The 72089-nt window shown below is 43.5% G+C and overlaps 3 protein-coding genes and 1 long non-coding RNA gene across 6 annotated transcripts in view; all 4 read right to left on the bottom strand.

The window, feature by feature from the left end:
• The window catches only part of gpr174 (G protein-coupled receptor 174), a 2888-nt gene extending 1128 nt beyond the window's left edge, over positions 1-1760 (bottom strand). The window contains exon 1 of one of the 2 annotated variants that reach the window (XM_010866083.4): positions 1115-1760. In XM_010866083.4, the coding sequence (XP_010864385.2) occupies positions 1115-1318 (204 nt within the window). In that variant the 5' untranslated portion in view covers positions 1319-1760. Of the gene's footprint in view, positions 1-1054; positions 1081-1114 lie in introns of those variants that run through there. The other variant, XM_034291613.1, reaches the window with a different exon arrangement.
• Positions 1761-3094: 1334 nt separating this feature from the next.
• Positions 3095-11109, bottom strand: LOC117594374. The gene is made up of 2 exons (XR_004575646.1): positions 10914-11109; positions 3095-3320 (listed from the first exon to the last, which is right to left on the bottom strand). It is a non-coding gene; the product is annotated as an uncharacterized LOC117594374 (long non-coding RNA).
• A 13640-nt stretch (positions 11110-24749) lies between these two features.
• p2ry10 (P2Y receptor family member 10) lies at positions 24750-47765 on the bottom strand. Of its 2 annotated transcripts, none has more exons than XM_013132222.4 (4): positions 47363-47765; positions 28193-28513; positions 27310-27490; positions 24750-26990 (listed from the first exon to the last, which is right to left on the bottom strand). In XM_013132222.4, the coding sequence occupies exons 2-4, from the start codon at positions 28366-28368 to the stop codon at positions 26196-26198; spliced, it is 1152 nt and encodes a 383-aa protein (XP_012987676.2). In that variant the 5' UTR covers positions 28369-28513; positions 47363-47765; the 3' UTR covers positions 24750-26195. The 2 variants fall into 2 exon arrangements, with proteins under 2 accessions (XP_012987676.2, XP_010864384.2); XM_010866082.5 differs by lacking the exon at positions 47363-47765 and adding an exon at positions 35218-35870.
• A 10034-nt stretch (positions 47766-57799) lies between these two features.
• Positions 57800-65983, bottom strand: lpar4 (lysophosphatidic acid receptor 4). Its single transcript, XM_010866533.3, has 5 exons — positions 65569-65983; positions 59902-60324; positions 59511-59801; positions 59192-59424; positions 57800-59076 (listed from the first exon to the last, which is right to left on the bottom strand). The coding sequence occupies exons 2-5, from the start codon at positions 60184-60186 to the stop codon at positions 58773-58775; spliced, it is 1113 nt and encodes a 370-aa protein (XP_010864835.1). The 5' UTR covers positions 60187-60324; positions 65569-65983; the 3' UTR covers positions 57800-58772.
• Between the last annotated feature and the right edge of the window lie 6106 nt (positions 65984-72089).

Here is a 72089-nt window from a genome sequence, read left to right as displayed (position 1 = left end):
TTGATAATATATAGTAATGAAATTTGGTACATAGGTTCCTCTCCTTACCTCTCCTAAAGTAATATTTTGGATGAAGTACCAGTCTGCCATAACGGATTTTCCTCTATTTAGTCTAATATGGAAAATACTTTATATGGTACTCCTCTTGACAGATCTGCACATATATTAATGTGCTGCGTCTATAGAAAAAGCTCACTAGATGTAATGTTTTCCAGGTTAGAACCTAGATCAAAAGTGTAATGGAAGCACTATTGACTAATAAACATCCACGTGGGCTTGGTCTGGTTCATACCTGCATTTAATCCAGTCAACGTTTGATACTCAGGTTGCAGTATTGTAAACACTTAACAGATGATCAACACCTGGACTAACTCCTTTGTCCAAGAGACTTTGCATGTGTTTTTGGTTTTACCATTTTGAAATGAAAACCTTTTACATGCTACAGGGCTTCAAAAGTATTGGGAGAGATTCTGATTAAGTTAACACTTATGTTTAGTGTTTAGTTGAATATTTTTAGTATGCACTAACCTCCTGAAGCCTGAAGGGAAATACCCTCCAACACAAACAGACTGAAATTAGCCTCTCTAACCTACACTCATTGATCCAGCGGGCTGGTACATGTTTCCTAGTTACTGTTCGGTAAGGGTTATACCAATTGGTTATACCAAGCCAAAACATGTCCCCAAAATATGTGTACCATGTGCCTATTTCACCCACGTCGTCAAAAGCACTCACTTTCAAAGCTGGAATTGAATGGCTTAATGGGGAGTGATAGTGATTCTACTTGCAGTTTATGTAAAAAAACAACATATTACTCTTCCAGGTCAAAAGGGGAGTTGTCAAAAATTATGTTTTGTTAAACTCAAAAGTCCCAGGCAGCATCTTAAGTTAGTTGATGTTAAAAAAGCTAATATATTTAAAAACTATTATTTCCCTGCATTAGGGCATTTACTGCCAGGTTCATTATTAACATCTCACCATTAAGTATTCCTACCTGCATGAGGTCAGTTACTGCCAGGTTCGTTATTAACATCTCTTCATAAAGTATATCTACCTGCATAAGGTCAGCTACTGCCAGGTTCATCATTAACATCTCTGCTTAAAATATATATACCTGCATAAGGTCAGCTACTGCCAGGTTCATCATAAACAACACTCCTCTCTTGGTCTCTCTGACATAGAGTTGGAATATCCAAAGTGCCAGGACATTACCCAGCAGCCCTGGGGCTAGAATCACGCTGTAGAACACAGCATACACACGGTGCTGGTAAACCTTTAGGTCCTCAGCACCACCACAACTACCATTGGACGAGGCCATATTAACCCTGTATGGTCAGCCACAGGTCAAGGCGTGTCAGTCTGGCCAATGGAAAGGTTTGTTCAGGCTCCTGTTTCAGGTAGGGGAGGTTTCACTGTGAGGAGGTCTCAGGTTGCCGAGGTGTCACTATGAGGAGGTCTCAGGTTGTTTAGGTCTAACTGTGAGGAGGTCTCAATGTGCAGGTGATCAAGTGTGTTCAGGTGTGTATTCAGATATGTTCAGGTGTGTATGCTGATGTGTTCAGGTGTGGGTGATGTGTTCAGGTGGGTATGGTGGGTATGGTGATGTGTTCAGGTGTGTATGCTGATGTGTTCAGGTGGGTATGGTGGGTATGGTGATGTGTTCAGGTGTGTATGCTGATGTGTTCATGTGTGTATTCAGATATGTTCAGGTGTGTATGCTGATGTGTTCAGGTGTGTATGGTGATGTGTTCAGGTGTGTATGCTGATGTGTTCAGGTGGGTATGGTGGGTATGGTGATGTGTTCAGGTGTGTATGCTGATGTGTTCAGGTGTGTATGCAGATATGTTCAGGTGTGTATGCTGATGGGTTCAAGTGTGTATGCAGATATGTTCAGGTGTGTATGCTGATGGGTTCAAGTGTGTATGCTGATATGTTCAGGTGCATGCTGATGTGTTCAGGTGTGTATGCTGATATGTTCAGGTGCATGCTGATGTGTTCAGGTCTGTATGCTGATGTGTTCAGGTGTTTATGCTGATGTGTTCAGGTGTTTATGCTGATGTGTTCAGGTCTGTATGCTGATGTGTTCAGGTGTTTATGCTGATGTGTTCAGGTCTGTATGCTGATGTGTTCAGGTGTTTATGCTGATGTGTTCAGGTCTGTATGCTGATGTGTTCAGGTGTTTATGCTGATGTGTTCAGGTGTTTATGCTGATATGTTCATGTCTGTATGCTGATGTGTTCAGGTGTGTATGCTGATGAGTTCAGTTGTTTATGCTGATGTGTTCAGGTCTGTATGCTGATGTGTTCAGGTGTGTATGCTGATGAGTTCAGTTGTTTATGCTGATGTGTTCAGGTGTGTATGCTGATGTGTTCTATGTGTTTATACCAGAGTTAGTCCAGATGTTACTCTATGTGGTTATACCAGAGTTAGTCCAAATGTTACTCTATGTGGTTATACCAGAGTTAGTCCAGATGTTACTCTATGTGGTTATTCCAGAGGTAGTCCAGGGGTTGCAATGCACATTTATTCCAGAGGTAGTCCAGGTGTTGCTTTGCACAGTTATTGTAGAGGTAGTCCAGGTGTTGCTATGCACGGTTATTCCAGAGGTAGTCCAGGTGTTGCTATGCACGGTTATTCCAGGAGCTGTAACTGAATAAATATTGCTCTGTGTTTGTAATATAGTTATTCAAGGTGTTGCACAGTGCAGCTTTAACTGAGTTAGTCCAGGTTTTGCTCAGTGCAGCTTTAACTGAGTTAGTCCAGGTGTTGCTCAGTGCAGTTGTAACTGAGTTAGTCCAGGTTTTGCTCAGTGCAGCTGTAACTGAGTTAATTCAGGTTTTGCTCAGTGCAGCTTTAACTGAGTTAGTCCAGGTGTTGCTCAGTGCAGCTTTAACTGAGTTAGTCCAGGTTTTGCTCAGTGCAGCTTTAACTGAGTTAGTCCAGGTGTTGCTCAGTGCAGCTTTAACTGAGTTAGTCCAGGTTTTGCTCAGTGCAGCTTTAACTGAGTTAGTCCAGGTGTTGCTCAGTGCAGCTTTAACTGAGTTAGTCCAGGTGTTGCTCAGTGCAGCTTTAACTGAGTTAGTCCAGGTGTTGGTCAGTGCAGCTTTAACTGAGTTAGTCCAGGTGTTGCTCAGTGCAGCTTTAACTGAGTTAGTCCAGGTTTTGCTCAGTGCAGCTTTAACTGAGTTAGTCCAGGTGTTGCTCTGTGTTATTATAAAAGGCTTAGTCCAGGTGTTGCTCTACGTGATTGTAACTAAGTCCAGGTGTTGCTCTGTGTGGTTTTCCTATTCAGATCCAGTCCCAGTCTGCCCTCAGTTCTCCTGAAAGACAACTTACAGTAATTATCTAAGTTCTTGGCAGGTTACTAACCAGCATAAAGAACTAAAACATGTTACTAACTAGTACATTAAACTAAATGTTTTTTAATAAAATATATGAAATGATACAGACTGTCCCAACCTACTACTGCTTCATCCTCATCCTCCCCCAACATCCCCAATACACACACATCTTCCCCCAACATCCCCAATACACACACATCTTCCCCCAACATCCCCAATACACACACATCTTCCCCCAACATCCCCAATACAAACACATCTTCCCCCAACATCCCCAATACAAACACATCCTCCCCCAACATCCCCAATACACACACATCCTCCCCCAACACCCCCAATACACACACATCCTCATACCACCCCCCCAGATACACACATCCTTATACAATCCTCACACAGACACACCCAGCCTTACCCAACTTCACCCAACATCATCCAGTTTTATACTGTCTCACCTAGACACACCCATTCTTATCTAACCTCAGTCATCCAGACTTATCCAGCCTCATCCCACCTTGTCAGCATAGTATAGCACAGTATAGTATAGTGTTTTGTCAGCATAGTATAGCATAGTATAGTATAGTGTTTTGTAGTGTATTGTAGTGTAGTATAGTGTTTTGTAGTGTAGTGTAGTGTAGTGTAGTATAGTATAGTATAGTGTGTTGTAGTGTAGTATAGTATAGTATAGTGTAGATCAGTGGTTGTTGATATAATTTATTTCTGTGTTTTGCATATTGCTTTTCTATCAAAGGCAGGTGATTTCCTGCTATACATACCTACACACAAACATGCACATGAGCACACACACAGACACACAAACACACACACACAGACAAACAGACACAGAGACACACACACACAGACACACACAGACACAAACACAGACACACACACACACACGCAGACACACACACACAAACTCACACACACACAAAGACACACACACTCACAGATACACACACACAGACACATGCACACACACAAAGACCACACACACACACGGCAGCTGCATTCAAATGCCTTCCACTGACAGGTTATAATAAAGGAAGTGATGTCCATTAACAGTGTAGTGAGGTGTGAAACAACAAGACTGACTACATATTTACTGGAACAGCTCTGTATAGTGAGTGTTAAACTGCAGAGACTGGCTACATAGTTACTGGAACAGCTCTGTATGACAAGTTTAAACACAAGTTCAGCCTGTCACTAGAAAAATGCATAGTCTCACAGACATATTCAGCCTGTCACTAGAACAATGCACCGTCTCACTGACATATTCAGCCTGTCACTAGAACAATGCACCGTCTCACTGACATATTCAGCCTGTCACTAGAACAATGCACTGTCTCACTGACATATTCAGCCTGTCACTAGAACAATGCACCATCTCACTGACATATTCAGCCTGTCACTAGAGCAGTGCACCGTCTCACTGACATATTCAGCCTGTCACTAGAACAATGCACCATCTCACTGACATATTCAGCCTGTCACTAGAACAATGCACCATCTCACTGACATATTCAACCTGTCACTAGAACAGTGCATTGTCTCACTGACATATTCAGCCTGTCACTAGAACAATGCACTGTCTCACTGACATATTCAGCCTGTCACTAGAACAATGCACCATCTCACTGACATATTCAGCCTGTCACTAGAACAATGCACCGTCTCACTGACATATTCAGCCTGTCACTAGAACAATGCACCATCTCACTGACATATTCAGCCTGTCACTAGAACAATGCACCGTCTCACTGACATATTCAGCCTGTCACTAGAACAATGCACCGTCTCACTGACATATTCAACCTGTCACTAGAACAGTGCACCGTCTCACTGACATATTCAGCCTGTCACTAGAACAATGCACAGTCTCACTGACATATTCAGCCTGTCACTAGAAAAATGCATCGTCTCACAGACATATTCAGCCTGTCACTAGAGCAGTGCACCGTCTTACTGACATATTCAGCCTGTCACTAGAACAATGCACCGTCTCACTGACATATTCAGCCTGTCACTAGAACAATGCACCATCTCACTGACATATTCAACCTGTCACTAGAACAATGCACCGTCTCACTGACATATTCAACCTGTCACTAGAGCAGTGCACCGTCTCACTGACATATTCAGCCTGTCACTAGAACAATGCACCGTCTCACTGACATATTCAGCCTGTCACTAGAACAATGCACCGTCTCACTGACATATTCAGCCTGTCACTAGAGCAGTGCACCGTCTCACTGACATATTCAGCCTGTCACTAGAGCAGTGCACTGTCTCACTGACATATTCAGCCTGTCACTAGAACAATGCACCATCTCACTGACATATTCAACCTGTCACTAGAACAGTGCATTGTCTCACTGACATATTCAGCCTGTCACTAGAACAATGCACCGTCTCACTGACATATTCAGCCTGTCACTAGAACAATGCACTGTCTCACTGACATATTCAGCCTGTCACTAGAACAGTGCATTGTCTCACTGACATATTCACCCTGTCACTAGAACAATGCACCGTCTCACTGACATATTCAGCCTGTCACTAGAACAATGCACCGTCTCACTGACATATTCAGCCTGTCACTAGAACAATGCACTGTCTCACTGACATATTCAGCCTGTCACTAGAACAATGCACCGTCTCACTGACATATTCAGCCTGTCACTAGAGCAGTGCACCGTCTCACTGACATATTCAGCCTGTCACTAGAACAATGCACCATCTCACTGACATATTCAGCCTGTCACTAGAACAATGTACCATCTCACTGACATATTCAACCTGTCACTAGAACAGTGCATTGTCTCACTGACATATTCAGCCTGTCACTAGAACAATGCACCGTCTCACTGACATATTCAACCTGTCACTAGAACAATGCACTGTCTCACTGACATATTCAGCCTGTCACTAGAACAGTGCATTGTCTCACTGACATATTCACCCTGTCACTAGAACAATGCACCGTCTCACTGACATATTCAGCCTGTCACTAGAACAATGCACCGTCTCATTGACATATTCAGCCTGTCACTAGAACAGTGCACCGTCTCACTGACATATTCAGCCTGTCACTAGAACAATGCACAGTCTCACTGACATATTCAGCCTGTCACTAGAAAAATGCATCGTCTCACAGACATATTCAGCCTGTCACTAGAGCAGTGCACCGTCTTACTGACATATTCAGCCTGTCACTAGAACAATGCACCGTCTCACTGACATATTCAGCCTGTCACTAGAACAATGCACCATCTCACTGACATATTCAACCTGTCACTAGAACAATGCACCGTCTCACTGACATATTCAACCTGTCACTAGAGCAGTGCACCGTCTCACTGACATATTCAGCCTGTCACTAGAACAATGCACCGTCTCACTGACATATTCAGCCTGTCACTAGAACAATGCACCGTCTCACTGACATATTCAGCCTGTCACTAGAACAATGCACCGTCTCACTGACATATTCAGCCTGTCACTAGAGCAGTGCACCGTCTCACTGACATATTCAGCCTGTCACTAGAGCAGTGCACTGTCTCACTGACATATTCAGCCTGTCACTAGAACAATGCACCATCTCACTGACATATTCAACCTGTCACTAGAACAGTGCATTGTCTCACTGACATATTCAGCCTGTCACTAGAACAATGCACCGTCTCACTGACATATTCAGCCTGTCACTAGAACAATGCACTGTCTCACTGACATATTCAGCCTGTCACTAGAACAGTGCATTGTCTCACTGACATATTCACCCTGTCACTAGAACAATGCACCGTCTCACTGACATATTCAGCCTGTCACTAGAACAATGCACCGTCTCACTGACATATTCAGCCTGTCACTAGAACAATGCACTGTCTCACTGACATATTCAGCCTGTCACTAGAACAATGCACCATCTCACTGACATATTCAGCCTGTCACTAGAACAGTGCACCGTCTCACTGACATATTCAGCCTGTCACTAGAACAATGCACCGTCTCACTGACATATTCAGCCTGTCACCTCATTTTTCTCCAATACACATTGAACAAGTCCATATCTTCAGACCTCAGTAATTGAAGTGTCAGTCATGGAAGAATCCCATGTTGCCTTGGAAAGTGACACGTGACCATTGACATTTCACCAGTTCACACTACAAAGATATTTAATCTCCAATGCAGATCTGGCAACAAGTCTTGTTCATCCAAATGAAAGTACAGTAGAGGAAATAATGCTTTTTTCCTCCTTAGATCTCTGGTATTGGGTTGGTTGTACAGCTCCCAAAGCATATCTGTGTAGAATAAAATAGGTGTTCTATGGCTTCTCCATCTTAATACAATTCCATATGGTTAGTAGAATCACAATGTAAGGGCATTGTTTTTACAAGGCTTTTCTCACCACATCCAAACTTCTCCAAACACATCCAAACACCTCCAAACTCCAGACTGTCAACCTAATAACTGCACTGTTCTGCATTAAAATGTTATGTTCACTATCTTGGCACTAACAGCACTATTTCACCAAGTAACATTTTCCCTAATTTATTTATTGACTTATTCATTTATTGACTTGTTTATTTTCCTTTAATTACATCATGCTGAGACTTGGGTCTTTTGCAATTGGAACTTCTATAACAGCAATGATAAAATAAACATACATATGTCAAATATAGATTACTAAAAATCCAAAATATAGATTACATTATAAAATGTGAAATAGAATTTCAAATTTCCAGTATTCAACACACGTGCGATAAGAAACACAATGAACAACAAAAAGGAAATGTATCAAACATTACATTTACATTACATTTCCTTTGGGGAGTGGGCTGTGTAAAAGCCCAAACCAGTTCTTTCTTGGGATATCACAGTAAGCCTGTAAGTTCCTGCTGTTCAGCCTTGTATACAAACATGAACCAATGTCTGGGCCTTCTGGATGTCAGGGAGTCCCAGCCAACTGAGATGTAGAAAAGACAATGATGAATTGGTATGTTTGCACCAGTGATAAAATGCAATGCTGCATGATAGACTCCATTGAGAGATTTCATTACCTATACTGATGCATGTCATGTCCTGCCCTGGTCCCCTCTGACCCGGTCCCCTCTGACCTGGTCCCCTCTGACCCGGTCCCCTCTGCCCTAGTCCCCTCTGACCTGGTCCTCTGGTCCACTCTGACCTGGTCCTCTGGTCCCCTCTGACTTGGTCCCCTCTGACCTAGTCCTCTGGTCCCCTCTGTCCTGGTCCTATGGTCCCCTCTGCCCTGGTCCCCTCTGACCTGGTCCCCTCTGACTTGGTCTCCTCTGGTCCCCTCTGCCCTGGTCTTCTGGTCTGCTCTGCCCTGGTCCTCTGGTCCCCTCTGCCTTGGTCCTCTGGTCCCCTCTGCCCTGGTCCCCTCTGACCTGGTCCCCTCTGACCTGGTCCCCTCTGACTTGGTCTCCTCTGGTCCCCTCTGCCCTGGTCTTCTGGTCCGCTCTGCCCTGGTCCTCTGGTCCCCTCAGCCCTGGTCCCCTAGTCCCCTCTGCCCTGGTCCCCTAGTCCCCTCTGACCTGGTAACCTCTGTTCCAATCACCTCTGTTTTGTTCTTCTGGTCCACTCTGACCTGGTCCCCTCTGCCCCGGTACCCTGGTCCCCTCTGACCTGGTCCCCTCTGCCCTGGTAACCTCAGTTCCAATCACCTCTGTTCTGGTCTTCTGGTCCACTCTGACCTGGTGCCCTGATTCCTCCTGTCCTGGTCCAGGGGGGTAGTCAGATTAGCAACGATAATTAGCAGCAACAACTTGGAGTAAACATTTCATATAGGCATTATCCTATAGGCAGTATCCTATAGGCAGTATCCTATAGGCAATAATAATTTGGTTAAGATCACTTGGTTAATCCAAAACACAAATCTTCTTTCTCCTGTTCCATTCTTTAGTCCATGAATGCTTTGGGTCATTGTTTTGTTGGAAGACCCATTTTCAGACCAGTTTATCTCCTTGGCTTATGGCCTGACGTTCTGTACCTCAGAATTCCTGGTTTCCTTCACAATGTTCAGTCGACCTGGTCCAGAAGACAAAAAGCTGCCCCAAATCTTGAAACTCCCACCAACATGCTTGACTGTCGGGAAGGTTCTATTGGTGGTAAAAGTTTAGGTGGTCACTGGTAAAGTTAAGACGGGCATTTTGGTTCTGTTTTGACAGCAGAGGCTTCTTCCTAGCGATCCTCCCATTAATGCCATGTCGATTCCTGGGTTCTTCTTATTGTTGACACATTCACAGTAACCTAAGATGCAGCTAGGGAGGTTTGCAAATAATGTTATGATCCAGATGTTATGTTTAAGTTGGCATTTGCCTGATTTATTATTTTGCTTGGGCTCTTGGGGATATTTTGGGGGCGTTCACTTAGGCAAGTTGTTGTCATGGTAAATCCTTTCAGCATGCTAATGGAGTTCAAATCATTTTGAGATGGTTGTATAGCCTTCTCCAGAATCACGACAACTTGGGGTTTTACTTATTTTTGTACATGCACTAATTACTTTTTAACATTGGTTTCCTATTGCATGTATAGTTTATTCTAAACCAACATGGAATTGGAGCCTATAAATCTGTTATTACAGATAAAAAAGGCTGGTTCTGATTAAATAAGGATTTCATGGTGAACACAAAAATATATATTACTGCACAAAGGGTTAACATACTTTCAGGCATTATTGTATTCAAGATGGTGTAACACTCCAAGAGATGTTTCATGTTATGTATGTTTACTTTGTAATTTTTACTATTGTTTGCTCTACAGTCATAAAGATGTATTTGTATGTAACATTTTTGAGAATATATTCAGTGAAACAGACCTTGGGAATTATCATCTAATATGGAAACAGATTCATCTCTTGCTTACTGCATTTTACATAATGCTTTTGATTGTCATATTCATGTGTAACTGAGTGTTGTCTTGCAGTTGTTCATGTCTTTGGCCAGGTCGCCATCTGAAACGAGATTCACTTCTCAATTCCCGTGCCAGTTTAAATAAAAGTTAAGCAGTAAAATAAAAGACAATTAATACACATGACATAATACACAATTCTATCGGGACCCATTTTGTCTCAACAGTGCCACTTTTACAAACGGGAATGGACATTCAACTAGCTATACCCTGCACTACATGTTAACTTTTCCCCTCTTCTCGGGACCTTGACCAAGTGAGCTGACACCATATCAATCTTATTTGAGACCAAACCTAACCATATTATAACATCTACACAAAACCTAAACCCTAACCCTAATACAACATCTACTCAACACCTAAATCCTAACCATATTATAACAAACACAAAACCTAACCCTAACCGTATTATAACATCTACTCAAAACCTAACCCTTAAGTCAAACATCCTTTTACTTCACATCAATTGATTAAAGATAAGGTTTTACGGTTGTCAGTCCCCACCAGGATAGTAAAACATGAACACACAGCCATGCACTCCACCAGATATCAGACATTCCACATGGTGACAAAACGAGACACACACATGCAAATACTCGCAAAAACACTAATGGAACTGTTCACAGTGCTGTTTCTTACCGGAGCCTGTCCTCTGAGTTCATTTGGAGGGAAACAGCTGAAAAATATCACATATCACACCAGCCTGTCTGACTTTTTCTCTCTCTTCTTTAAATGTCAGTCTGCTACTCACGGCCAGTATTAGGTTGGAAATTTTGTCTTACTAACTCTCTTTCTTTTTCTCTTTCTCTCTCTACTGTTTCACTCTCTTCCTGTCTCTCTATCTCATTCTGTCTCTGGCAGGAGTTGATCATTTCTCATGTGAGATTGGGGGTGTGGTTTAAAGTGGCTGGTAGAAACCATCCCTCTGGACCACTCGACATTCACTCTCTACAGGTAATATTAAATTCAGTTTAAAGGCATGGGAAACATTTGTTTACATTTTCAATTTAAGTGGGGAAAAAGCAATAATATATAACAGAAAGGAAAACTAAAAGAAACTAGGTAAATATTACTCAACATTTGTTATATGATAAAGGGATTTCAAATGTTTTAATTTCAGCTATGTACAGTGTTGTAACATTGGCCAAATAGTTACTAGTATGACTGGTTGCCCTTTTCACACTCTTGCGGTTGTGATTGCGTATTGCAATATTTCAAAATATGTATTTTGTGTGTCTGTATGATCTGAGACAAATATGAGTCTCTGAAGTAGCAATATATTTGGTAGGAGATTTGGAGATGCAGCTCTGTTTTCAGATGATGGACTAGATCGGTGAGGTGGGACATGATGGGTAAGACGGGATGATGGTGAATTGAGATGATGAAGAAGATGAGGATAATAAGATGTGATGATGGGTGAGGCAGGGAATGATTAAAAAGGCAGGGGATGATGGGTGAGGCAGGGAATGATTAAAAAGGCAGGGGATGATGGGTGAGGCAGGGAATGATGGTGAGTTGATATGATAAAGAGGCTGGTGATGATGGGTGAGGAAGGGAATGATTAAGAAGGCAGAGGATGATGGGTGAGGCAGGGAATGATTAAGAAGGCAGGGGATGATGGGTGAGGCAGGGAATGATTAAGAAGGCAGGGGATGATGGGTGAGGCAGGGAATGATGGTGAGTTGATATGATAAAGAGGCTGGTGATGATGGTAAAACAGATGGTGATGGATGAGATGGGATGATGAATATGACTGGAGATGATGATGAAACAGGGGATGATGGATGAAATTGGATGATAAATGAAGCAGGAGATGATGAAACATGGGATGATGGTTGAGACGGGGTGATGAGTGAGGCAGCAAATTGCTGGATGTGGCACTGGATGGTGGGTAAAACAGGGGATGATGGGTGGGACAGGGGATGATAGAGTAGGCAGGGGATTATAGATGAGACAAGGGATGATAGAGTAGGCAGGGGATGATAGGTGAGACAGGGGATGAAAGAGTAGGCAGGGGATGATTGATGAGAAAGGGAATGATAAATCCCTTCAGAGAGAAATGAAAAGAAACACCACATGACATGACAGAACAGTGTCTTAGTTTAGGGCTCAAATAAAACATAAAAACACATAGGACCACAAGTAACCATGAAACAGACATTTTGCAGTGAAGGCATAATACAAACAAAGTGCTTGAAAGCCTACTTGTTTAAAATGGTTATGACAGTGGGTCTCTGTATATGCAGACGGTTATGACAGTGGGTCTTTGTATGTACAGACGGTTATGACAGTGGGTCTCTGTATGTACAGACGGTTATGACAGTGGGTCTCTGTATGTACAGACAGTTATGACAGTGGGTCTCTGTATGTACAGACAGTTATGACAGTGGGTCTCTGTATGTACAGACGGTTATGACAGTGGGTCTCTGTATGTACAGACGGTTATGACAGTGGGTAAGGGGTATGGTGCCCACAACAGCACATCTCCTTCATCTTGTCCACATTTAAAACTAAATAGTGCTCCTGGACCCATCCAGGAGTCCACATACTGCCTAGCCACAGTGGCAAGGAGATTTAAGCAAGCAAGTTTATTTATATAGCACAATTCATACATCGAAGCAATTAAATGTGCTTTATAAAGAAAAATATATGAAAACAATAACATAAAAACAAATACTCAAATCAAAGCAAATGCAAATACAATAAGAAAACATATAAAGATTAAACGTGGGAAGCTATAAGGCTAACGATGAAAAGTGGGAAACTATGAGGCTAAATAGTGTGGTAAAGTTTAAGTGCTCAGTCATAGGCATATGAGAAGAGAAGTGTTTTTAAGCTAGCATCCTCAACCCCCTGTTCCACCTCGTAGGCAAACTGGAGTAAATCCAGATTCCCTGCGACCATGCTGGAGTGCTCCCTACAATCTCCATGCATTTACCCAGGATGGAGGTGAGTGCCACAGGCCTGAAGACGTTCATAAATTTGCATGTGGCTTTTTGGTCAGGAGGATGACGGTGGTCTCCTTCCATGCCTTGGGGACAAAGCTGGAGAACCACCATGCCCCCCAGCTGAGCAGCACACTCCCTCAGGACACAGCCCTTGAGCCCGACAGGCCCAGAGGCTTTCCTGGGGTTCACCTTGGTCCCTCTTCCACTGGGTACAGGATAATGGCCAGAGCGGGAGGGGCCAGTCCCCAGTCCTCTTTCTGTTAGTGTCCTGATGACCCTGTCATCAAATTAATACAGAAAAACCTGATAGAGACAACATAACGACACAACCTCAATAATGGACAAACCTGATACAGACAACATAATGACACATCCAGCATAATGGAAAACATAAAAACACAACCAGCATAATGGAATACATAAAAACACAACCAGCATAATGGAAAACATAAAAACACAACCAGCATAATGGACACCCAGTATAATGGAAAAACCTGATAGAGACAACATGCATAATGGACAAACCTGATAGAGACAACATAAAGACACAACCTGCAAAATGGACAACATTATGACAGAACCAGCATAATTGAAAACATTATGACAGAACCAGCATAATTGAAAACATAATGACAGAACCAGCATAATGGAAAACTTAATGACACAATCAACATTATAGCACTGACATACTCTACATGGAGAACTCTTTCCATCAGTGTGCCCTGAACAGCAGAGAATGTTTCCTCATCTGGCCACCAGGTGGCAATGCAGGAAGCACAGTGGTATCTCAGTATTACCATCTGTGAAGAAGAAGAGGAATATGTAATTATAGCACTGTGGAGTCTAGGAAGACTGTGGGTGTATCTGAGGAAGAAACACAGGAAGATTAAGTTGTAAGATGTAACGGTTACACATTTTGAGAGTCACATATTCCATCTGTAGATGACCTACTAATAATAATAATAATACATTTATTTTGTATAGCGCCTTTAAAAGTAGCTTTCTCAAAGCGCTTTACAGACAAGCATAGCAGAAACAGTACAATTTAAATACAAGGATAAACACAGAGGAATTTAAATCAAGTAAAAGCAATCCTGAAATAAAATGTTTTAAGAAGAGATTTAAAAGTCGCTAGTGTATTTGCTTCTCTGATGTCAGCCGGGAGGGAATTCCAAAGCTTAGGAGCATAGACAGAGAAAGCGCGATCACCCCTAGTATGAAGCCGTGTCTTAGGAACGACTAAGAGACCGCTTCGTGAGGAACGCAGGTTCCGACAAGGTGTGTAAGGCATTAATAAATCAGTCAAGTACTGAGGTGCAAAGATTTATAAGCCAACATAAGGATTTTAAAATCAATGCGGTATCTAACAGGTAGCCAGTGCAGGTACTCCAAGACAGGGGTTATATGGTCCCTAGTCCTGGCCCCAGACAGTACTCTAGCAGCTGAATTTTGAAGATATTGTAGTTTATCCAATGTTGATTTTGATACCCCAGCTAGAAGACCATTACAGTAATCTATGCGTGAAAAAACAAAAGAGTTTATCAACTTCTCAGCAACTGGGAAGGACAGCATAGGACGTAGTCGAGCTATATTTCTGAGATGATAAAACGATGTCTTAACTGTATTCTTCACAAATGGCTCAAATGACAAAGTGGCATCAAATATGACACCAAGATTTTTTTGTTTGCTCTTAAACTCCAAGGCACCACCATCAACTGACAGAGTAGGATGAGGAGATTGATGAGGAGAACCAAGGAGCATAACTTCTGTTTTAGAGCCGTTTAGAGACAGAAAATTATTGGACATCCAAGTCTTTATCTCAGTAATACAGTTAGAAAGATGTACAACATTCGCTTGCTGGCCGGGTCTAGTGTGAATATAAATCTGTGTATCATCAGCATAAAAGTGGTAATTAAGGTTGAGAGATTGTAGTAGTTGACCGAGTGGATAGATATACATATTAAACAGTAGGGGACCCAAAACCGACCCTTGCGGAACACCAGTGTGGACAGAACCAGTTTTGGACCTAAAACCACCCATAAAAACAAATTGACTGCAGTCTTTAAAATAGGACGTGAACCAGTCAAGAACGGTCTCTGACAAACCAAATACATGTTCGAGACGATTGAGTAATAAAATATGGTCAATAGTGTCGAAGGCTGAACTAAGAACTATACTATACTACAAATGTTAAATCTGTTGATAAGCAGCTGCTTGCTAAGGTTAGGGTTAGGATTAGAATAAAGGTTAGGGTAAGGGTTAGGGTTAGGGTTAGAATAAAGGTTAGGGTAAGGGTTAGGGTTAGGGTTAGGGTTAGAATAAAGGTTAGGGTAAGGGTTAGGGTTAGGGATAGAATAAAGGTTAAGGTTAGGGTTAGAATAAAGGTTAGGGTAAGGGTTAAGGTTAGGGTTAGAATAAAGGTTAGGGTAAGGGTTAAGGTTAGGGTTAGAATAAAGGTTAGGGTAAGGGTTAAGGTTAGGGTTAGGGTTAGGGTTAGGGTAAGGGTTAAGGTTAGGGTTAGAATAAAGGTTAGGGTAAGGGTTAAGGTTAGGGTTAGAATTAGGGTTAGGGTTAGAATAAAGGTTAGGGTTAGAATAAAGGTTAGGGTAAGGGTTAGTGGATAGTTACTTAATATGTTACTGATAATCTGCATCTACAGTTTGGGACAGGGTCAGTAGGGTTCTTATATGTAAAAAATTGGTGGGGCACAAACCATTTCAAAATATAGGATACATACCAGTAAAGCTACAAAACTCCCTCTTGCTACTGATGTGTTTAACACATCAACAAACAGTGTGGCTCCACAAAACACTTAACAACAGAGCGGCTTGCTTCTACCAGGTGATGTAGTACAAATACCGGAGAGAGAGAGAGACCTTCTTGTGTAATTGCTGTCCTTCTCTCTTACACATGTAAAATTACCACGGTCACATTTACAAACCTAAATTAAGAAAGCAACCAAGCTCAGAACCAATATGCCTACAGGGCCATACGCGAACAGAAATGAGCTCAACACCACTGAAGGCCACAACGAAGCGGAAAGACAGGATGATAAAATATGCTTTCATTCACCAAGGCTGAGGGCTTACTTGAAGAGAAAGGTGGCAAAGTGGTTCTTCCTCTGGGAACATTTTTCAATAACTTTGGGAATTAACTCATGTAGCTGCTGAATAAGCTGGCTTTCGATGGACAACATGGCCAACACGTTGAGTCGCGGCTGTCCCATGGTATTGCGAGTGAAGGCTTTTATCCTCTTCAAGGTGGAAAAGTTCCTCTCTGACTTGGATGTTGTCATAGGTGTTGTTATGATCATTTTCAGCGGAGTGACGGTCTCAGCAAAAGCCTCCTCTAGGTTGTTCTCATGGATGGATCTTAACAGAGACAGGGCCGTCTTACCAGTGTGAAGCTCAGTGTGGCGGTACAGAGTGGTCAGCTCAGACTTTTCCTTGTTTCCTAGAGGCCATAGTTTCACCACACAGTCAAGCTCAGATGTAGGGAATGACAGGACAAATTAGGGGAAGAGCGAGTTGTCAACCAGCTTGGCAGGGATCAGGTTGTGGCTTTGTGAAAACCTCTGCTACACCTTGGAGATGACTGTGTCGCATGCCTCCTTCATCACCGGCACTGTGTTGGTTACTTGTCGGCCTGGCTCGTCTGTTCCATCATATTCTGGACATCCTCCTTGAAACGTGTGAGCGCACTGCTAATCCCAGATGCATCAATGCTCCGTTTTTGCAGTGTTGTATAAAACATCAACTTCTGACGTAAGGAAGAAAAAAAATTCCAGCAGCTGCAGAAAGGCTCTGAGTTTTTTTACAGGCCGTATGCCTGGGCAGCGTGGTTTTCCCAAACTGCATTGACAGTTCTACTTTTAAAGTTCCATCGTGCAGCGGGTAGCCTTGGCTCAGGGCGCCAGAGAAAAAGGTGGCAAAAGCAGTTACATCTGCAAAAAACACCTTCAGGATGCTCATCCTTGTTGAACAAAGTTGCTGCAAGGTCAGGTTCAGCTGGTGAGCATAGCAGTGCACAAACTGGGTATGTCTCTTTCATTAGAGTCTGTACCCCTTGGAAGTTTCCACTCATTACAGCCACACCATCATAAGTCTGAGCGATCAGGTTTTCTCCCAGCTTTACAGGAGACATCAGTTGTCTCATCTGCCTGTATGGCAACAAATTATGTCTGGTCCACTTGCTTGGCTATCTCTTCCCTGTACACTTCGTACATACAGTCTAATGTTGTTGCAGTTCTTTCTGTTGACAACAGATGGGGCTGTGCCCCACATGCCCCTAATGACCAGTCGCCCCTGGATAGGGTTAGGCTTAGGGTTTAAGGTTAGGATTTGGCTTAAGGTTAGGGTTAGGGTTAGGATTGATTTCTTTGCGTGAAAATCAAAGGAGCTCATTAAAGTACTCATGAAGGACATTATTACAGTACTGCCAAGAAATGGAGGTTATTGTAGTAGGCTGCTGACATGAGATGAAGTTTATTACATTACTGACAAGAGATGGATCTTATTGTAGTGGGCCTACTGACATGAGATTAAGTTTATTACAGTACTGAGAAGAGATGTGTCACAATTTTTGTGTGGTGTAGTGTTGGGTAAGGAACCAGGCGCAGGCATATCTCACGTTCGTGGGGTTTAATCAACAAACAAAACAACCGAACACGAACGGAAAACGAAACTAACGACTGAATGAAAATAAAGTGCACGACAACGAGTCTTAACAAGAGATCTTCAAACAGTACATACATGTAACACTCACCACTGGCTGCCGCTCCCGGGCAGCAGGGGGCGCTGGCTGTCGCTCCCGGGCAGCAGGGGGCTGGCTGTCGCTCCCGGGCAGCAGGGGGCGCTGGCTGCCGCTCCCGGGCAGCAGGGAACAGTCGGCGCCGTGGCGCAGGCACCGGACGTAGAGGGGGCACCGTCGGGACTTTCCTCGGGCACCCACTCAGCCCCCCCCTAAAAATGTCCTGGGGGGACCTCGGTCCAGGAGGGGACCACGGACAGGGCGTTGGGCACCTCGCCCTCTTCTTCCTCCGGCCTCCCCTCCTGCGTCTCGTCAGTCCTGCCTCCTGCAAGTCCTGCAGGAGGCCTTTCACCAGCTCCTCCTGTTCTTTTGTGAGGGGCTTGACCACTCCCCACTGGTCCATGCCCCACAACGACTCCCCGAACCCGTCTTGGGGCAACCCCCAGCATTGCTCCTCTAGGGGATCCTCCTCCACTCTCTCGTAGACCGCTTCGTCGTCGTCCGAGGAGAGGGAGTCAGACCCCCAATCGCCCCTCCAGGTATAAACCCTCTCTGGAGGGACTGCCTGCTGGTTCCAGTTGCGGTGGATCATTCTGTCACGATTTTCGTGTAGTGTAGTGTTGGGTAAGGAACCAGGCGCAGGCATATCTCACTTTCATGGGGTTTATTCAACAAACAAAACAACCGAACACGAGTCTTAACAAGAGATCTTCAAACAGTACATACATGTAACACTCACCACGAGACGAACTGAAAATAACAGCAACAATGATCCACAATGTGGGGAGCAGAGGGGAAACATTTAAACACATACAAATTATGTCAATTGGGACCTGGTGTGAAAGATTGGAGACAGTCCGGGATGTGTTCGTGTGATATGGGAACTGAAGGTGCACGGAACGGTGGCGCTGCTGCTCACCTAACCGTGACAAGATGGAGCATGTTGTAGCAGGACTGTAATGAGGTCAATTCTTAGTCTTGAGATTATAGGATATTACACCTTATTAATATCCATGTTTAATTAGCAGCCTCTTTTATGAAAGGCAAAATATGTGAGTGCATTCATTTTCATACTTTCTAACTGGTCAGCCATGAGAATCATAACCAGGACTTTTTATCATTGGCAGTCCATTGTTCTCTAATAACGTAGCCACAAGTGACATTACAGATCTGCTGTTCACTTTTCCTCCTTTTAGTCACTTTATAGCCTTGTTCTGAAGTTGATTAAATTGTTTTTCTTACTCATCAATCTACACACCATACTCCATAAGCAATAGCATGTTCATAGATTTTCTTTTGTTTTTTCAAATCTGTCAGTTTGCATGGTAATTACCCAAAACACATCTACTGGCTACTAGGTATCTAGACTTGGCCCATGAATAACTGCTCTTCAGGGCCCCTCCCTGGTTCATCACAGTCACTTCAAACCCCCTCCCTGGTTTATCACAGTCACTTCAAACCCCCTCCCTGGTTCATCACAGTCACTTCAAACCCCCTCCCTGGTTCATCACTTCAAACCCCCTCCCTGGTTCATCACTTCAAACCCCCTCCCTGGTTCATCACAGTCACTTCAAACCCCCTCCCTGGTTCATCACAGTCACTTCAAAGCCCCTCCCTGGTTCATCACTTCAAACCCCCTCCCTGGTTCATCACAGTCACTTCAAACCCCCTCCCTGGTTCATCACAGTCACTTCAAACCCCCTCCCTGGTTCATCACAGTCACTTCAAACCCCCTCCCTGGTTCATCACAGTCACTTCAAACCCCCTCCCTGGTTCATCACTTCAAACCCCCTCCCTGGTTCATCACAGTCACTTCAAACCCCCTCCCTGGTTCATCACAGTCACTTCAAACCCCCTCCCTGGTTCATCACAGTCACTTCAAACCCCCTCCCTGGTTCATCACAGTCACTTCAAACCCCCTCCCTGGTTCATCACTTCAAACCCCCTCCCTGGTTCATCACAGTCACTTCAAACCCCCTCCCTGGTTCATCACAGTCACTTCAAAGCCCCTCCCTGGTTCATCACTTCAAACCCCCTCCCTGGTTCATCACAGTCACTTCAAACCCCCTCCCTGGTTCATCACAGTCACTTCAAACCCCCTCCCTGGTTCATCACAGTCACTTCAAACCCCCTCCCTGGTTCATCACAGTCACTTCAAACCCCCTCCCTGGTTCATCACTTCAAACCCCCTCCCTGGTTCATCACTTCAAACCCCCTCCCTGGTTCATCACAGTCGCTTTGAATTTCTGTTTCTTGGAAACTTCCGTTCAGATACTCTCAAGCTCATTCTGATCAGTGAACTGCAATTTTCAGGTCTCCTTACAAATATTCAATAGGGTCCAAGTTAAGTTTTGGCTGAACCACTGAAGGATATTCTTAGATCTGTCCCGAAGCCAGCATGGTCTTGACTTCTTTTGTGTACTTCAGGCCAAGACTTGAACACACATGCACCCAGAAAACACATGCACATATTTTGGCAAAATGTGACAATGCCTCCATCACACAGAGACAATCCACAAAAAGAGAAACCGAAGTTCAAACTACTTTTGCCAAACCCGAGTCTGCATACAGCTTCATGCATGGATGAAACCAACACGTGAAGAGTAGAACGCTCTATATCTGCCTCTGCAAGGCGACAGTGCAGGCAAGCGAATTGTTACACTGCAAATGAAAGAACCTCCAGTGTACCAAATGGCATTGACTCTGTGTGATCAAAGCATGACCTACATAATGTCTCCTCCTGAACCCTCTAACCACATTACAGGACAGCACCTTCAAAAGCTTAGGTGTGATTCAGTGTTTGATCAAATGCCTGCACATTCAACAGCTCTCCACATAAGAAGGGCTGATATGTGTTTTAAACTGTAGCCTAGCACTGCAGGTGTCATATCACTTTCAAATGAAAAAGTTATTGGAGGAACCTTTACTTGTCAATGGGTAAAGAGCTGGTCATAATTGTCTATACACGAACCATATGTTACCGTATACCTACCTGCTCAAATATCAAACCCAAAAAGTTTATTCAAATGGTTCTTTGAAGGTTTCTTGGAAGAACTTCAGGGGTTCCCCCAGAGCTTTTATGTGAAGAACCCCTAAAGGATGCTCCAATTATGTAACATCCTCGCTGGATCCGCCCTCCTCCTCTATCCAGGGTTTGGCGTCTCCCTCATATTAACTACTATTCCAGCTTCCAGAGAAGCGCAAGGTCCCATGGTACATCTGTGTGGTGTCGGTGGTTTATCTTTGTTTGTTAGAGGACAGGCTTGACAGACTGCTCCTGTGCTCAGAGTATAGGTTACATGTATTCTGGTTTTGTTTTTAGTTTTTCAGGGTAGTTTTCATGTTTCAGGTGCAGGGCTGTTGTTTTTCGTTTCTCTGTTTTTGGAAGATAGATCTATGTTGGAGAGCTGCCATTAAACCACATACTCAGTGAGACCTTGTGTGTGTGTCCTTGCATTTGCTTCCACCACCCACAATCATCAAATATAACCTGTTTTTTAGAGTCTACTTGGTGTTTTGATCAAGAGCACAGTGATAGGAGATGGTTGAACTGTGGGATCAGAGACCATATATTTATATTTACATGGGCTATAAATGCTGCCAGTTGTTGTGAAACACATTTGATTGGAGAACTGCTAAATACGTACACTCACCTAAAGGAATTTTAGGAACACCATACTAATACTGTGTTTGACCCCCTTTTGCCTTCAGAACTGCCTTAATTCTACGTGGCTTTGATTCAACAAGGTGCTGAAAGCATTCTTTAGAAATGTTGGCCCATATTGATAGGATAGCATCTTGCAGTTGATGGAGATTTGTGGGATACACATCCAGGGTACGAAGCTCCCGTTCCACCACATCCCAAATATGCTCTATTGGGTTGAGATCTGGTGACTGTGGGGGCCATTTCAGTACAGTAAACTCATTGTCATGTCCAAGAAGCCAATTTGAAATGATTCGAGCTTTGTGACATGATGCATTATCCTGCTGGAAGTAGCCATCAGAGGATGGGTACATGGTGGTCATAAAGGGATGGTCACGGTCAGAAACAATGTTCAGGTAGGCTGTGGCATTTAAACGATGCGCAATTGGCACTAAGGGGCCCTAAGTGTGCCAAGAAAACATCCCCCACACCATTACACCACCACCACCAGCCTGCACAGTGGTAATAAGGCATGATGGATCCATGTTCTCATTCTGTTTACGCCAAATTCTGACTCTACCATCTGAATGTCTCAACAGAAATCGAGACTCATCAGACCAGGCAACATTCTTCCAGTCTTCAACTGTCCAATTTTGGTAAGCTCGTGCAAATTGTAGCCTCTTTTTCTTATTTGTAGTGGAGATGAGTGGTACCCGGTGGGGTCTTCTGCTGTTGTAGCCCATCCGCCTCAAGGTTGTGCGCCATTCTTTGTAAACCCCTGGAAGTGGTTGTGCGTGAAAATCCCAGTAACTGCGCAGATTGTGAAATACTCAGACCGGCCCGTCTGGCACCAACAACCATGCCACGCTCAAAATAGCTTAGATCACTTTCCCATTGTGACATTCAGTTTGGAGTTCAGGAGATTGTCTTGACCAGGACCACACCCCTAAATGCATTGAAGCAACTGCCATGTGATTGGTTGATTAGATAATTGCATTAATGGGAAATTAAACAGGTGTTCCTAATAATCCTTTAGGTGAGTGTATGTTGTTCATTTATTAGAGATCTTCTCTATATGACTCTAATAGTAGAGCACTTTATATGGAATAGGGCTCTAAAGTCAGTGCATGTTACAGGGAATAGGGTTTCTGACAGTAGTTCTCTACAGACAGACTCAGGCTCTAAAGTCAGTGCATGTTACAGGGAATAGGGTTTCTGACAGTAGTTCTCTACAGACAGACTCAGGCTCTAAAGTCAGTGCATGTTACAGGGAATAGGGTTTCTGACAGTAGTTCTCTACAGACAGACTCAGGCTCTAAAGTCAGTGCATGTTACAGGGAATAGGGTTTCTGACAGTAGTTCTCTACAGACAGACTCAGGCTCTAAAAGCAGTGCATGTTACAGGGAATAGGGTTTCTGACAGTAGTTCTCTACAGACAGACTCAGGCTCTAAAGTCAGTGCATGTTACAGGGAATAGGGTTTCTAACAGTAGTTCTCTACAGACAGACTCAGGCTCTAAAGGTAGGGCACATTGCAAGTATAGGTGATGAAGAAGAATTGAAGAATTGCAGCTGCAAGATCCACAGGAGAAGATGGTGCTGCTGCCAGCCGTGGTTTAGAGTGACAGTTAGAGTTGCCATGGTTATGCGGTGACAGTTAAACTGTTGTGAAACAGCCAACCACAATGCCTGGCAACCCCAATACATTGGTTCAGCAACACATGGCAGCTGCATCTTGTGGGTGAAGTTATTGCCGTATCTGTAGTCTATCGGATGTTAAAACTAAATCCACACCCCCACCAACCTAAGACACTCTCTCTGAGAACAAAGCTAAAGCCAACAGTTTATCTCAGATGTTGTTTTTATTTACAGTTTGTACAACCCAAAGCCTAACAATAATGCATACAGTGGTTTACAACCCCATTACACCTTTCCAAATGTTATTGTGTTCCATTAAGGAACCAAAATTATTATTATTTTTTTTGGCGCTGATCAACAAAAAAAAATTATTATGTGAAGTGCATAAACATTTATAAAGTGAAGAGAAAAATAAAAACTTAAAAACTACAAATACAAAACAGAAAATATTTGATTGCATCAGTATTCACCACTTTTTGCATGGATTACATCCTATTCTGTCTATTCGCTACCAGCTTTGCACATCTGGATACAATGATTTTTTCCCATTGTCCTTGTCAAAATTGCTTAAGCTCAGTCATGTTGGATGGGAGCTTTTGGTGAACAGTAATTTGAAACTCTTTCAACTTGTTCTCAATTGGGCTTCGGTTGGTCCAATCCAGGATATTGAGCCGCTCCAAAGTGGTTTGGCTGTATGTTTGGTGTCACTGTCTTGCTGGAAGACTTCCAGGTTTTCCAGGATTTATCTGTACTTGTTTGCATCCATTTTGCTCATACACTTTTCAGGCCCTGACTCAGAGAAGCATTCGCATAAAATTATGCTTCTTAACAGACCGAAAAAGGTAAAACCACTTGATCTCATATTTTCCAGCATGCCTTCTGGCACACCCTGGCTGGGATTTGATGCGAGTTGTTTTCTTTTTGCCACTCTTCCATAAAGGTCATGGTTGTGATTCACACAGGCTACTGTCACCCAGTATGAACAGTGTCCCAGTTCACCCATGGAAGACTGTAACTCCTTCAGAGTTTCTAAAGGTCTCCCTGACTAGTGGTCTCCCTGACTAGAGGTCTCCCTGACTACTGACCTCCCTGACTACTGACCTCCCTGACTAGTGGTCTCCCTGACTACTGACCTCCCTGACTAGTGGTCTCCCTGACTAGTGGTCTCCCTGACTACTGACCTCCCTGACTACTGACCTCCCTGACTAGTGGTCTCCCTGACTAGTGGTCTCCCTGACTACTGACCTCCCTGACTACTGACCTCCCTGACTAGTGGTCTCCCTGACTACTGACCTCCCTGACTACTGACCTCCCTGACTAGTGGTCTCCCTGACTAGTGGCCTTCCCACCCTGGTACTCCTGATTTACTTTTGGCACTCCTGATTTACTTTTGGTACTCCTTGTACTCAGTTTTTGAAGACAGCCTGTTCCAGACATTGTCACAGTTTTCATATTATCTCAATTTCTTAAAAATGCACCAGGGGATTTACAATAATCGGAATTGATCATATATCGTACCCCTGATGGGTGTAGTTTTTGTAAGGAACTGATCATATATCGTACCCCTGATGGGTGTAGTTTTTGTAAGGAACTGATCATATATCGTACCCCTGATGGGTGTAGTTTTTGTAAGGAATTGTACTAACCAACGATGGGACCTACCAGAGACAGGTGAATTTAACCTGAAACAACAGATGGACTTCCAGGTGGACTTCCATCAAATGAATTCTGTGACTTCTAAAGCGAATTCCTTGCACCACAGCTCATTCAAATGTGTTAAAGCAAAGGGGGTGAATACTTATACAATCAATAATTTCCTTTTTCACTTTGACATTGTGGACGTTTTTGGTGTTGATCAGTGGCAAAAACCCCTGATTAAATACATTTTGATTTCATGTTATAACAAAAAATCATGATTAAGGGGGTTGAATTCTTTTGTTTGCCACAGGACATAGAATATATTTTAGCTTATAAGAGTTCACGTCATGCTATTAGACATTTGTTTCAACAAGGAACACAAACTGAGACCAATTTACAAATGGGCTCTGCATATATACATATTTACACCTACAGTTTAGGTTCAATGGCAGACCAAAAGAAACTGAGAACAGACAAAACAAGACACTCACAGATACAAGACAAATTATTTTTACATTAGCTTAGCTGGTGATATCCAAGTTGCCCTGAGAGACATAATGTCTACTTAAAACAAACTCCACAGAATGAACTCTGTCTCTTTGGAGCAGACTTTATGATGAACTCACTGTGTTTCGGGAACAGTCCTGTCTTCAGCCAAATTCCGAAAACTGTTTTCCAGTCCAGATGTACGTTCAGAAAAAGGTTGACATGACAGTACATCAAAGTCTTCAACTACTAATAATCTATTCATCCTAGACATGTGATGCCCCAACCAAATCAGTGTAATTCTATAAATACCAGGTTTCTATCACAAGAAACATCATAGTATGCCACCTATAACCCTGAGCATGTGTGCCAAATTATATCACTGTAACTACAATTATTTAAGGTGTGCCATTCAAGGAGAAGAGAATGAGGAGAGGGTATGAAGAGGAGGACAGGTGAATGAGGGTATGAAGAGGAGGACAGGTGAATGAGGGTATGAAGAGGAGGACAGGTGAATGAGGGTATGAAGAGGAGGACAGGTAAATGAGGATATGAAGAGGAGGACAGGTGAATGAGGGTATGAAGAGGAGGACAGGTGAATGAGGGTATGAAGAGGAGGACAGGTGAATGAGGGTATGAAGAGGAGGACAGGTGAATGAGGGTATGAAGAGGAGGACAGGTGAATGAGGGTATGAAGAGGAGGAGAGGGTAGGAAGAGGAGAACAGGTGAATGAGGAGAGGGTACGAAGAGGAGGACAGAGAGGAGGGAATACATGCAGTGGAGAATAAGAGGTGACAGAATGATATCTACAGGAGGTGTTACAGCCTAAGAGATGAGGTGCTCTCCAAGCTCATGAGCCGACCCCGGATGGAGGAGGAGAAAGAGGAGGTGCGATTGGTGATGTGTTGCCTGAACTCAGCAGTCAGAAAGTAGTAGAGCAGAGGATTCAGACAGCTAGACAGACTGGCCAAGCACAGAGACATGGGGTGGAACTGCCGCACCGCCACCACCACTGGGCAGAGGGACACTATTCCCTGTGACACCATTAAATACAGCAGGAAGTTGATGTGATATGGAGCGAAGCACAACAGGAAGAGAGCTGAGCAGCTCAGCACCATCCTTAGAGCGCGGCGCTTCTCTCCAGTGGTCTGTTTCGCAGAAGGCGTCTGCCTGTCCGTCTGGGATACGGGTCGGTGCTGGCTAGTCACAGGGCTGTGGGGGGTGTGGTTACTGCTGTTCAGGCTGTCGGTGTGCTTTCGGTCCGACAGGCCACACTGCTTCAGGGACTGAACGATACGGAAGGAGCAGTATCCAATGGCACCAAGCGGTAACACAAACCCAAAGAGCTCCGCGAGAACCATCATGGTTGCAGCCATGGACAGGGGAAGTTTCCTGACCGGCAGATCCTTAAAACACCCAGGGCGGGAGTTGGTACTGGAGTTGGTACTGGAGTTGGTACTGGAATGGCTGCTCCGCATTATGATGAAGGGAGAGCAGCAGACTCCCACCACCAGCCACACGGTGGCGCTGATCAGCAGGTCGTAACGTTGTCTCCACCTCCGGGCGCAGAAAGGCTTTAGCAGGAACAAACACCTCTGGACACTAATACACACCTGGACCAGGAGAGAGAGGTAGTGTTAAAGCAGTGTGAGTGTTCGTCAATGTGCATATGGTTAAGGACTACATTAAGTCAGGTGTCACTGTAAATGGATATAACTATTGTTAAACGGCATTGTTATGCCCAACACTTTATGATTCAGTTGTGATGACAGAATGTGTGTGTATGACAGCATGTGTGTGTATGACAGTACGTGTGAATGTATGACAGTATGTGTGTGTATGACAGTATGTGTGTATGAATGACAGTATGTCCATCGTTTTTGTCGAGCCCTGATATAGCTGTGGGACATCGTATGTGTGTGTTGTTCTCACCAGGAAGGCGATGGCTGCATACATGTTGAGGTATTTCAGGTAGAAACAGAGCAGACACAGCTCGTGTCCAAACGGCCATGTATGGGTCCAGTAATAATGGATCCTCAGAGGTAGGGACAACACATGGAGAAGATCAGCCAAGGCCAGGTTCACCATGAAGATCACAGCCTTGTTCCTCTTACTGAGGAGAGTAGGATGGGAACAGGGGGGTGGGGGGAGGAGAGGAGTATGGGAGGAGGGGAGGTGAGGTGACTTAATATAGTCCGAAGTGAAGAAGTGTATGTATGTGTGTGGGTATCAGATTTACTGTACTTTATTTTTGCTAGTCCCCATGAGGAGAAATGCTACAGTGGGTTTGGCTTAGGCTTACAGTTGGGCTTATCATTTGGCTTAAGCTTACAATTGGGCTCATCATTTGGCTTAGGTTAACAGTGGGTCTTATCTGACTGTCTCAGGGTTAAATTAAGGGATAGAATTTCTGCATTGTGGTTTGTGTAATGTGTAGTTGGTTTTTCTATATGTCTGCATCTGATGTGTGTCTGTGTAGTTGGTTTTTCTATATGTCTGCATCTGATGTGTGTGTCTGTGTAGTTGGTTTTTCTACATGTCTGCATCTGATGTGTGTGTCTGTGTAGTTGGTTTTTCTACATGTCTGCATCTGATGTGTGTCTGTGTAGTTGGTTTTTCTATATGTCTGCATCTGATGTGTCTGTGTAGTTGGTTTTTCTATATGTCTGCATCTGATGTGTGTCTGTGTAGTTGGTTTTTCTACATGTCTGCATCTGATGTGTGTCTGTGTAGTTGGTTTTTCTATATGTCTGCATCTGATGTGTGTCTGTGTAGTTGGTTTTTCTATATGTCGGCATCTGATGTGTGTGTCTACCTAATGTGTCGACAGAGCACCCAGAGTGCAGTGCTGTTGAGAATGAGTCCAGGGATGAACAGCAGCAGGTAGAACCAGAAATACAGCTGCTCCATCTGCTTCTCCCAGGCAGTCATATTATAGGAACACATCCAGGTGGAGTTCAGGGTTGGGGGGCCCCCGAGGTCAGAGGCCATGCTTCTTCTCTTATTAACTCAAACCCACAGCGCAATCACACTCTCACACACTGTCACACACACTCACACACTGTCACACACTGTCACACACTGTCACACGCTCAAACAAACTGCCTCATATTGTCCACATCCGCCCGGAAGGGATCTGAAAAACAAGGCAGATCCTCACGGAACTTAGAATCTAAGACATGTGGATCATTGATGTTAATATTGTATGTTCTGTGTACTCTGGGGTAAAGGCAGAGTTTGTCCTCTGTCCAGTGTCAGGGTTCTTTTGGCCATCTTAATCTTTTCTTTTTATTGGCCAGTCTGAGATACAGTGGGGCAAAAAAGTATTTAGTCAGCCACCAATTGTGCAAGTTCTCCCACTCAAAAAGATGAGAGAGGCCTGTAATTTTCATCATAGGTACACTTCAACTATGAGAGACAAAATGAGAAAAAAAAATCCAGAAAATCACATTGTAGGAATTTATTGGTAAATGATGGTGGAAAATAAGTATTTGGTCAATAACAAAAGTTAATCTCAATACTTTGTTATATACCCTTTTTTGGGCAACATGGACTTTCAACTCCCTCCAAAGATTTTCTATGGGGTTGAGATCTGGTTACTGGCTAGGCCACTCCAGGACCTTGAAATGCTTCTTACAAAGCCACTCCTTCGTTGCCTGGGCGGTGTGTTTGGGATCATTGTCATGCTGAAAGACCCAGCCACGTTTCATCTTCAATGCCCTTGCTGATGGAAGGAGGTTTTCACTTAAAATCTCACGATACATGGCCCCATTCATTATTTCCTTTACACGGATCTCACAGGGTGAAAGCCCCGGAGCCTCGGATCGAGGGAGATTATCAGTGGTCTTGTATGTCTTCCATTTTTTTATAATTGCTCCCACAGTTGATTTATTCACACCAAGCTGCTTACCTATTGCAGATTCAGTCTTCCCAGCCTGGTGCAGGTCTACAATTTTGTTTCTGGTGTCTTTCGACAGCTCTTTGGTCTTGGCCATAGTGGAGTTTGGAGTGTGACTGTTTGAGGTTGTGGACAGGTGTCTTTTATACTGATAAAAAGTTCAAACAGGTGCCATTAATACAGGTAACGAGTGGAGGACAGAGGAGCCTCTTAAAGAAGAAGATACAGGTCTGTGAGAGCCAGAAATCTTGCTTGTTTTTAGGTGACCAAATACTTATTTTACCGAGGAATTTACCAATAAATTCATTAAACATCCTACAATGTGATTTTCTGGATTTTTTTTCTCATTTTGTCTCTGATAGTTGAAGTGTACCCATGATGAAAATTACAGGCCTCTCTCATCTTTTTAAGTGGGAGAACTTGCACAATTGGTGGCTGACTAAATACTTTTTTGCCCCACTGTATGTATTTTTCTTTGCAACTCTGCTTAAAAGGCCAGCATCCTGGAGTCACCTCTTCACAGTTGATGTTGAGACTGGTGTTTTGCACATACTATTTAATGAAGCTTCCTTTTGAGGACCTGTTGAGGCATCTGTTTCTCAAACTAGACACTCACTAATGTATTTGTCCTTTTGCTCAGTTGTGCACCAGGGCCTCCCACTCCTCTTTCTATTCTGGTTAGAGCCAGTTTGCCTGTCCTGTGAACTAAGTACACATCGTTGTACGAAATCTTCAGTTTGTTGGCAATTTCATGTGAGGAATAACCTTAATTTCTCAGAACAAGAAAAGACTGATGAACCAGGTTTTTGCTAAAGCGAGCACTTCTACACCTCAAGGACCTGTACCTGCAACCTGAGGTTAGTAGGGTGAAGTGGTGGTGTAGTGGATGTGTGATGTCCTGTGCTTTTGAGCTTGCAATGTGTAAGATGGCCTTCCAACTGAGCTATGAGAGTTTGGGTATAGGCAGACCTAATATCTTGGCGGCAATGTTGGTTAGTCTTGTCAGTTTGGCCCAGTTTGTGACAGAATGTATGTTGAAAAAACTAATGTTGCAATAGAGCAGTATGCTGATGCTGAAGATACTAAAGAAGGAAAGTTATACTTTTCAGTGATGCATACAATTGCAAAAGCTTTTTCTTATGATTAATTAGCCTTTTAAAATGATAAACCTGGATTAGCAAACACATAGTGCCATTGGAACACAGGAGTTAAGGCTGCTGATAAAGGGTCTCTGTACATCTATTTAGATGTTCCATTGAAAATCAGTCCTTTGCAGCTATAATAGTCATTTACAACATGTGACCCCAAAACTTTTGAATGATGTATATACAGTGTATATGTATATAAGTACAGTACAACAAAACGCAGTTAGCATCTAACCAGAAGTGCAAATAGAAGAGGGCTGAAATGTACTTGTATTAAGTATATGTAAATTACAAGTGGAATATAAAGATGTGCAATGAAGGCAAACGCATGTACAGCGGTTAAAGTTCCCAAGGATCTTGGATGAGACGGGCTTTCTACAGCATCGTCAAAAAGTACAGGTGCTGCTGTGCCTTTTTTACCAGGGCTGATGTGTTGAGGTTACAGACCTGAGTGACTTTGATAAGGGACGAATTCCTATGCCCAAACCCCTGGGTCAGAGCGTCTCTATATTGACAAGGCTTGTGGGGTCCTCCCAGTCAGCAGTGGTGAGCACATACCGACATTGGTCTGAGGAAGGACAAACCACAAGCCGGCGACATGGTTTTGGGCGCCCAAGGCTCATTGATGCATGAGGGCAATGAAGGCTATCCCATCTTGCCTGAACCGAAGGTCTGCTAACTGGCAACTTACTGGACTTGAAGGATCTACTGCTAAGGTCTTGTTGCCAGATACCACAGGACATCTTCAGGGGTCTTGTAGAGTCCATGCCTTGGTGGATCAGTGCTGTTTTGGTGGCACGCGGAGGACCAACAGCATATTAGCCCGGTGGTCATAATGTTTTGGCTCATCAGTGTATATATACACTAACATTCAAAGGTTTGGGGTCAATTAGAAATGGCCTTGTTTTAGAAAAACAAATATTGTGACCATTAGTATAACATCAAATTGATCGGAAATACAGTATAGACATTGTTTATGTTGTAAATGACTATGACTGGAGACAGCTGCATTTTAGTGGAATATCTTAGTAGGTGTACAGAGGCCCATTATATGCAACCATCACTCCTGTGTTCCTGTTTTCCACATTGTGTTTGCTTGTCCAAGCTGAAAACATGATGATTAAAGAAGCAATAAAACTGGCCATCTTTTGACTAGTTCAGTATCTTCAGCATCAGTGTTTGTGGGTTCGATTACAGACTCAAAATGGCCAGAAACAAATAATTGTCTTCTGAACCACTTCAGTCTACGCTTGTTCTGACAAATTATTCCATGTGAGAAATAATCAATAAAACAATGTATATCTCTCCCTACACAGCACAGCGAAAACTGGCTTTAACCAGAATAGAAAGAGGAGTGGGAGGCCCCGTTGCCTCTTTAAATAGTTTGGACATGATTCGGAAAGGCGCACATCTGTTTCTATAAGGTTCCACATATGAGAATGCATGTCAGAGCCAAACACAAGCCAAGTTGACAAAGGAATTGGCCGTAGAATTCCAAGACATGATTGTAACAGGAAACAGATCTGGGGAAGAGTACCAAAACATTTCTGCAGTATTGAATGTCCCCATGAACTCAGTTACCTACATTGTTTTTAAATGGAAGAAGTTTGGAACCACCAAATATTCTTTCTATAGCTGGCTGCCCAGCCAAACTGAGCAATCAAAGAAGACCCTTGGTCAGAGAAAATACCAAGAACCCGGTGGTCACTCTGACAGAGCACCAGAGTTCCTGTGTGGAGATGGGATAAACTTCCTGAAGGACAACCATCTCTGCAGCACTTCACCAATTGTGTCTTTATGGTAGATTACCCAGGTGGAAACCACTCTACAGTAAAACGCACATAATAGCCTTTTACTGAGTTTGCCCAAAAGCCTTTTTTGGAGTTTGCCCAAAACGCACTTAAAGGACTCTCAGATTATATGAAGATTTTATTCTCCAATGTAACCAAGGCTGGACTATTTGGTCTGAATGCCAAGAATCACGTCTGGAGGAAACAGTGCATTGCTCATTACCTGGCCAATACCATCCCTTTGTTGAAGTATGGAAGTGGACATCATAGTGCTGATGCAGGTTGTTTTTCAGTGGCAGAGAATGGGAGACTAGTTAGGATTGAGGGAAAGATGAACTGAGCAAAGTACAGACAGATCCTTGATGAAAACCTGCTCCAAAGTGCTCAGGACCTCACACTGGAATGAAGGTTCACCTTCCAACAGGACATCAAGTATATGCACACAGCTAAGACAATGTAGTAGTGGCTTTGGGGCATGAATGTCCATGAGTGGCTCAGCCGGAGCCAGGACTTGAATCTGATTGGACATCTCTGGAGAGACCTGAAAAAGGCTGTCTAGCAATATTCCCCATCCAACCTGTCAGAGTTTGAGAGGATCTCCAGAGAAGAACTGGAAAAACATGCCAAACACAGGTTTGCCAAATTTGTAGGGCTTTGCATTTCCATTATGGGGTTTTGTTTGTAGATTGATGAGGGGAAAAAAGACTGTAATAAAATGTGGAAAAGTGTAGGAGTCTGAATACATTCCGAATTCACTGCAATAATCTGACTAGTGTAATCATCTGACTTGCAGAATAATCTGACTAGTGTAATCATCTGACTTGCAGAATAATCTGACTAGTGTAATCATCTGATTTGCAGAATAATCTGACCAGTGTAATCATCTAATTTGCAGAATAATCTGACTAGTGTAATCATCTGACTTGCAGAATAATCTGACTAGTGTAATCATCTGATTTGCAGAATAATCTGACTAGTGTAATCATCTGATTTGCAGAATAATCTGACTAGTGTAATCATCTGACTTGCAGAATAGTCTGACTAGTGTAATCATCTGACTTGCAGAATAATCTGACTAGTGTAATCATCTGACTTGCAGAATAATCTGACTAGTGTAATCATCTGACTTGCAGAATAATCTGACTAGTGTAATCATCTGACTTGCAGAATAATCTGACCAGTGTAATCATCTGAAGTTTTTTTTAAACTAAAACTAACACTGAAAAAACACCAAGAATGTGTCCAAAGTTTGCTGTGCGCTATTAAAACAGCAAAGAAACATAAAGACAGCTTTTCGGGCAAATGTATTCTTAATTTTCCAAGAAAATCTATTTTGACATCTCATGTAAACCTAACTGATAGTGAAATTGTTTAGAGAAACATTAGAGAAACATAAACTGTGTGGTCTGGTTAGGGTCTTGTTTGGTCTGGTCCGGTAAGGGTCCTGTTTGGTCTGGTCTGGTAAGGGTCTTGTTTGCTCTAGGTCTGGTCTGGTTAGAGTCTTGTTTGGTCTAGGTCGGGTCTGGTAAGGGTCTTGTTTGGTCTGGTCCGGTAAGGGTCTTGTTTGGTCTGGTCTGGTATGGGTCTTGTTTGGTCTGGTCTGCTAAGGGTCGTTTGGTCTAGGTCTGGTTAGGGTCTTGTTTGGTCTGGTCTGGTAAGGGTTTTGTTTGGTCTAGGTCTGGTCTGGTTAGGGTCTTGTTTGGTCTGGTCTGGTAAGGGTCTTGTTTGGTCTGGTCTGCTAAGGGTCTTGTTTGGTCTAGGTCTGGTCTGGTTAGGGTCTTGTTTGGTCTGGTCTGGTAAGGGTCTTGTTTGATCTAGATCTGGTCTGGTAAGGGTCTTGTTTGGTCTACATCAGGTCTGATAAGGGTCTTGTTTGGTCTGGTCTGGTAAGGGTCTTGTTTGGTCTGGTCTGCTAAGGGTCTTGTTTGGTCTAGGTCTGGTCTGTTAAAGGTCTTGTTTGGTCTAGGTCTGGTCTGGTAAGGGTCTTGTTTGGTCTAGGTCGGGTCTGGTAAGGGTCTTGTTTGGTCTGGTCTGGTAAGGGTCTTGTTTGGTCTGGTCTGCTAAGGGTCTTGTTTGGTCTAGGTCTGGTCTGGTTAGGGTCTTGTTTGGTCTGGTCTGGTAAGGATCTAGTTTGGTCTAGGTCTAATCTGTTAAAGGTCTTGTTTGGTATTGGTCTGGTCTGGTAAGAGTCTTGTTTGGTCTAGGTCGGGTCTGGTAAGGGTCTTGTTTGGTCTAGGTCTGGTCTGGTAAGGGTCTTGTTTGGTCTAGGTCGGGTCTGGTAAAGGTCTTGTTTGGTCTAGGTCGGGTCTGGTAAGGGTCTTGTTTGGTCTAGGTCGGGTCTGGTAAGGGTCTTGTTTGGTGGGGTCTATAAATCTTAAACTGTGTAAATCTGACAGCAGTATATGAGTTCTTCTGTTATCTGCAACACCTTCCTTATACTCCCCCCCCTTCCTGTCTAACCACCATTAGCCACCTCCCTTCCTGTCAGGCCCCAGAGAAAGCGAGAGAAAAAACCCCTGATACACTATGAAAACAGTGCTGGTTTCACAATGCTGCTCACATATAGTGCAGTAACCTTCCGCTCTAGCTACTAGTCACATGACCCATAACTGACCAATCACAAGAATAATGTAAGGAGGCTCTTCAGACCCTTCATACACCCAACCCCTTTCAGCAACTTTACTAGATGGGTCACTGAAAATAAAACATTTCTATGTGATTGTTAATCAGCGGTTGATAGTGGTGCTGAAGTCAGCATTTCTCCACATTTCTCTTTTTAAACAAACCAACCAACCAACGCTGTTATCTCAGGTCTGAAATCTGCATATGTCCTTTAATTCATCTCCACCTTCTATTCATCTCCATGTAACCCTGTGTCTATAGAGCTGGTTTCTCAGACAGACACCTTTACTGGTGTAACAGTAAAATCAACATGTCCAGAACATATAGCTGACTGTAAAGAACAACATGCATAAAAGTTCTAATGCATCCAGAAGATCTGTAGTACCTGTAGTTTAGTTATGCAGAGTAGATTCTATCTTCAGGGTGAGTCAGTCTGTGATGAGTCAAGAAGAGGTCAGGTAGAGGTTAGCTGCAGCAGAAGGGTCAAGTCAGATTCTGGAGAATGAAGCCCAACGTAAAACGCCAGCAGAACAACTGACAAATAAAAATCCCTTGCACGTTTTCTCCACTTTCACTTCAGAGTGAAATGTTTGCCCATGTACGTCCTCCCATGAGTGTTTGGTTGAATGTGTGACGCAGCAAGTTGTGCTGACACCCAGAGTTTTGCGGTTAGATTAACATGTTGGGTTGCTGTTTGAAACTTTTGAAGCAGTGCAGCTTTTACAGTATGGTTGTGACGCAGATTGGTGGTGTGTCTGTGTATGTGGTGTGCAGAGCTGGAGTGGGTGTTTCATCTTTCCAGTATCATATAAACAGGATGTCCAATATATGGGCCATTTCACTAAGTACTTGCTGATTTACTTAAGACGATGCCACAACAATATTTTAATTAGAACAATGTCAATAAATAATATAAATGTGTGTGTTTGTGTGTAGGAAGTGGCATTCAGGGTTCTCAGTTCTGCCCCGAGGGATGTGATGCAGTTTTTCTGCCTCTGTCTTACCATGAACACATCACCACATGCCTTAACATTGATGGATGATGGATATGTTGGCACTTGGTCATTGCTGCCTTGTGTAATTAATCACTTTCCAGTCATACTTCATGTTTTATTGATTATTTATTCTAATAAAGATGTTTTTATTTTATTTTAAATACAAATAAGTATTTGGTCCCCTCTCAATCAGAAAGATTTCTGGCTCCCAGGTGTCTTTTATACAGGTAACAAGCTGAGATTAGGAGCACACTCTTAGAGGGAGTTCTCCTAATCTCAGCTTGTTATCTGTATAAAAGACACCTGTCCACAGAAGCAATCAATCAATCAGATTCCAAACTCTCCACCATGGCCAAGACCAAAGAGCTGTCCGAGGATGTCAGGGACAAGATTGTAGACCTACACAAGGCTGGAATGGGCTACAAGATCATCGCCAAGCAGCTTGGTGAGAAGGTGAAAACGGTGCGATTATTCCCAATCTCCCTCGGTCTGGGGCTCCATGCAAGATCCCACCTCGTGGAGTTGCAATGATCATGAGAACGATGAGGAATCAGCCCAGAACTACATTGGAGGATCTTGTCAATTATCTCAAGGCAGCTGGGACCGTAGTCACCAAGAAAATAATTGGTAAAACACCACGCCATGAAGGACTGAAATCCTGCAGCACCCACAAGATCCCCCTGCTCAAGAAAGCACATGTACAGGCCCGTCTGAAGTTTGCCAATGAACATCTAAATGATTCAGAGGAAAACTGGGTGAAAGTGTTGTGGTCAAATGAGACCAAAATCGAGCTCTTTGGCATCAACTCAACTCGCTGTGTTTGAAAGAGGAGGAATGCTGCCTATGACCACAAGAACACCATCCCCACCGTTAAACATGGAGGTGGAAACATTATGCTTTGGGGGTGTTTTTCTGCTAAGGGGACAGGACAACTTCACCGCATCAAAGGGACGATGGTGCGGTTTTGCAGAGGGGTCAAATACTTATTTCACTCATTAAAATGCCAATCAATAAAAAAAAAAATTGACATTCTTTTTCTGGATTTTTTTGTTGTTATTCTGTCTCTCACTGTTCAAATAAACCTACCATTAAAATTATAGACTGATCATTTCTTTGCCGGGGATCAAATAATTTTTTCCCTCACTGTAGCAAGTCATAAACTAATCCATAGTGAAAACTAAACAAAAAAATATAAAAAAAATATAAAAAATTAAAATATTAAAAATGTATTATATAAAACAAACATTTCAGCTTTATGCCTCCATCAGTGCTGTTCACCAATACGAGAAACACACCCTTCATAGGAACATGGTTTATTGGCTCAGGAGTTGAAAGCAATTAAGTACTATACAATCTCCCCACAGAACTCTACAGACACACACACTCTCCACAGAAATCTACAGACACACACACTCTCCCCACAGAACTCTACTGACACACACACTCTCTCCACAGAACTCTACAGACACACATCATCTCCACAGAACTCTACAGACACACAAACTCTCTCCACAGAACTCTACAGACACACACACTCTCCCCACAGAACTCTACAGACACACACACTCTCCCCACAGAACTCTACTGACACACACACTCTCCCCACAGAACTCTACAGACACACACTCTCTCCACAGAACTCTACAGACACACACACTCTCTCCACAGAACTCTACTGACACACACACTCTCTCCACAGAACTCTACTGACACACACCATCTCCACAGAACTCTACAGACACACACACTCTCTCCACAGAACTCTACAGACACACACACTCTCCATAGAACTCTACAGACACACACACTCTCCCCACAGAACTCTACTGACACACACACTCTCTCCACAGAACTCCACAGACACACATCATCTCCACAGAACTCTACAGACACACACACTCTCCACAGAACTCTACAGAAACACACACTCTCCCCACAGAACTCTACAGACACACACAATCTCCCCACAGAACTCTACAGACACACACACTCTCCCCACAGAACTCTACTGACACACACACTCTCTCCACAGAACTCTACAGACACACATCATCTCCACAGAACTCTACAGACACACACACTCTCCCCACAGAACTCTACAGACACACACACTCTCCCCACAGAACTCTACAGACACACACACTCTCTCCACAGAACTCTACAGACACACACACTCTCCCCACAGAACTCTACAGACACACACACTCTCCACAGAACTCTACAGACACACACACTCTCCCCACAGAACTCTACAGACACACACACTCTCTCCACAGAACTCTACTGACACACACACTCTCTCCACAGAACTCTACTGACACACACCATCTCCACAGAACTCTACAGACACACACACTCTCCCCACAGAACTCTACAGACACACACACTCTCCCCACAGAACTCTACTGACACACAGACTCTCTCCACAGAACTCTACAGACACACACACTCTCCCCACAAAACTCTACAGACACACACACTCTCTCCACAGAACTCTACAGACACACACACTCTCCACAGAACTCTACAGACACACACACTCTCCCCACAGAACTCTACTGACACACACACTCTCTCCACAGAACTCTACAGACACACACACTCTCCCCACAGAACTCTACAGACACACACACTCTCCACAGAACTCTACAGAAACACACACTCTCCCCACAGAACTCTACAGACACACACAATCTCCCCACAGAACTCTACAGACACACACACTCTCCCCACAGAACTCTACTGACACACACACTCTCTCCACAGAACTCTACAGACACACATCATCTCCACAGAACTCTACAGACACACACACTCTCCCCACAGAACTCTACAGACACACACACTCTCCCCACAGAACTCTACTGACACACACACTCTCTCCACAGAACTCCACTGACACACACCATCTCCACAGAACTCTACAGATACACACACTCTCTCCACAGAACTCTACTGACACACACTCTCTCCACAGAACTCTACAGACACACACACTCTCCCCACAGAACTCTACAGACACACACACTCTCCCCACAGAACTCTACTGACACACAGACTCTCTCCACAGAACTCTACAGACACACACACTCTCCCCACAAAACTCTACAGACACACACACTCTCTCCACAGAACTCTACAGACACACACACTCTCCACAGAACTCTACAGACACACACACTCTCCCCACAGAACTCTACTGACACACACACTCTCTCCACAGAACTCTACAGACACACATCATCTCCACAGAACTCTACAGACACACACACTCTCCACAGAACTCTACAGAAACACACACTCTCCCCACAGAACTCTACAGACACACACAATCTCCCCACAGAACTCTACAGACACACACACTCTCCCCACAGAACTCTACTGACACACACACTCTCTCCACAGAACTCTACAGACACACATCATCTCCACAGAACTCTACAGACACACACACTCTCCCCACAGAACTCTACAGACACACACACTCTCCCCACAGAACTCTACTGACACACACACTCTCTCCACAGAACTCTACTGACACACACCATCTCCACAGAACTCTACAGACACACACACTCTCTCCACAGAACTCTACTGACACACACTCTCTCCACAGAACTCTACAGACACACACACTCTCCCCACAGAACTCTACAGACACACACACTCTCCCCACAGAACTCTACAGACACACACACTCTCTCCACAGAACTCTACTGACACACACCATCTCCACAGAACTCTACAGACACACACACTCTCCCCACAGAACTCTACAGACACACACACTCTCCCCACAGAACTCTACTGACACACAGACTCTCTCCACAGAACTCTACAGACACACATCATCTCCACAGAACTCTACAGACACACAAACTCTCCACAGAACTCTACAGACACACACACTCTCCCCACAGAACTCTACAGACACACACACTCTCCCCACAGAACTCTACTGACACACACACTCTCTCCACAGAACTCTACTGACACACACCATCTCCACAGAACTCTACTGACACACACTCTCCACAAAACTCTACTGACACACACTCCCTTCACAGAACTCTACAGACACAAACACTCTCCACAGAACTCTACAGACACACACACTCTTATCATAACTCTACTGACACACACCATCTCCACAAAACTCTACTGACACACACACTCTCTCCACAAAACTCTACTGACACACACACTCTCTCCACAGAACTCTACAGACCCACACACTCTCTCCACAAAACTCTACTGACACACACTCTCTTCACAGAACTCTACTGACACACACACACTCTCCACAGAACTCTACAGACACACACTCTCTCTCCACAAAACTCTACTGACACACACTCGCTCCACAAAACTCTACTGACACACACTCTCTTCACAGAACTCTACTGACACACACACTCTTATCATAACTCTACTGACACACACCATCTCCACAAAACTCTACTGACACACACACTCTCTCCACAAAACTCTACTGACACACACACTCTCTCCACAGAACTCTACAGACCCACACACTCTCTCCACAAAACTCTACTGACACACACTCTCTTCACAGAACTCTACTGACACACACACACTCTCCACAGAACTCTACAGACACACACTCTCTCTCCACAAAACTCTACTGACACACACTCGCTCCACAAAACTCTACTGACACACATTCTCTTCACAGAACTCTACTGACACACACACACTCTCCACAGAACTCTACTGACACACACCATCTCCACAGAACTCTACTGCAGGGGTGGTTTTAATGGACGACATGATATTCTGTATGTGTCTGATCAATACACTTATTGTTTGTGCCTTGCTGTGTTTAGTTTAATATTGTGCTCATTGTTTGATCTGTAATATTGAATACATTTTCAATTCAGGATTTTCAGGAAGGAAATGAGACTACTAGATTTTGATCATGTTAGCTGACTCCTTTATACAATCACAAAACAATTACAATGCCAGAATAAGTGCAGCTATTTTTACAGTTTTTTTATATATAAAGCCCTACTCCACAAGCTTCTGACATACTTAACATCTGCTGAATCTCCGGCTATAATACAAGATCACATATTTGGTTAGTGTTACAGACACATTTTTTAACCACTGAGTTGAGTAGTTCTGCCTTTTCATATCTCCCTGGTGAAATAAAAAATAAAAGTCAAATAAATAAAAATAAAGTGAGTACATCCCAGTATGACCCGAATATCTCTCTCTCTCTGTCTCTCTCTCTCTCTATATATATATATATATATATACACTCACCTAAAGGATTATTAGGAACACCTGTTCAATTTCTCATTAATGCAATTAACTAATCAACCAATCACATGGCAGTTGCTTCAATGCATTTAGGGGTGTGGTCCTGGTCAAGACAATCTCCTGAACTCCAAACTGAATGTCAGAATGGGAAAGAAAGGTGATTTAAGCAATTTTGAGCGTGGCATGGTTGTTGGTGCCAGACGGGCCGGTCTGAGTATTACACAATCTGCTCAGTTACTGGGATTTTCACACACAACCATTTCTAGGGTTTACAAAGAATGGTGTGAAAAGGGAAAAACATCCAGTATATGGCAGTCCTGTGGGCGAAAATGCCTTGTTGATGCTAGAGGTCAGAGGAGAATGGGCCGACTGATTCAAGCTGATAGAAGAGCAACTTTGACTGAAATAACCACTCGTTTCAACCGAGGTATGCAGCAAAGCATTTGTGAAGCCACAACACGCACAACCTTGAGGCGGATGGGCTACAACAGCAGAAGACCCACCGGGTACCACTCATCTCCACTACAAATAGGAAAAAGAGGCTACAATTTGCACAAGCTCACCAAAATTGGACAGTTGAAGACTGGAAGAATGTTGCCTGGTCTGATGAGTCTTGATTTCTGTTGAGACATTCAGATGGTAAAGTCTGAATTTGGCGTAAACAGAATGAGAACATGGATCCATCATGCCTTGTTACCACTGTGCAGGCTGGTGGTGGTGGTGTAATGGTGTGGGGGATGTTTTCTTGGCACACTTTAGGCCCCTTAGTGCCAATTGGGCATTGTTTAAATGCCACGGCCTACCTGAGCATTGTTTCTGACCATGTCCATCCCTTTATGACCACCATGTACCCATCCTTTGATGGCTACTTCCAGCAGGATAATGCACCATGTCACAAAGCTCGAATCATTTCAAATTGGCTTCTTGAACATGACAATGAGTTCACTGTACTGAAATGGCCCCCACAGTCACCAGATCTCAACCCCCATAGAGCATCTTTGGGATGTGGTGGAACGGGAGCTCCGTGCCCTGGATGTGCATCCCAAAAATCTCCATCAATTGCAAGATGCTATCCTATCAATATGGGCCAACATTTCTAAAGAATGCTTTCAGCACCTTGTTGAATCAAAGCCACGTAGAATTAAGGCAGTTCTGAAGGCGAAAAGGGGTCAAACACAGTATTAGTATGGTGTTCCTAATAATCCTTTAGGTGAGTGTGTATATATATATATATATATATAGAGAGAGAGAGAGAGAGAGAGAGATCTGGGGAATTTGGAGGTCAAGTCAACATATTGAACTTGTGGTGTTCCTCAAACCATTCTTGAACCATTTTTGCTTTGTGGCAGGGCGCATTATCCTGCTGAAAGAGGCCAATGCCATCAGGGAATACCGTTGCTATGAAAGGGTGCACATGGTCTGCAACAATGCTCATGTAGGTGGTACATGTCCAAGTAACATCCACATGAATGGCAGGACCCAAGGTTTCCCAGCAGAACATTGCCCAAAGCATCACACTGCCTCTGCCGGCTTGCCTTCTTCCCATAGTTCATCCTGGTGCCGTGTGTTCTCCAGGTAAGTTACGCACACGCACCCGGCCATCCACGTGATGTGAAAGGAAACGTGAATCATCAGACCAGGACACCTTCTTCCATTGCTCTGTGGTCCAGTCCTGATGCTCACATAACCACTGTAGGCATTTCGGCAGTTGACAGGGGTCAGCATAGGCTCCCTGTGTAGTGAACACCAGGACCAGAGTAGTGTGGGTCCAATTGCAGAAGTGCAATGGTAGGTTTTATTGTTTACGTCGCACAAGGGAGTAGGCAAGCACACAAACGATGAAGACAGGCAGAGAGTCGGAAACCGGAAAATCAGTCCTTGAAGGCGAAGGCACAGGCAGGGAGGAGCAGAGACGCGAAACCGAGAAGCAGGCAAGTAGGTCAGGATGCCGGGTGATCAATCCGCGGAGGCTGTAGTACAGGACGGGAGAGACGGCAAGGATATCCAGGGGCAGGCAGGGAGGTCGGTATTCCGGGAAGGCAGTCCGTACAGGCAACGACACAGGTAGAGTAGGCAGGGAGATACACGACGGGGCGGACAAGCAGGTCAAGACGCAGGGTTCTGGAAACGAGGAGAGAGGACGGGACAAGAGGGCAGAGAACACAACAGGCTGGGAATCTACTAGTAATGAGCGCGCGATAGAAGGCTTGGCAGGTCCACTGAGAACAATACCTCACGCTGGAGGGGAGGAAGAGCACAGGTTAAATAGAGGGGTAAACAGGGCACAGGTGTTCAATATTCAGGTGATTGGGATCTGGAGTGTTGGGTGCGTTCATGCGTGCTGGGAAGTGGACTGGTGGCAGGTGCAGAGTGTGGCAGGGAGGAATCGGACCGGGAGTGACGGGAAGACCTCACACCCTGACTGGTCTGCAGCTACGCAGCCCCATATGCAAAAGAACTGCGATCCAATGTGTGTTCTGGCACCTTTCTATCAGTAACAGCATTAACTTTTTCAGCAATTTGAGCTACAACTGCTGACCAGGAACACCCCACAAGTGCTGCAGTTATGGAGATGCTCTGACCCAGTCGTCTAGCCATCACAATTTGGCCCTTGTCAAAGACACTCAGATCCTTATGCTTGCCCATTTTTTCTGCTTCTTACACATCAACTTTGAGGACAGAATGTTCACTTGCTGCCTAATATATCCCAACCACTGACAGGTGCCATGATAACGAGATTATCAGTGTTATTCACCTGTCAGTGGTCATAATGTATTGGCTGTTCGGTGTATCAGTGTTATTCAATTCACCTGTCAGTGGTCATAATGTTATGGCTGATGGGTGTATCAGTGTTATTCACTTCACCTGTCAGTGGTCATAATGTTATGGCTGATGGGTGTATCAGTGTTATTCACTTCACCTGTCAGTGGTCATAATGTTATGGCTGATGGGTGTATCAGTGTTATTCAATTCACCTGTCAGTGGTCATAATGTTATGGCTGATGGGTGTATCAGTGTTATTCACTTCACCTGTCAGTGGTCATAATGTTATGGCTGATCGGTTTATATATACACACACAATATTTAGTAATTAAGGAGGCATGTCCAGAGGCATCTTTTAATAACCTGGAAGACCCACAGATTAACATGACAAGTTGCTTTAGTATATTTTAACTAAGGTAACCTCTTTCCTTTTCAATCACTTATTACAACTCTGTGGTAATATTGTATCTTTATGTGTACAGCCAGAATACCCTGTCTCAGTTCCAAGGTGTTACGCTGCTATATTATTGTGCTGGGGGATATGAGGAATGCACTTTCTAACTTTTCTCAGTCTCCTCCAGTTTTAAATTTTAGGAGGAGATGAGGTCCTGGTCCACACCTGCGGAGTACCTGGTTTGGGGGTCCCGTTGCTGTCCCTGTCCTTGTCCACCTGGTCATACTTTTGACCTAGTCTAGAATCAAATAGACTCTGGATTTAGCCCAGAGAAATGTATTTATTATTCTAATTGGCCTCTTAATATCTCACCCGGCACAGCCAGAAGAGGACTATTCACCCCTCTGAGCCTGGATCCTCTCTAGGTTTCTTCCTAAAATTCTGCCTTCTTAGGGAGTTTTTCCTAGCCACTAACACTACTGTTGTTTGCTCCTTGGGGTTTAAGGCCGGGTGTCTCTGTAAAGCACTTTGTGACAACTGCTGTTGTAAAAAGGGCTTTAGAAATAAATTTGATTGATTGATTGATTGAATATTTAATTCAATACTTCTTCCTTGAGAAGGGGGCAGGAACAAGCCATTCCTCTGGCATTGTGACATTAGTGGCTTTGCCAATGGGTGTGGCCTAGCAGGGATGATGGCTGCACTGTTATAGCATCAATCCACATTAAAAATGTGCAACACCAGTCAACGTTTGGTTCATAAAAATGTATCTGAAGGACACCTTACGTGTGCAGTACAGCCCAGAACAGGAAGCTTCTCTGAATTTATTTGGGTGATAAGCAATAAGTATCAGGGTGTCGTCGGCAGTTGTCAACACTGTCCTCTGATTGGATGTCCAATCTCTGCGGTTCAGAGTAGATTGTGTCTCAGCGAATTACATTCTGAGGCCTGTACTAAATACAAAACTGTGCATTCATATGGACAGAAAGGAACACACAGAGACTCAGTTGGGGGAGACAACACATAAACTAGAGGGGATTAATACCGAAGTATTGATACTTCCATTTCTGACATACTTTATGTGAATTGATCTTCAAATACAAATATTAATACCACCAGTTATTAATACTTATTCTTTCACCAGTTCTTTTTTTATCAACTCAATGTGTTTCAGATGTTGAAAAAAAGCTGTCTATAGGAACTACTTTTCCTTCTGCTATCACCTTCCGCTCCTAATATAGCAGACACACTGTGAAACACATTCAAAGTTAAAGAACTAGGAGGAGTGGAAACAAAGCCTTGTTTGGGGATATTTCACTCCAATAATCAAAACTGAAGTGACATGTGATCTTTATAAATAGTCTGCTGCTGCAACACACAGTGTTGTTCTCACATCAGACATTTGGATTTCAAGGTCAACAGAGGCTATTTGACTGTGTCCATTAATTTCATTACAACCGGTTCATCTGGTCATGCTTCTGACCTGGATTTTGACTCAGGACACACATCACATGCATTCATTAATTACTACATTTTGTATTCTTAAAATGTTCACCCGGTACAGCCAGAAGAGGACTGGTCACCCCTCAGAGCCTGGTTCCTCTCTAGGTTTCTTCCTAAGTTTCATCCCATTTTAGGGAGTTTTTCCTAGCCACTATGCATCGACACTGTTTTTGCATGCATCTTGGGGTTTCAGGCTGGGTGTTTTGTTAAAGCACTTGATGTAACTGTTGACAACTGTTGATGTAAAAAGGGCTTTATGAATACATTTGATTGATTGACTACTACTATGATGCTGCAAATGGCAATGTGCTATAATGTTGCAAATGGCAACATGCTATAATGCTGCAAATGGCAACGTGCAATAATGCTGCAAATGGCAAAGTGCTATGATGCTGCAAATGGCAACGTGCTATAATTTTGCAAATGGCAACATGCTATAATGCTACAAATAGCAATGTGCTATGATGCTGCAAATGGCAATGTGCTATAATGCTGCAAATGGCAATGTGCTATAATGCTGCAAATGGCAACGTGCTATAATGCTCCAAATGGCAACATGCTATACTGCTGCAAATGGCAACGCGCAATAATGCTGCAAATGGAAACGTGCTATGATGCTGCAAATGGCAACGTGCTATGATGCTGCAAATGGAAACATGCTATGATGTTGCAAAAGACACAACATTTGACCAAACATGTGGGTCAATGAATTTCACGTCTGTATCCCATATAAATGGTATGCTAATATTCATATACTTTAATTATATTAAACCTGATCATTGCAAAATATTTGTATTTTTTACTGAAGGGTTCAGTAGCAAATATTGCTAGCCTAGCATGCTAGTTTGGGTTAGCATGGCTGGCTACTGCTGTGTACAGTTATTGCAAAGATGAAAATGCCCCATATAATGTTAATATTTCACATTCATGAGGCGGAAATCTTTGTCCTATAACACAACATTTTCTCTTGAGCCATTGTCCTGTCAACATGCCTGACAAAAACATATTTACAAAGACTTGGTCAGCAATGCAATACCAGTGGACAGATAACAACGCAAAATAGATAAAAACAATATGGTCTAAGCAATATGAACAGAAAGTCAAGGGATAGGGGAACAAGAGGTTTCGACACCAAACTATATGAATAGTGTACCACTGATTATGCTTCTCAAAACATTGTTGTAGAGAGAAGGGACGTTTTTCAATGAGACAAGCAGGCATAACCGTTTACCAACTGTCAGCAAAACTAATCAGTTTATTTTGACACTGTTTTAAGGATGGAAATATGTCATACAAATCATATCATAATAATCTTTACTATGGTAAATTTGTTATTTGTTCTAATGAACTGTTTAACTCTGAAATGCTGATGCAGTGAAGTACATTAGGTTTGATCCTTCTGTCTATTCCTGGGGTATGTAACCTATAGTACATCTGTAGAGCTGTGATAAATTAAAGGGAAAGTCTGGGATTCATCACAAATAATTGTTTGACAGCCCCATACAATAATCTGATATCAAAAAGATGCTATAAACACTTCTGCAGGGGTAGATTAAGAAAGACAGGCAGACAGACAAATATGTAGTTCTTACCTTTGGTCACGTTTAGTACCATGTGCTTATGTTCAGGTGAGAGGAGAACACAGTGGGAGATTGGAAACACCCACACATTAGCCACACCCACTCACTAGCTACACCCACTCACTAGCTACACACACTCACTAGCTGCACCCATTCACTAACTACACCCACTCAATAGCCACATCCACTCACTAACTGCACCCATTAACTACACCCACTCATTAACTGCATCCACACATTAGTTAGACTCCCTCACTAGCTACACCCACTCACTAACTACACCCACTCACTAACTACACCCACACATTAGTTACACCAACTAACTAGCGACACCCACACATTTGCTACACCCACACACTAGTTACATCCACATACAAGTTACAGTGAACCCATCCTGATTAAATAGGACAGGCAACTGAGCCCCTCACATAGATTCTGAAGGAGACAAAGAGATCAAGGGAGAAAGAGAGAAAGGGTTGGGGTAAACAGATTGAGGGAAAGAGAGATTAATTTCATTATAATATAATAAAATGCTAGAGTAGATATTGTAGGGTGTTAGGCTTAGAAAATACTTTTCAACACTGTGCAACTGCTTCCCCTTATGAAACAAATGACTTCCCTTTTTCCAACTGTCTTTGTCAACTAATAAAACATTAAAACCTGTCTACCAGAAGACTGGTGCCTGCATACTTCTCCTTTGATCAGAAGAATATACAGCACTTCTACCCCAAAGTAAAGACAGATTATAATGCTGTGATGAAGCATGTTACCATGCAAAATGCTTTTCAGTCACATTCCACTGACCAACATTTAAATTCAACAGTCACAGCGTAAGTCCAATCATGAACTGGAATACCAAATCCCTTTTTGTTATTTTTATAATGTAATCTATCTCTTTTCACTTCATTATTTAGCGTGTTCAGATTTACTGGGGCCAGGGACATCGCTTGACCTATTTTAGGGGGGCTTTAGTCAATATATTTTCTCTGTGATACATTTATTTTGTCTACCGTTCCATCACATCTTAAACTCCTTACAAATTGTATAGATACATCTGTAAATAGTAGCTAATGTTTCCCTACTATTGGCCACCCCCATTATCAGCCATTCCAGTTCAAAATGTTAATGCACTGGAAAGCAGCGGTATGTTTTGAGAACCAATATACCCTTTCCGCTAGCCCATCAATATTTTTTATATAAGGTAAAAAAAAAATTGAGATAAAAATTTTTTTATGTATGGAAATACAGTTGCAAGAATTTCGACTTGGGCGACAGACCAGACATTATATAAAATCAAAGTGGTCAGCCTAACCAACTACTGAAAATATTTATATTTCCCCTGAAATTTCCAAAATGATAATTAATGACATGCTTTATGTCACTAATAATCATCATAAACACTGATGACATGATCAAATGATTACTCGGTACAATATGTTTTTCAAAATTGCCTCCATCCCGCGCTCATAAATCCATACACCCATCTATCCATAATTTCATTCATGCCTTCATTCAGTCATCCTTCCATTCGGTGATCCCTCCATTCAGCCATTCATTCATCCATACCCACCCACCTAAACACCCACCCACCTAAACACCCACCCACCTAAACACCCACCTATCCATCTACCTGGTCATCTAGCCATCCACCTTCCCATTCCTCCACTCACCCATCCATCCATGTCTTCATCTGAAGCATGGCTGGAGTATGAGGGCTTCATCTGAAAATGGCTGGAGTTTGAGGGCTTCAGATAAAACGTGGCTGGAGTATGAGAGCTTGAAATGAAACATGGTTGGAGTTTGACGGCTTCAGGTGAATGATGGTTGGAGTATGAGGGCTTCAAATCAAACGTTTGTAATTTGACGGCTTTAAATGAAACACTGTTGGAGTATGAGTGAGAGATAAGTGTAGCAAGCAAGCATGTTTAATATATAGCACAATTCATACACAGGAGCAATTCAATGTACTTAAAAAAAAAAAAAAATAGAAAAATGTAATAGAATAATAAGAGTCAGATTGTAACAATTCTCTAACCACCCTCCAGGGGGACTCTCCACCCCGGTATCTCAATGCTTGAACTTCAGCGCCATGATGAACCTGTCAGTCACTTTGTGAGATAATCTCTGCATCAATGTCTTACTTAGCTGTCTCCATGGGGACATTCATGGCAGGTCTGTACATGCATTTAATATTCATTCTCAATGAATTACGGTTCCCTTAACTGTTTACTGAACCACACCGGTATCTCAATCCCTCTCCTCCAGCGCTTGGATAAACTCGTCAGCAGCAGCAAAATAACTTGTATTATCTGTCCTCCGCAGGTTGTTACATTATAGGTTATTCCTCTTATGGCATCAGAACTTGCATTACAGAAAAATAATTTAGTGATTGGTAAAACATAGATAAATAGAAATAGAATAAAAACCAAATATAAACAACTGGTAGGTTCCGTAATAGATTCCAATAGGAAGCTATTAAATATGTAAGACTTAACAGTGTGGTTAATTTTATGTGCTCAGTCATAGGCATGTGAAAAGAAAAGTGTTTTTAACCTGGATTTAAAAATGGATACGTTTAGGGCACATCTAAGATCTTCTGGTAGTTTATTCCAGTTGTGTACAGCATAACCGCTAAACTCAGCTTGACCATGTTTAGTTTGGATTCTGGGCTCTACTAGCTGACTTGTGTTCATGGATCTAAGAGCCCTTCTTGATTTATATTCTTCAAACATATCAGAAATGTATTCGGGGCCTAAACCATTCAGTGATTTCTAAACTAAAAGCACCTCTTTAAAATCTATTCTGTAACTGACTGGAAGCCAGTGCAAAGATTTAAGAACTGGAGTGATGTGCTCTGTTCTCTTGGTCCTGGTTAACATTCTAGCAGCAGCATTCTGATAGAGCTGCAGCTATTTCACAGTCTTTTTGGGGAGTTCAGTTAAGAGGCCATTATAGTATTCAACTCTACTAGAGATAAAAGCATGGATGAGCTTCTCTTGGTGTTTTTGGGACACCAAGCTATATTTTTAAGGTGATAGAATGCTGTCTTGGTGACTGCTTTGAAATGACACCAAGATTACGCACTTGGTCCCTGGTTTTTAGGGCCCGAGAATCCTGCTCTTTTCTATACCAGTTCTCTTATTTTTGTTGCCAAATACAATAATCTCTGTTTTATCTTGGTTTAATTGTAGACAATTTTGGTTCATCCAGGTATTTATGTGCTCTATACAGTGACACAGTGAGTCTATTGAACTGTTGTCATACGGTTCGAGAGCCATATACACCCACCTAAAGGATTATTAGGAACACCATACTAATACTGTGTTTGACCCCCTTTCGCCTTCAGAACTGCCTTAATTCTACATGGCTTTGATTCAACTAGGTGCTGAAAGCATTCTTTAGAAATGTTGGCCCATGTTGATAGGATAGCATCTTGAAGTTGATGGAGATTTGTGGGATGCACAGCCAGGGCACGAAGCTCCCGTTCCACCACATCCCAAAGATGCTCTATTGGGTTGAGATCTGGTGACTGTGGGGGCCATTTCAGTACAGTGAACTCATTATCATGTTCAAGAAACCAATTTGAAATGATTTGAGCTTTGTGACATGGTGCATTATGCTGCTAGAAGTAGCCATCAGAGGATGGGTACATGGTGGTCATAAAGGGATGGACATGGTCAGAAACAATGCTCAGGTAGGCCGTGGCATTTAAACGATGCCCAATTGGCACTAAGGGGCCTAAAGTGTGCCAAGAAAACATCCCCCACACCATTACACCACCACCACCAGCCTGCACAGTGGTAACAAGGCATGATGGATCCATGTTCTCATTCTGTTTACGCCAAATTCTGACTCTATCATCTGAATGTCTCAACAGAAATTGAGACTCATCAGACCAGGCAACATTCTTCCATTCTTCAACTGTCCAATTTTGGTGAGCTCGTGCAAATTGTAGACTCTTTTTCCTATTTGTAGTGGAGAGGAGTGGTACCCGGTGGGGTCGTCTGCTGTTGTAGCCCATCCGCCTCAAGGTTGTGCGTGTTGTGGCTTCACAAATGCTTTGCTTCATACCTCGGTTGTAACAAGTGGTTATTTCAGTCAAAGTTGCTCTTCTATCAGCTTGAGTCAGTCAGCCCATTCTCCTCTGACCTCTAGCATCAACAAGGCATTTTCGCCCACAGGACTGCCGCATACTGGATGTTTTTCCCTTTTCACAGCATTCTTTGTAAACCCTAGAAATGGTTGTGCGTGAAAATCCCAGTAACTGAGCAGATTGTGAAATACTCAGACCGCCCCGTCTGGCACCAACAACCATGCCACGCTCAAAATTGCTTAGATCACCTTTCTTTCCCATTCTGACATTCAGTTAGGAGTTCAGGAGATTGTCTTGACCAGGACCACACCCCTAAATGCATTGAAGCAACTGCCATGTGATTGGTTGATTAGATAATTGCATTAATGAGAAATTGAACAGGTGTTCCTAATAATCCTTTAGGTGAGTGTATATTTGATTATCATCGGCATAGCTGTGGTAGGTAATCTTAATGTTCTGTAGAATTTGGCCCAGAGGTAGCATATAGAGATTGAACAGAAGTGGTCCAAGAACTGATCCCTGGCGAACTCATAGGCACCCTTTCAGATTCATAATTGCCAATGGTGACAAAGTATCTCCAGTCATTTAAAGACCTGAACCAATTAAGGACTCTCCCGGAGAGTCCTACCCACTTTTCCAGCCAGTCTAGAAGTGTTCTATGATCTAGTGATTCTCAATCTTGCCACTTGAGTTCACAAAATTGCTGAGTTGATTGAAGACAACCTTCTCAATGATCTTGGCTATAAAAGGGAGATTTGATACAGGTCTACACTGCAAAAAAGATATGGCTTATCAAGTATATTTATATTTGACGGGTACCGGCAGGCCAAGCGGACTGCAGTCCGGGTGGTTGTGGAGGCAAAAACTCAGTCCTGGGAGGAGTTCGGTGAGGCCATGGAGAAGGACTATCGGCAGGCCTCGAAGAGATTCTGGCAAACCATCCGGCGCCTCAGGAGAGGGAAACAGTGCCCTACCAACGCTGTTTACAGTGGAGGTGGGCAGCTGTTGACCTCAACTGGGGATGTTGTCGGGCGGTGGAAGGAGTACTTCAAGGATCTCTTCAATCCCGCCGTCACGTCTTCCATTGAGGAAGCAGAGGCTGAGGGCTCAGAGGTGGACTCGTCTATCACCCGGGCTGAAGTCACTGAGGTAGTCAAGAAACTCCTCGGTGACAAGGCACCGGGGGTGGATGAGATCCGCCCTGAGTACCTCAAGTCTCTGGATGTTGTGGGGCTGTTTTGGCTGACACGCCTGTGCAACATCGCATGGCAGTCAGGGACAGTGCCTCTGGGATGGCAGACCGGGGTGGTGGTCCCTCTGTTTAAGAAGGGGGACCTGAGGGTGTGTTCCAACTACAGGGGGATCACACTTCTCAGCCTCCCCGGGAAAGTCTATGCCAGGGTACTGGAGAGGAGAATACGGCCGATAGTAGAACCTCGGATTCAGGAAGATCAGTGTGGTTTTCGTCTGGGCCGTGGAACACTGGACCAGCTCTATACCCTCTACAGGATGATGGAGGGTTCATGGGAGTTTGCCCAACCAATTCACATGTGTTTTGTGGATTTGGAAAAGGTATTCAACTGTGTCCCTCGCGGCATCCTGTGGAGGGTGCTTCGGGAATATGGGGTCCTGGGTCCTTTGCTAAGGGCTGTCAGGTCCCTGTACGATCGGAGCAGGAGCTTGGTTCGCATTGCTGGCAGTAAGTCAGACATGTTCCCAGTGCATGTTGGACTCCGGCAGGGCTGCCCTTTGTTGCCGGTTCTGTTCTTAATTTTTATGGACAGAATTTCTAGGCGCAACCAGGGGCCGGAGGGTGTCAGGTTTGGGGACTACACGATTTCGTCTCTGCTCTTTGCGGATGATGTTGTCGAGTTGGCCCCTTCAAACCAGGACCTTCAGCATAAACTGGGACGGTTTGCAGCCGAGTGTGAAGCGGTTGGGATGAAAATCAGTTCCTCCAAATCTGAGGCCATGGTCCTCATTCGGAAAAGGGTGGCTTGCCCACTTCAGGTTGGGGGAGAGTTCTTGCTTCAAGTGGAGGAGTTTAAGTATCTAGGGGTCTTGTTCACGAGTGAGGGAAGGATGGAACGGGAGATTGACAGACGGATCGGTGCAGCTTCTGCAGTAATGCGGTCGATGTATCGGTCCGTTGTGTTACCGGTCAATCTACGTTCCTACTCTCACCTATGGTCATGAGCTTTGAGTCATGACCGAAAGGACAAGATCCCGGATACAAGCGGCCGAAATTAGCTTTCTCCGCAGGGTGGCTGGGCGATCCCTTAGAGATAGGGTGAGAAGCTCGGTCACCCGGGAGGAGCTCAGAGTAGAGCCGCTGCTCCTCCACATCGAGAGGGATCTGCTGAGGTGGCTTGGGCATCTGTTCCGGATGCCTCCTGAACGCCTTCCCAGGAAGGTGTTCCGGGCCCGTCCCACCGGGAGGAGACCCCGGGGAAGACCTAGGACACGCTGGAGGGACTATGTATCCCGGCTGGCCTGGGAACGCATCGGTGTCCCCCTGGAAGAGCTAGAGGAAGTGTCTAGGGAGAGGGAAGTCTGGGCATCTCTGCTTAGACTGCTGCCCCCGCGACCCGGCCCCGGATAAGTGGAAGAAGATGATGATGATGATGAAGTATATTTATCTTATTTTCAGGTTAAAAACCCTTCCATCCTTAAAATGTGGTATATTTTTCTTAACAAGCTAGATTATACTGCTTGTTTTTCGAAAATATTGTGTAATTTTTCTTGTTCCATTGGCAGATTATTTCACTTATTTCTAGCCAATATCTCCTCAAATATAGTTAAATTGTCTTGTTCCATTGGCAACATTTTTTGCAGTGTATAGTAGTTCAATATAGATGCATCCAGTATTCTCTTTTTTAATACAGGCTTAATGGCAGCTGATTACAGAGACGTTGGGAAAATGCCTGATTGCAGAGAGACATGAACTATTTGCTGTAGATCCATTGTTATAGAGTTAAAAATAGTTTTAAAAATTCAGATGATAAATGTTGCTGTCTAGCCCTGTGTAACTCATAGTTGAAGCTACAAAGGCTTTCGTTATAGATGTCATAGTGGATCTGAAGTTTAGTCTGTCTCCATTTACATTCCACTCTCCTATAATCCCTTTTCAGGGCGTTTACCATCATGGTGGTCCTCTGACTCTGCACTTATTGTTGGAGAGATAGCTATGGCCTCCATGAACAGAGCATTGGTGCTCTCATTAATCTACCTTTTCTTAACAGAAACCGAGTTTATTGGAACACCCGGGGTCAGTGATTCAAAAAAGACACAGAAATGATCAGACAGGGCCAAGACTTTAACCATGACAGAGGAAATATCAAGACCTTTTGATCTATAATGTGGCCTCGAGTGTGGGTACGCTCTTTTACATGTTGAGTGAGATCAAAATGTCAAGTAGTGCAAAACGTTCTTTGGCATTATTGTCCATATTATTATCTGTGTATGTTAAAATCCCCTGTTGTAATCAACAGATATAACAGGGAGTGGTTCAGCAAAATCATCAATACAATTTGCAGAGTATCATGGGGGTTTGTAATCGTGGAGGGCTGTAATTGTGGAGTGCACAGAGTATCGTGGAGGTCTGTAATCGTGGAGGTCTGTAATCGTGGAGTATACAGAGTATCGTGGAGGTCTGTAATTGTGGAGGTCTGTAATTGTGGAGGTCTGTAATCGTGGAGTATACAGAGTATCGTGGAGGTCTGTAATCGTGGAGGTCTGTAATCGTGGAGTGCACAGAGTATCATGGAGGTCTGTAATCGTGGAGTATACAGAATATCGTGGAGGTCTGTAATCGTGGAGTATACAGAGTATCGTGGAGGTCTGTAATTGTGGAGGTCTGTAATCATGGTGTGCAGAGTATTCTTGGAGGTCTGTAATTGTGGAGGTCTGTAATCATGGTGTGCACTGAGTATTCTTGGAGGTCTGTAATCGTGGTGTGCACAGAGTATCGTGGAGGTCTGTAATCGTGGAATGCATAGAGTATCGTGGAGGTCTGTAATCGTGGAGTATACAGAGTATCGTGGAGGTCTGTAATCGTGGAGGTCTGTAATCGTGGAGGTCTGTAATCGTGGAGTATACAGAGTATCGTGGAGGTCTGTAATTGTGGAGGTCTGTAATCATGGTGTGCACAGAGTATTCTTGGAGGTCTGTAATTGTGGAGGTCTGTAATCATGGTGTGCACAGAGTATTCTTGGAGGTCTGTTATCGTGGAGTGCACAGAGTATCGTGGAGGTCTGTAATCGTGGAGTATACAGAGTATCGTGGAGGTCTGTAATTGTGGAGGTCTGTAATCATGGTGTGCACAGAGTATTCTTGGAGGTCTGTAATTGTGGAGGTCTGTAATCATGGTGTGCACAGAGTATTCTTGGAGGTCTGTAATCGTGGAGTGCACAGAGTATCGTGGAGGTCTGTAATCGTGGAGTATACAGAGTATCGTGGAGGTCTGTAATTGTGGAGGTCTGTAATCATGGTGTGCACAGAGTATTCTTGGAGGTCTGTAATTGTGGAGGTCTGTAATCATGGTGTGCACAGAGTATTCTTGGAGGTCTGTAATCGTGGAGTGCACAGAGTATCGTGGAGGTCTGTAATCGTGGATTATACAGGAAATCCTAACAACTACACAGATTAGCTCAACTCTTAATGATGCAACATTGTTGGAGGCACTGATGAACATTATTGCTCACACAAATTCACCTTATTGATGAGAATGTGAAAGTTTCATGGTGGTTGGCTGACATTGTAGCATAAATTCTAGTCCTATACCCAATGTATTGAAGATGACACCCATTACGTTGAGTAAAATAACCATCATTACACTGATCAGATTTAAAGGGGTATGTAAGATTTCCTCTGTATTACTAGCAGAAATACAAGCAAAGTGACCAGCAGACATATGCAGTAAATGTTTAATTTATGTATTAATAATAAAGGCAGTATGATATACAGTGCCCCTTTAAGCATTTAAAAGTGTATCAACACATATATCAGTTGTGTATAATTGATAGGTTATATTTTACATTTCTATATATTTTTTGTTCGAAAATGTAGGGATATTCTCCCTGGTACTACAAGAGGTCAGAGCAGAGCTGTGTGTTTGTCTCGGTTTGTCTCCTGCTGTCACCACTAGAGGTCAGAGCAGAGCTGTGTGTTTGTCTGCTGCTTTCACCACTAGAGGTCAGAGCAGAGCTGTCTGTTTGTCTCCTGCTGTCCCCACTAGAGGTCAGAGCAGAGCTGTGTGTTTGTCTCCTGCTGTCACTACAAGTCACATGATGTCTGCTCTGCTATAACACACTGAGACTAATTCAGGTCAACCTACATTGCAGAATGTATTTATTAATATTATAAGTCTTGGGACTGTATAAGCCCCACAACTAGGACATACTGGTATTGGTACTGTATAAAACCTACAACTACTACCAGAGTGATGTTGGTACTGTATAAAACCAACAACTACTATCAGACTGGTTTTGGTACAGAATGGTCAATGTACACACAACCACAGACATTCATAGTCGATGTGTTATGTGGGAGAGATGGATGCATTTGGAGCAGCTTAAAGCAGAGAACATTTCAGAGGGACAATAGACCATTTCTCCAGTTTATAATGGGACCTCAGTCCCAGAAACCCGAGCTATTGACACAGTTACCTCTCTTTGCTTTCTCCCTTTCTCTACCCTTCTCTACCTTTCTCTACCCTTCTCTACCTTTCTCGACCCTTCTCTACCTTTCTCTACCTTTCTCTACCCTTCTCGACCCTTCTCTACCTTTCTCGACCCTTCTCTACCTTTCTCTACCCTTCTCTACCCTTCTCTACCTTTCTCGACCCTTCTCTACCTTTCTCTACCCTTCTCTACCTTTCTCTACCCTTCTCTAACCTTCTCTTTAGCTTTTTCTTCATCTACCGCTCTCTCCATCAGTTAATTTGCCTATCTCTCTTCATCACACTTTTGTTTGTCTCTCTCTTCCTACCATGTTTAAAATAGAGGTCTGTAGCATGACTAGAATAGAGGTCTGTACTATGACTAGAATAGAGGTGTATAGATGTGTCATGTAAAAAACAGAGGGCAGACAGATGAACAGAGGGCAGACAGATGAACAGAGGGCAGACAGATGAACAGAGGGCAGGGTATTTATCTGAAGATAAACTGATTTCATAGCTGAATAGTGAACAGGTATAAAGACTGTGACGTCCTGTGTTGCTCAGTTGGTACGGCAGGGTGCTTTCAATGCCACAGCTGTGGATTTCAGACCTACACTTTCATAGAAGTACCATCATGTATGCATTCAGTAATGTCCATCTGGAAAAGAGTGTCTGCTAAATTACAAAAAATGAAACATAGTGTGAACAGGTTTAATGAGACACTAACACACAATGAACAAAATGGCTTCAGCCTGAAAGCTGGGCCCAATCTGTCAGTGATGCTGTAACAGTAGCAGGGCAGGTACAAATAACATGGCTGACGACAGAACAACAGTAGTAGGGCAGGTGTAAACAACATGGCTGACCACAGAACAACAGTAGCAGGGCAGGTGTAAACAACATGGCTGACCACAAAACAACAGTAGGAGGGTGATGCCACTGGACAGGAAGTGACAGGACAGTTCTTCTCCTGAGCTCTGCTGTGATTCTACAGAATGTGTTTACTCAGGCAAAAAAATGTTTTGGGGAACTGATATGAAAAGACTGATTGATGAAAAATATGCATCAGAATTGGCAATACTGAATTGGCAATACAGAAATGATCTTCTCCTGAGATGTTACGACTATCTTCACACAGATGGCCCAATTATAATATTTTTTACAAGTTACCAGTCAGATCAGCTTTTAATTTTTTTACATTTTGACCAGTCAGATCCAAAGATCTGAGGTGAAACGATCTGTTATTGTTAATAAAAATATCTGTATGTATATCAGAATTGGGCTGCCTTGGTGAATAAGGGCCCCATCATAACAGCCATCTGACCTAAACAAGGACCATGTTAATCCCTAAAGCTCGACTTACCCCCATCTGTCTCTACCTCCCTCTCCCACTCCTCTAATCTGTCCAGCTATGTGTTTGTTTGTTAAAGACTACTGAGTCTGGGATAACAGATTTTGATCCGAGGTCAAAGTTCAGTTCTTTCTTCTGGTCCCTAACCCCTCAACCTTCAGTGGTGTCCCCTGCTGTATGATCTGGTTGAAGGACGTAGCAGGGTAAACCTGGGAGGTGAAGCACTGCTTTACTGTGTCAGTCGGACTAAAGAAATCAGAATATCAGTCTTCATCTCTCTATCCTGTCCTGGGTTTCTCTACGTCTTGTCCCTGTAGTGTCAGAACTGGGTCTCCTTCACTCCCATGTCTTTTCCGTTGCTGGCCAGAGCTTCTGTAGTGTCTCCCCTGGTGAGTGTCTCGTCCTCCGTGTCCCTGGTTACAGTCACTGTGTCCTGCTGGGTCTCCCTGTCACTACTGTTGTGTGTGTCTGAGCGGGGTATACTGTCTGCCCGCACCCCTCCTTTGCCCCCTGTGGTCAGACTTTTTTGGAAGGACTCAGAGGTGAAGTAGTAGACCACTGGGTCCAGACAGCAGTTCAGCGTGGCCAGACACAGCGTCAAGGGGTACAGGGTCCGCACAAACCTATACAGAAAATCTTGAATATGAACTATTTTGGAGCAAACGCAGGTTTGATTAATGAATGAATGCATCGGTTCAATGATTGACTTGAAGGCGTTAAACAGTGTTCAGTGTTTACCTTTCCAAACGACAGCTGGCCAAAGCCTGGCTCCTCACCATGGCGTAGAGGAAGAGGATGGAGTTGTATGGGACGAAGCAGACAATGAAAATGGCCAGGTGGACCAGGATCATGCGCAGGACGCGGCGCTTGCTGTTACAGCCATGTCCGATTGTTGTCGGGCGACGAAGTGTCCGCAGCACCAGTGAGGAACACACCAGGTTGGCCAGGAGAGGAAGCAGGAAACCTACAATCTGGAGAGCACAGTCTCCTAGGAGAAAATACTTCACAATATATTTTGTAATTTAGCATTCAGCGCCATCCCTCCCTAACCTGGTACCTCGATAAAGATTGTGATCTTGGACAGGTAGGTCTTCCAGGTGCTCTTGGAGAATCCCTCGAAGCAGGTGGTGGCACGGTTCGCCTGGTTGATGGTGGAAAAAAAGGTCACCGATACCCCTCCACCCACAATGGTCAGCCAAACCGCGGCACACACCACGACTGCGTTCCTCTGCGTTCGGATTGAGCGCGAGCGGAAAGGGTAGACGATGGCCAGAAAACGGTCCACGCTGATGCAGGTGAGGAAGAGCATGGAGCCATAGATGTTAGTGATGAAGGCCGTTCCTGATACCTGGTGACCCGGAGAGAGAGATGGTAAGATGATAGACTGACACCTGGACATGGTGCAGAGGTATCAGACACACCGAGTCTGACAACAAGAAAATAATTACCTTGCAGAGACCGTCCCCAAAGGGCCAGTGTCTGTTGACATTGTAGTAGACTTTGAAGGGCAGCGTAAACACAAACACTAAGTCTGACAACGCCAGGTTGGTCATGAACAGAGTTGTCTCGTTGCGGAGCTTCATCCGAAAGCAGAAAACGAACAAGGCAGCACAGTTGGTACAGAGACCCAGAACAAACACTAGGCTGTACACCACGCTGTACAGGTCATACTTGAAGCTGTCATCTATCCCACAGTCCTCCATGCCTGTCTCGTTGAGGACCAGGCCCGCCATGATGTGGCTGGGGGTGTTGGGGGATCTGGGAAGTTCAGTGGGGTGTCCACCAGGTGAGCCCCCTCCTGGCCATCGTATTCACACACTCACCATGCAACTGATGATGCTTCTCTGTGTGTGTGTTCTGGCCAGTCACTCCTAAAAACAAGAATAACCAACTCAGTTTAGCATGACAGACAAGCATCTTTTGGAGACATGCCTGCCATACTTCCAATCACAAGAGGTTGATGGAAGCATGGGAAAAGCATGGAAGAGTTGTCTTCCATTGTAACAAACATACTAGTAGTTTATTTTAGCAACCTTTAGCTGAAAACATGGCAAGATGACTAGACTGTTTAGTTTCCCACATCTCCATAAGAAACAAACAGATGTAGTAGCACTCCTCCTATCAACTCAACTATTAATATAGCTGAGAGCACAGAGGCTGTTATTTAGTGAGTTGCTGTGCTGTGGCAATCAGCCGATCAACTAAATCAGTTATTATCAGGGGCGTCAGTTTGTGTTGAAAAGTGGTGGGGACAAAAGATCAGATGAAAAAAACACTACAGCAGGACGGGAAAAATATTGAATAACGGTGCTGCGCATCAAAAATGGGCATAGCGTAGGCCAGTCAACAACACGAAAATACTCAGCATTAAAAATGACCATTATGGTCGCATATATGGGATTTTTACTTCTGTGCCCCTGAGAGTACGGTCCCACATTGTATTTAAAATGTTCAGTGACGTTGCTTAACTGCCAGATTCAAACTGTGCTTTCGCACGTGGACTGGCCAGAGTCGGACACGTTCAGCGCTGTCATATATCACAACTATGCAGTGTTTTCAACCTCATAATGTTTATTTTAGGTTTCAGACATTTCAATACACATAAGCACGAGTAAAATAATACATTTGGAGTTTGTCAAATACACCCTGATGGCTGTGGAAGCAGCAATAACAATCTATTCAAATATAATTTGCCGAAGTGTTTTTCATATCAGACAAACATAGGTGGAAGTAACTATTAAGTTTACTCTATTCTTCTCACGGTTCACCGGCCACTTTCTTGTATGTATTTCGGGAGAAACTGATGAATTACGTGCTCTAAATCAGACTGACAGGACAACATTGCGGCCCCCATCTCACGTAGATCAAGATTATTTATAAAGGTTTTTAAAAGACCAAACACACTCACTCACATGTATTTGAGAATCGGAATATCAGATAGTTGATGACATGGTAAGCAAGTTACTGAATATTTTGAATAAAAAAGGAAATAAAAGCGATATCTGTCATACAGTGTTATTGTGGCTGCGGTGTGTCACGTGACAAATATGACGCGTCGCCATGGAAACATTTAGGGGGAACGTTCTAAAATAAAAGTCGCCTTTGGAAGTCAGTTAGAATATTAAAATTAGATGTGAAAGGGTTAATATATGCATAATAAATGACGCTGGCTTATCTTTTTATTAAGCAGGTTATCAGTGTGTATTGTTAATTGATGGTATAAAGTTAAGCCCCCTTAACAATTTCAAATGCCCCCTCAGTCATTTCATTCTACAGAAGGGTCTGGTCCAATATAAGACTTACATTGGTCAGTAAAGTAGCCAATCTGCGTGTTCGGGTGTGGTTTTGCGAAGGGTCATCAATTGTAGAAAAATGCAGTAACTTAGCTAGCTAAACATTTAACCTACAGTAGCCTAATTTACAGCAACCCAAACGGCACAATGTCCAAGAGGAAAAAGGGAGGAGACATTAGAAACGACTTTAGCAAACAGCGCTGTACTGTAAGTGATGATCTTATTATGGAGGCCTACTGTAAAATCCAGCAATAAGAAAGAGGCACTTATCTTAATATGTTTGCAAAACTATTAAGATAATAGTTTGGCTAGCTAGTTAATCAGTCCATCTAATCAACGTTACATTATGATTTAACAGCCTGCTGATTACCTCTATTATCTAATGAACAATAACAGTTTTCCTGCACATGTTGTAGGCTGTTGCTTAGCTGCAGTTGATAGTGTATCCAGAGCTACAGTTCCAGTCCCTAAAGGTGCAGCTGGCCATGTTCACTGCCAATTTCACCTACAAAACCTGCTCAGAAGTGACAGAAATCATGAGGAACATGGTTCCCGAGGTCAGTGGTCTCTTCAGTCAAGTTGAAGCACTTCTGCGTTTGTTGCTCGTTGTTCCTGCCTCATCTGCTGAAGCAGAGAGAAGCTTCAGTGCCTTGAGACGCCTGAAAACCTGGCTGAGCTCTTCAATGTCACAAACCTGACTCAACAGTGTGGCTGTTTGTTATGTTCACAGAGAGAGAATGTATAACTTGGACAAGAAGAAACTGTCAAGAATTTGTTCAAGTTACTGATCGGCGCATGCATGTTTTTGGGTCATTTTAGAATCAGTAATAGTTTATTTTGTTTAAGTTTTTTTGGACAATGTACATTGTTTCTTTCTGTATCTAAACTGCATTGCATGTTTTATTTTGTGCAGATAAACCTTTAACATTTATTGGTTCGCTTGATTTTTCAAAACATTTCAACCAAATGCTTTCAAAAAGTGGTGGGGACAAAATCAGCCATTTCAAAAAGTGGTGGGGACATGTCCCCAGCGTCCCCAGTGTAAATGACACCTATGGTTATTATGTTAGCAAGATGGATTAACATCTCTCTGTGAATCAGTTATCATGTGACCATGGAAGATTATCATCTCCCTGTGAATCAGTTATCATGTGACCATGGTAGATTATCATCTCCCTGTGAATCAGTTATCATGTGACCATGGTAGATTATCATATCCCTGTGAATCAGTTATCATGTGACCATGGTAGATTATCATCTCCCTGTGAATCAGTTATCATGTGATCATGGTAGATTATCATCTCCCTGTGAATCAGTTATCATGTGACCATGGTAGATTATCATCTCCCTGTGAATCAGTTATCATGTGACCATGGTAGATTATCATCTCCCTGTGAATCAGTTATCATGTGACCATGGTAGATTATCATCTCCCTGTGAATTAGTTATCATGCGACCATGGTAGATTATCATCTCCCTGTGAATCAGTTAGCATGTGACCATGGTAGATTATCATCTCCCTGTGAATCAGTTATCATGTGACCATGGTACTGTAGATTATCATCTCTCTGTAAATCTGTTATTTGGTTGGCATGATAGATCAACATACTAAAATGTTAGGAGATTCAAAATATAAACATAGAAAATATTTTCATGACAGTGATTACAAACACAGTACAACAGCTGGATATACATGTATACAGGAGTCAAATGTCTCCCCTTCTTTCAATCCCTGTATCACTTTCTCCCACTTTCTATCTCTCTCCCCCTCTCTCCCTGTCCCTCTCTCCCCCTCTCTCCCTGTCCCTCTCTCCCTGTCCCCCTCTCTCCCCATCTCTCCCTGTCCCTCTCTCCCTGTCCCTCTCTCCCCATCTCTCCCTGTACCTCTCTCCCCCTCTCTCCCTGTCCCCCTCTCTCCCTGTCCCTCTCTCCCCCTCTCTCCCCATCTCTCCCCCTCTCTCCCTGTCCCCCTCTCTCCCTGTCCCTCTCTCCCCCTCTCTCCCTGTCCATCTCTCCCCCTCTCTACCTGTCCCCCTCTCTCCCTGTCCCTCTCTCCCCCTCTCTCCCTGTCCCTCTCTCCCCCTCTCTCCCTTTTTTTGGAAAGGAAAGAAAAAGGTGCAGTGGTCTCTTAATTTTTTCTCTTAGTTTTGAGTGAGGAACAGAAGCGTTAGATTTGCAGTGGTCTCTTAAATGTAACCTTCTGTTCCTCACTCAAAACCTTCCTTTTCAACTTTTTTTAGAAAGGAAAGAAAAAGGTGCAGTGGTCTCTTAATTTTTTCTGGAGCTGTGTATATACATACACACCCACATACACACACAGTTGGAGGTAATTTAATCAGTCAATCAGAATACAGCTACAGTTTGACAACTTTACTGCTCTTTTCCCCAAACTCTCTCAATACCCTCTCTGTACCTTCAACACACACTCAACCGCCTCTCTTTCTGCCTCTCTCTCCCTCTATATTTCCCCCTGCAGGTTTCTTTCTCTTCTATCTTTCTTCAATAGAATACTCTGTAGGCCTCTTGTGTCATGAATCCCACACAGGAGTGGAATGAACAAAGTAACTTAACACAGGAAAACAGTGACTAAACACAGAATCACAAGTGAATGAACACGGCAAAACAGTGAATAAACACAGGAAAACAGAGACTTAAGACAGTGACTTAACACATTAACATAGTGACTTAACACACTAACATAGTGACAACACAGCAGCACAGTAACTTAACACATTAACATTGTGACTTAACACACTAACATAGTGACTTAACACACTAACATAGTGACTTAACACACTAACATAGTGACAACACAGCAGCACAGTGACTTAACACATTAACATAGTGACTTAACACACTAACATAGTGACAAAACAGCAGCACAGTAACTTAACACATTAACATTGTAACATGTTAAAATATATTGTAGCTTTCCTCACAGCCACAACTGTAATTTTGCATACAAGCAATCCTTACTTGCTTACTACAGCTGAACATCAGGCAATTAATGAGAGGGAATGCGTGCAAGTGTGTGTTTGTGCATGTGCACGTGTGTGCGTGTGTGCACGTGGATGACACAGTGAGTAAACTGTGTGAGTATGCAGCTGTTTGTTCAAGGTCCATGACCTGGGTTGCTGTATATATGAGGCACACAAACACAGGAGGCTTTAGTAACGGCTTCAGTTTTAAAGTATTACTGATCCTGAACACTACACCAGTGTTATAATAATCTGAATAATACATTTTACTTTTATAGCGCTTTTCTGAGACCCAAAGTCGCATTACAGAAAATGTACAGCTGTTGCTTTCTCTCAGCCCTGTTATCTGTATAACTTTCTACTACAATACTGAGAGGCAGGCAGCCAGACAGACAGATAGTCAGACAGCCAGACAGGCAGCCAGTCAGACAGACAGCCAGACAGGCGGACAGACAGACAGACAGACAGGCAGTCAGACAGGCAGTAAGACAGACAGAGAGACAGACAGACAGACATGCAGTCGAAAAGAGAGACAGTCAAGCCTAGAAACAACATGCCTATCTTCCCCACTGGCAGTCATAACGATTGGCAATTTACTAGAAGTTCATACAGGCCAGGAATCAACAGTCATTGATTTTCTGAATTTACAATTAACAATGAGAAAGGGTACAGAGAGCCTGTTATCTAGCTATGTAGCTTAAACGCCTCATTTATAAACACGTTATATTAAAGCTACATCTGCCGAACGAGCAGGCAACGTAAACATAACTTGTCGTTCAGTATTAAAGCCCTTTATAGACCGTTAACAGAGTGGGTGATGATTAACATGACGATGACAGCTCACCTTTTCCTCGCCTCTGGTTGTCAAGTCAACACGTCCAACACCGCGGCTGCCGTTCAAGCTCCCGGGTGCACAAACACCAGACTGGACTTTCTCAGCAGTTTCTCAAAAAACTGAAATGTCAGTCGGGTGATTCCTTCATCTCTCACTGAACTTCCACCGTTCTGAATCGTCTGAAACAAAATGTATGTTGTTTTAAAGTTTCCCGGGTTCTCCCATGTTGTCAAAACGTTACATCCATAAATTGCATCTAGTAACGCTGACTCGGAATTATATTTTTAAGCTAAACCGAGCGACGGGTGCAATTCAGCCGGGTGCGTCTCGTGAGCAGTTGAATGTTTATTTCGGCTAGGGATTTTGCGTGTGTGTCGTGCGTGTGCGGTCGTCAGGCTGGAGGTCGACTTGTCTGACCGCAGGAAACGAGACAATAGCTTCTCGGTCACTGGAGAAGGGCGGGAGTGGGGGGGGGGGGGTGCTCAATGGGGAATTGTTGTAGGGGGCAAAGAAAGGAAGAGATGGAAGTAGAGACTGAGTTAAGTCACATTGAGATGAACTCACATCAATTATTGGTGAAATCACAGCAACAACATGTTTGTGCCTACTGCCATAAGAAAAGGCCAATCAGTGGATTACAAACAGCAATAATATAATCTCCACGTAAATATAAAATGTTGACGTAGCCTATGTATCCCATGATAAACTTTGCCCTCCTCATTTTATATTTAATATGGGTGAAAGGGTGGGGAAATATGGGGGCCGAGGGGGGGACGAAAGGCGGGCACAGGGAGAGAGTGGGGCAGAGTGACAGGCCCGTAAGGTGTCACGGGGGCCGATAGCAGACTGACGGACTCAGCGCAGACAGAAACACATCAGTTGCTGTTGGTTTGTTCAGGAGAATCTGGTTGTTCATCCTGTCCCGTTAATGTCAGCGCCGACTGATCACTTTTTTTTCATTCACTGTTCAACAACTATATAAAGGCATTTATTGTTTAATTATATATTGTTTATACTTGAATTAACACTGTAAGTAATTCAAATCACAACTATATTCTTTCGTTTTACAACTGTGTAATGTGTCATAAGCATTTTGTCTGGTCGTGTTTACAAAAAAGAAATCTACATTCATTGTATTTTTCCTTAGGTCTTGTGCAGCAAATATTTCAATCTGCAGAAACGTGACTTAAATGTGTTCAATAATTAAAAAAGAAATCTATATTTTTGGGGTTGGCCATGCGAGTTGGCAATCCATTAATGTTGACCGTTGCAGTATTTAGACACAGACCCACTCCAGACATGTTGGAGTAGATGAGGATGGACTGTGAACATCTCTGTAGTAGTCTAACAGACCCACTCCAGACATGTTGGAGTAGATGAGGATGGACTGTGAGCATCTCTGTAGTAGTCTAACAGACCCACTCCAGACATGTTGGAGTAGATGAGGATGGACTGTGAGCATCTCTGTAGTAGTCTAACAGACCCACTCCAGACATGTTGGAGTAGATGAGGATGGACTGTGAGCACGTTGTTTAAATGTGCATACTGTATGATTAGAATCATTATCATACTTCAGACAGCCAAGGATTTGAAAGTATGAGAGTGAATGTTTTTGATGACATATCTGCACATATTCAGTTTTTCACCTCTAGTGGATTTGTCTATAACTAGCATTGAGGAATGAAATGTTTCAGTACATTTAACTGATGAAAAAAGGGTACAAAAAAGTTGTATATAGACAATGTCCAAAAACTTCTAGAGTCCCTACATTAGAAAACGTAGCCCTACAGTGTTGTAGAAAAATGTTAAGTTGAAATGATTCAGGAGTGGCATTGGTCTTCAGACATCCATTACAAGTACATGTTCCATAATTGGACAGTTAGTGTGGGCACTGAATGTAGTGAAATAGTTTATAATGTATTAATATCTTTATAGTAACAATAATAATAGCATAAGGTCAAAAACAGACACACACAATGGGAGCTGTCTGGCAAGCAGTTATTTATAGCTGTATGTGACTGTGTGTGTGTGTGTTTCTGGGTGTGTGTGAGCAGGATGTCCTGTCCTCTCCTGGCATTGTACAGCTGCCTGTTTCTAACCCCTGCTGGTATGTATCTCTTCTGTCATACACCCTCACCCAATACACACACACAATAAAGAAAAAGAGTACCTAGCCCAGCAGAGTATAACAGTTTTAAGAGTACCTAGCCCAGATTGTCGAAAATGTATCTCTTCCTTCAGGCCATATGTGAAAAAGGATTGCCCTGCACACACATTTCTTTGAATTTCAGTAACATTTCAGTAAAATTTGGAACAAATGTGCTGTACACAATAACAGCTTTTTTTAATGCATCTTACAACTTTCTAATAACTTCAGAAAGACCTGTGACACTGTTAGTTCATTAGGAACTCTTAAGGGCTCTTTTCCGACATCCTGTTTGACCAGGGTTTACATTTGAGGTCACACATAGGCCAAACCCCCTTACTTCTGAAGCCAGTCCAGTGAGTTTCCCCACAGTCTGAGACCAGTCCAGAACAGTGGTTTTCCCTGCAGTCTGAGACCAGTCCAGAACAGTGGTTTTCTCTGCAGTCTGAGACCAGTCCAGAACATTGAGTTTCCTTGCAGTCTGAGGTCATTCCAGAACAGTGTTTCCCTGCAGTCTGAGACCAGTCCAGAACATTGAGTTTCTTTGCGGTCCGAGACCAGTCCAGAACAGTGGTTTTCCCTGCACTCTGAGACCAGTCCAGAACGGTGGTTTTCCCTGCAGTCTGAGACCAGTCCAGAACATTGAGTTTCCTTGCAGTCTGAGACCAGTCCAGAACAGTGTTTCCCTGCAGTCTGAGACCAGTCCAGGACTGTGAGTTTCCCTGCAGTCTGATACCAGTCCAGAACAGTAAGTTTCCCTGCAGTCTGAGACCAGTCCAGGACAGTGAGTTTCTCTGCACTCTGAGGTCAGTGCTGAACAGTGAGTTTCCATGCAGTCTGAGACCAGTCCAGAACAGTGAGTTTCCCTGCAGTCTGAGACCAGTCCAGAACAGTAAGATTCTCAGCACTCTGAGGTCAGTGCTGAACAGTCTTTCCCTGCAGTCTGGGGTCAGTCCAGAACAGTGAGTTTCCCTACAGTCTGAGACCAGTCCCGAACAGTCTTTCTCTGCAGTCTGGGGTCAGTCCAGAACAGTGAATTTACCTACAGTCTGAGACCAGCCCAGAACAGTGAGTTCTTCTACAGGCTGAGACCAGTCCAGTGCTACTGTCATGGCTTCACCTGAAGAGATGTTCCATCGCGTTCACATTATGTTCTAGGTAAGTATTGTTCTGATTGGTTGTTTTCAGTTGGGTTGATCAAGAGGAAAGGAACAACAGTGGTTTCTTATGTCCTTTATAGTGGTGTGCTACTCCATACCAGGGTCCAGAAGCTGGGAAACAGGCCATCCTTCATACCAGGGTCCAGAAGCTGGGAAACAGGCTGTCCTTCATACTAGGGTCCAGAAGCTGGGAAACAGGCTGTCCTTCATACTAGGGTCCAGAAGCTGGGAAACAGGCCGTCCTTCATACTAGGGTCCAGAAGCTGGGAATCAGGCCGTCCTTCATTCTAGAGTCCAGAAGCTAGGAAACAGGCTGTCCTTCATACTAGGGTCCAGAAGGTGGGAAACAGGCTGTCCTTCATTCTAGAGTCCAGAAGCTAGGAAACAGGCTGTCCTTCATACTAGGGTCCAGAAGCTAGGAAACAGGCTGTCTTTCATTCTAGAGTCCAGAAGCTAGGAAACAGGCTGTCCTTCATACTAGGGTCCAGAAGCTGGGAAACAGGCTGTCCTTCATTCTAGAGTCCAGAAGCTAGGAAACAGGCTGTCCTTCATACTAGGGTCCAGAAGCTGGGAAACAGGCTGTCCTTCATTCTAGAGTCCAGAAGCTAGGAAACAGGCTGTCCTTCATACTAGGGTCCAGAAGCTAGGAAACAGGCTGTCCTTCATACTAGGGTCCAGAAGCTGGGAAACAGGCCGTCCTTCATACTAGGGTCCTTGCTGCTAAAACAGCTTAACAGAGTGTCGTTATGCAACCACATTATGCAAATAAGCTCTTTTCTACACAAAAGACGTCCTCATGTTCCCCACTCTCCCCACCTATCCTCCCACACTCTCCCCTCCTCTCCTCCCACACTCTCCGCTCCTCTCCTCCCCTCCTCTCCGTCTCTCTCTTTCAGGAGAGCAGGTCAACATTCCTCTCCCTCTAAGAGGGTTTAATAAATCCTGTTTATTAGCTACAGAGTTACTGCCTGCATTGTATCAGTCCTGTTATGTTGTTGACAACAGGTTAAGGATTAGGGTCTGGGTTAAGATGAGGGGTTAGGCTCTGAGTTAGTTGTGAGTGTTAGTGTTTAGGGTCTGTTTTAATGGTCAGAGTGTCTGTCTTAATCAGTTTTGTCTGGAAATATTTGAACACTGACACACATTTAGTTATTTTGTCTGTTTACCAAAACATATTCAAATTACAGTTAAATAGTGCAAAGTGCAGTCTATCAGCTTTAATATGTGGGTATTCACATCCAAATTGGAGGAAGGAAATTACAGCTGTTTAATATGTAGCCTTCTCTTTTTCAAGGGACTAAAAGTAATTGGACAATTGACTCAAATGCTGTTTCATGGACATGTGTGGTCTATTCCTTTGTTATTTCTTCGTCAATTAAGCCAGTAATAATAATAATAATAAAAATAATGCATTATATTTATATAGCGCTTTTCAAAGACCCAAAGACGCTTTACAAAATGAACATGGAACAGAAACACACAAAAGAAAAAGTTAAATGTAAAAGGTCTGTAGTAGATTGCAGGTATGGCCCTAAATGAAAGTTAAATAGGACATCCTTAGGCTGCAAAAAAAAAAGATAGCAGGAACTTTAGGAGAAGCCAAATCCACAGTTTGGTTCATTCTGAGAAGAAAAGAACATACTGGTGAGCTCTGCAACACAAAAAGGCCTGGACGTCCACGGAAGACAACAGTGGTGGATGATCGTAGGATCCTTTCCATGGTAAAGAAAAACCCCTTCACAACATCCAGCCAAGTGAAGAACTCTCTCCAGGAGGTAGGCATATCATTATCCAAGTCTACTATAAAGAGAAGACTTCAGGAGAGCAAATACAGAGGGTTCACCACAAGTTGCAAACCATTCATAAGCCTCAAGAATAGAAAGGCCAATTTGACTCTGCCAAAAACATCTAGAAAAGCCAGCCTTTTTCTGGAACAGCCTTCTTTGGACAGATGAAACAAAGATCAACCTGTACCAGAATGATGGGAATAAAAAAGTATGGAGAAGACTTGGAATGGCTCATGATCCGAAGCATACTACATCATCTGTAAAACACGGTGGAGGCAGTGTGATGGCATGGGCATGCTTGGCTTCCAATGGCACTGGGTTACTAGTCAATCCCCTGATCTCAACTCGATCGAGCATGCATTTCACTTGCTGAAGACAAAACTTCAGAAAGATCCATCTCTCTGATGGATTTACTGCAACTGAAGACAGCTGCAGTAAAAGGCCAGGCAAAGCATCACAAAAGAGGAAACCCAGTGTTTGGTGATGTCCATGTGGTCTAGACTTCAAGCAGTCATAGCCTGCAAAGGATTCTTGACAACATATTAAAAATGAACATTTCATTCATGATTGTGTTAAATTGTCCAATTACATTTGAGTCCCTGAAATAAGGGGACTGTGTATGAAAATGGTTGCAATTCCTAAATGTTTCATATGATATTTTTGTTCAACCCCTTGAATGAAAGCTGAAAGTCTACACTTCAATTGCATCTTGGTTGTTTCATATCAAATCCATTGTGGTGGCATACAGAGACAAAATTATGAAAATTGTGTCCTAATATTTCCAGATCTAACTGTACTTTAGCAATAGTATGTAGTGTTTATAAAGCACTTTTTACATTAGCAGTTGTCACAAAGTGCTTTTAAAAAACACCTAGCCTGAAACTCCAAAGAGCAAGCAACAAGTATTGAATCACAGTGGCTAGGAAATACTCCCTAAAAGAGCCTAGAATTTAGGAAGAAACCTATAGAGGAACAAGGCTCGGAGGGGTGACTGGGCCTCTTCAATCAATCAATCAAATGTATTTCTAAAGCCCTTTTTACAACAGCAGTTGTCACAAAGTGCTTTTACAAAACACCCTGCCTGAAGCTCCAAGGAGCAAGCAACAACAATGTTGAAGCACAGTGGCTGGGGGGGGGGTACTGGGGTGAGGTTATCAGCTGGAGTTGTCAGGTATCGTCTTGATCTGGAACACAACCAGGAGGACTTGGAACAGGGATAGTAATGAGTCTTTACAGCCTGGTACTCCAGAGGTCTGGGCCAAAACCTCATGTCCTCCTAAGTTTAGAGCAGGAGACAAGAAAATGTAGAGAGTGCATTCCTTAGGTTTACAAGGATTTACAGTGGAGAAGCAGAATTGACTCTACTCCCCCCGGCACATTAACAGAACAGTGTAAAACCTTGGAGCTGAGACAGGGGGGTCCAGTGACACCAAAAGA

This window comes from Esox lucius, chromosome 4 (assembly GCF_011004845.1).
Source record: "Esox lucius isolate fEsoLuc1 chromosome 4, fEsoLuc1.pri, whole genome shotgun sequence".
In the NCBI taxonomy this organism is placed as follows: Eukaryota; Metazoa; Chordata; class Actinopteri; order Esociformes; family Esocidae; genus Esox; species Esox lucius.
Note: the sequence above shows the minus strand (reverse complement) of the source record. Positions and strands in the feature narration are given on the sequence as shown.

Excerpts from the sequence above, each read along its gene's own strand:
- p2ry10 (XM_013132222.4), bottom strand. The coding sequence starts at position 28,368 with ATGGCCTCTGACCTCGGGGGCCCCCCAACCCTGAACTCCACCTGGATG. Across the intron at positions 27,491-28,192 it reads GTGCTCTGTCGACACATTAG|TAAGAGGAACAAGGCTGTGA; the intron begins GTAGACACACAC and ends TACTCTCCTCAG. Across the intron at positions 26,991-27,309 it reads ATGCAGCCATCGCCTTCCTG|GTGTGTATTAGTGTCCAGAG; the intron begins GTGAGAACAACA and ends CTCCTGGTCCAG.
- lpar4 (XM_010866533.3), bottom strand. The coding sequence starts at position 60,186 with ATGGCGGGCCTGGTCCTCAACGAGACAGGCATGGAGGACTGTGGGATA. Across the intron at positions 59,802-59,901 it reads TTGGGGACGGTCTCTGCAAG|GTATCAGGAACGGCCTTCAT; the intron begins GTAATTATTTTC and ends CCGGGTCACCAG. Across the intron at positions 59,425-59,510 it reads AGATCACAATCTTTATCGAG|ATTGTAGGTTTCCTGCTTCC; the intron begins GTACCAGGTTAG and ends TGTGCTCTCCAG.